Source organism: Mytilus trossulus, chromosome 1, assembly GCF_036588685.1.
Source record: "Mytilus trossulus isolate FHL-02 chromosome 1, PNRI_Mtr1.1.1.hap1, whole genome shotgun sequence".
Taxonomy (NCBI): Eukaryota; Metazoa; Mollusca; class Bivalvia; order Mytilida; family Mytilidae; genus Mytilus; species Mytilus trossulus.
Genome location: NC_086373.1, coordinates 31,948,131 through 32,020,219, shown reverse-complemented (window position 1 = coordinate 32,020,219; position 72,089 = coordinate 31,948,131). Strand labels below are relative to the sequence as shown.

At 30.8% G+C, this 72,089-nt stretch overlaps 4 protein-coding genes across 4 annotated transcripts; 3 read left to right on the top strand and 1 right to left on the bottom strand.

Moving 5' to 3' along the window:
* The first annotated feature begins 5,552 nt into the window (after positions 1-5,552).
* Positions 5,553-11,423, top strand: LOC134707541 (uncharacterized). Its single transcript, XM_063567389.1, has 4 exons — positions 5,553-5,856; positions 6,324-6,502; positions 9,590-9,774; positions 11,230-11,423. The coding sequence occupies exons 1-4, from the start codon at positions 5,784-5,786 to the stop codon at positions 11,396-11,398; spliced, it is 606 nt and encodes a 201-aa protein (XP_063423459.1). The 5' UTR covers positions 5,553-5,783; the 3' UTR covers positions 11,399-11,423.
* Positions 11,424-18,662: 7,239 nt separating this feature from the next.
* Positions 18,663-30,280, bottom strand: LOC134721623 (dnaJ homolog subfamily B member 9-like). Its single transcript, XM_063584733.1, has 4 exons — positions 30,171-30,280; positions 25,589-25,815; positions 22,093-22,620; positions 18,663-21,491 (listed from the first exon to the last, which is right to left on the bottom strand). The coding sequence occupies exons 2-4, from the start codon at positions 25,803-25,805 to the stop codon at positions 21,421-21,423; spliced, it is 816 nt and encodes a 271-aa protein (XP_063440803.1). The 5' UTR covers positions 25,806-25,815; positions 30,171-30,280; the 3' UTR covers positions 18,663-21,420.
* A 51-nt stretch (positions 30,281-30,331) lies between these two features.
* On the top strand, positions 30,332-42,208 carry LOC134721612 (protein cereblon-like). The gene is made up of 9 exons (XM_063584724.1): positions 30,332-30,453; positions 31,700-31,872; positions 32,532-32,734; positions 33,801-33,971; positions 35,834-36,017; positions 36,683-36,748; positions 38,019-38,219; positions 39,929-40,122; positions 40,766-42,208. The coding sequence occupies exons 1-9, from the start codon at positions 30,390-30,392 to the stop codon at positions 40,944-40,946; spliced, it is 1,437 nt and encodes a 478-aa protein (XP_063440794.1). The 5' UTR covers positions 30,332-30,389; the 3' UTR covers positions 40,947-42,208.
* Positions 42,209-44,140: 1,932 nt separating this feature from the next.
* Positions 44,141-62,822, top strand: LOC134721604 (uncharacterized). Its single transcript, XM_063584711.1, has 13 exons — positions 44,141-44,319; positions 47,390-47,625; positions 48,363-48,466; positions 49,644-49,782; positions 50,982-51,085; positions 55,069-55,125; positions 55,347-55,514; positions 57,095-57,225; positions 58,250-58,392; positions 59,156-59,240; positions 59,973-60,031; positions 61,993-62,097; positions 62,561-62,822. The coding sequence occupies exons 2-13, from the start codon at positions 47,413-47,415 to the stop codon at positions 62,630-62,632; spliced, it is 1,380 nt and encodes a 459-aa protein (XP_063440781.1). The 5' UTR covers positions 44,141-44,319; positions 47,390-47,412; the 3' UTR covers positions 62,633-62,822.
* Positions 62,823-72,089: the final 9,267 nt, after the last annotated feature.

Sequence of the window (72,089 nt, the reverse complement as noted above, 5' to 3'; positions counted from 1 at the left end):
ATTCTCTGTTCAATTTATGTTTGGAGTCCACTGTTACAAACCATTCAAACCAATACAAAGTTGATGCTATAATTTCGGATATTGCAAGTCACAGACCTTTCAAGCCAGTCCGCATTGGAAAAGATGAAAAAGAGAAAAGATCTTTCCGTAATCTTTCCTTTGCCAACAAATGTCTCGATGGCGTCAACTTAGGCAATATCCCTCATCATAAATTAGCTCAATCGAAAATACCTCCTTATTTCAAAGAACAGTCTGTACCAATCATTTCTTAAACCTATTACAAACCTATTGCAACTAAAATTTTCAATTACAAACATGTTTTGCAGGATCTCGATATTGATGACTTCAAGTCTTAACCTCCTAATTGCACTTGTGCTAGTCCCAAATTCACATATACTATAGTAATCCTGCTGGCCACGTTATTACCGGTGACCTCAACATTGTTAATAACACTTCTCTACGAAATGTGTTATCGAAAGGTTCGAAGTATCGTGAGCCTAAATCCATCAATTGGAAATACAACTTTAAAATTTTGATGGATTCAGTCGAGGATTATGCCAGGCAATGGGCTAAGCGCGAGAAGGAAGACGTAGACACTCTTTCCGAATGGATTAAGGCAGTGAGGTCGTTGATACAAATCAGAATTAAAAACCTGAATGGGTCCATCAATGCCCATGCTACGTCAATCTTTAAAGACCCAAGTGTTGCTAAAAAACCTATCCGACCTCCATGATAAATATGTTGTTATCCCCGCAGACAAAGCCCCTAATAACATCGTTTTTATGTGTAAAAGTTATTACATTAACTGCTTGATAAACGAATTAGGAATTGACAATTCACTTGGAAACTCAAAATATACCCTCACGAAACTTACCAAAGAGGAAATCCTGGATAATCATAGGTCTGTTCTTTGTTCCTTTGGATTTTCAACCAAAGATGAAGAACTGGATCTTCCATCACTGTATTGAATACCTAAACTACATAAGTGTCCTTACAAACAACGGTATATTCCTGGGTCTTCCATGTGCTCCACGAAATCTCTTTCTAAATTATTAACATCTATTTTATCAGCAATCAAAGACAGGCTTCAAAGTTATTAAGAAACTGCCTATTCTAGAGGTGGCGTGAATCAGATGTGGATACTTAAAAATTCAAAAGATCTTTTAGAGTACATACAATCTTACTCTCTTTCATCTTGTAACAGTATTAAAATATTTGACTTTTCTACTCTTTACACATTCCACATTCAAAACTAAAAGACAAATTGAAAGAGTTGGTATTGCTTTGCTTCATAAAAAAGAATGGCCAACGTAGATACAAGTATCTTGTCTTAGGAAGGAATAAATCCTACTTTGTAAAGGATCACTCTGATTCAAACAAAAATTCTCTGAAACTGAAATCATCAAGATGCTTGATTTTTTGATTGACAACATATTTGTTACGTTTGGAGGACGTGTTTTTCAACAGACTGTCGGCATTCCAATGGGAACAAACTGTGCCCCTCTACTTGCCGACTTATTTCTTTATTATTCTGAGGCTGACTTCATGCAGGAACTTCTTAGGAAGAAAGATAAGAAGTTAGCAATATCCTTTAACTCTACTTTCCGCTAAATAGATGATGTTCTTTCACTAAATAATTCAAAATTTTGGTGACTATGTGGAACGCATCTATCCTATCGAACTAGAGATAAAAGATACTACAGATACAGTTAAGTCGGCTTCATATCTTGACTTACATCTAGAAATTGACCATGAGGGTCGGTTGAAAACAAAACTTTACGTTGTTAGTTTGTTTTAGATTTATGAGTTTGACTGTCCCTTTGGTATCTTTCGTCCCTCTTTTAAGTAGGTTGAACCTGGTTTTATAGCTAGCTAAACCTCATATTAGGTTTTGTTTGAATCCCTATTTACTTCCTCTTTGATGCATATCCTAGATCTACAATTATTTATATTTTATCAAGTCTTTATTGTTTTGAGATATAGACGGAACATATCAGAGGTATATTTAAGCGATTGAACTGGCAATTTCATATACAACTTTCGCATGTGAAATACTGTATAGTTCAACAACCCTTACTGTACTGTGGCATGAGCGAAAAGCTACGATGTCAACAAGATTATCAATATAATAAATTTTCAAAAAAAATATTATTATTCTGAAAAGATGCTGTTTTACCAAGTTAGGAAAATGGCCAGTGTTACATTATAGTTCGTTTCTGTGTGTGTTACATTTTGGTGTTGTGTTTCTGTTGTGTCGTAGTTCTCTTATATTTGATACGTTTCCCTCAGTTTTAGTTTGAAACCTGGATTTGTTTTTTTCTCTATCGATTTATGAATTTCGAACAACGGTATACTATTGTTGCCTTTATTTGTGAACTTTTTCTTTCGTTGTTATATATTGGCAAGGTTGTAGAACCAATTAGATTTATTGGTTACAAGGACATGTTGTTTAAAGTTTTATGTAGTGAACGCATTTTAAAGAGACGTCTAATTGCTATTATAAAAAATATGCATTCGTGCTGCATAATGACTTGTAGACAAAAAACGTCTCTTAATTTTATAGTTAGTGGTAATAGCAATCAATCCTATAACATTACCTGGTATTTATTCATGATAATCACGGAAACAGTAGTGAATGGCCCAAATGAGGCGAGCGGTTATTGTATTTGTTATGATATTTGCAATTGTGAGTAAAATAGCAAAAATGCCTTTGATAACTATTTGAGAACAACAACATTTTACAAACAGTAATTTAACAGAATTAACCATAGTAATTTTATTACATAAAGTGTAATTTTTTGCAACATTAGTACAATTACCGAATCGATGTTTAATATATAAATAGCAAAATGACAAAAATACCAAACTGGGAGGAAAATTCAAAACAGAAAGTCCTTAATCAAAACACCATTTACAAAATATGAGATAAAGAGGCATCCTTGTGACTGAGATCTAGTATGCACATTTTGTTTGCTCAGTTACTAATCAAATTAAAATATCATGAATCAGTGATATAAGATTTTTGCTTCAAAATTTAACGTTTTCTATTAAATGGGCATATACGAAATGCAATCTAATAATACATAATTGTGTGCGATTAAAATCAATTTTTTAAAGATAATTTCAGTTTCGTGTAATCTGATAAATTGATCTCAAGTGTCTTCTATCCAGTCATTTTCGGACCATAAACTTCGTTTATGGACAGCGTGTAAATCATCTAATCTCGTATAATTAACCTACACTTTTTAAAATTTTAGTTTCAGTTTCACTTTTGTATTATGAAAGTAAAACGTGTAAATAACGTATACGATACTTGACGAGAGTTTAGTCTTAAATGAAGCTTAAGTCCGAGGTAGGTAATGATGAATAATTCAGTAGTCTTAAAGTATATTATATTTTTAAGAGTAATTTGACAGGCAAAACCAGTTTCCAGAATGAATTCAAAACAATATAATTAAACTAATTGCATGATTAATGAAAATAAGACTTTTTTTTAGATATTGATTATAAGAGAAATAATATATGTATAGATACTAGTAGTATTCAAACTACAATCAAACAGCCTTTCAATTATTTACACACTCTAATTGGAAGATGTCTAAATACTTTGACAAAATATAATTAACTAGTGGAAAAAACAAAACAGTAAGATATGACAAAAGAAAACCATTGACGAGGAGACGGACTTATAAGCGTAAAACAATGTATATCCAGAGGTTAGACAAAGGTGGGACATACCAAAGGAATATTCACAATATAATTGTTTTAGATATAGCCTAGGTCTTCAAAGAAACACAAAAGTAAAGAAATCCTAACAGCAAGGAAATTATAGATATTATTTTGTCATCTATTTTGTCATAGAATAATGATTTTTTACGAGTTTGTTGTAGCAGGATAAACCTTTCTGTTTTAAGAAACGCAGACTCTTGAATCCAATATTCTTTTTAAAGGTCTATGTTTTAGAATGGGGACATTTGCATTAACTTATGGTGACACAGGGGGGAAGTTAACGTCATTTATAGATAGTGAAGTAAATCCGGATGCAAACTATCTTGCAAAGTGTGGAGAATGCACCAGTCAGATTGTTAATTTCATGCATGAAGTTTCACCATACAGCATTGCATCAACAATTAAGGTAACTATATTGTTCAGATGAAGATAAATTCATAAAAACGTTTCAGACTCATGACATTTACAAAATATTTTGTTTATTTCTTCATGATCTTATTTGGTTTTGATTTTGATACAATGATTATCTGAGAAAAGGCGAGAGAGATTACTAGGTAGATTTTAGAAATATTAAAGTGACCTTAAGATTACATCACAATATTAAAACAACCAAATTAAAACAAAATTACAGAATTCTTGTAGACATAAAACTGAACTTTTCAAATAAACACTTAATATTGTATTCTTTCGAATGGTTTACACATAATAACGATACAGAATCACTTGAAGGGTTCGCGTTTTTCAGAACCTAATTCATCAAGTACGATTCAGAATAAAATATTGAAAGTCAAATATTTAGTCTAGTACATGAAAAACTCGGGGCTTTCAAACAAAAAAATCAAATGAGTCTGAAATAAGACAATGATAACCAAAGGGAAAATATAATAACGCGATTTAGAAGATGCAAATCACGTTAAAAAAAGGACTGTTAAAATGTTGAATAAACAGTCATGCGAACCCAGCCAACATTTCACAATCCGGAATATGTCAAAATCGAACTAAATGTACGAACAATACAACAACTCCTGTAATACATATATAACACGTTATGTGATTGCAACTCAGTCGAAGTACCACAATCGGTAAACGAAAATTCCAGAAATTAAAAGTCAAATGTCACTGTGACTAGAGACACAATACATAAGCTAGGATAATCACTGTGGTAGAAAATCCTAACTTTTTTGAAAATTGAAAGTTTTGTTGACAGTTAAATTTATAATTTTAACGACTACAATGATACTGCATGTCAACACAGACGTACTATCTATGGGTAAGAAACCCCCAACAGCAGTAAAAACGATACAGTGGTTGTGAATAAACTCATTATAGATACCAGATTTCAAATTATGTACACCAGACGCTCGATTTGTCTACAATTTAAACTTTGAACATATTTTTTTTTTATGCAGAAATCAAATGATATGTATTTGTGTTTGAATCGGCATATCGGTAGTAAGCACAAACATAACTAACCACAACAGGTATTCACAAGATACCAATATAAAATTGTAATTACTGATAACAACTTCAAAATAAAATTGAGAAAGGAAATGGTGAATATGTCAAAGCGACAACCACCCGACCATAGAGCAAACAACAGCCGAAGGCAACCAATGGGTCTTCAATGTAGCGAGGTTTCCCGCACCCGTAGGTGTCCTTCAGCTGGCCCCTAAAATATGCATAATAGTACAGTGATAATGGACGTCATACTAAACTCCGAATTATATACAAGAAACTAAAATTTAAAATCAAAAGTATATTACTAGAATTTCATATAATTGTAGGGTGGTTCTCTGGGTAAAGGGACTGCTGTGAAAGGCAAATCCGACCTTGATATACTTTTCGTGGTGAACGACATAAAATCTATTCAGGACCTTATGAAGAAAACAAAACAAATAAAGCACGAGCTTCATAACGCACTCTGTTGTGGATCATTTTCTTCAGTTAATGGACCACTGTCAAACGAGGAAAAGGCACAACGGAGACAACTGAAGAAAAATTAACCTTTTAAAGTGTCTAATATTAGGAGGACACCATTTACGGTTTCCTTTACCATGACGTTACCAGATGGTACCAGTATGCCTGTTGATTTAATTATCGTACCAAATTTATCAAGCAGTGGCATGGGTAAGTTAAATTAAAATAGTTCAAACATTTCATAAGTTACAACTCCCTACTGCAAAATTGATCTTAGGTTGTGTGTGCTTTTCCATTTTGGTGTTTGTCTTCTCCAAAGATATAGTTTTTTTGTTTTTTTAAACTGTTTGTTTTTAGTACAGCTGATGACAGATTGTTCCACGTGATATTCGCATATTAAACATATGCTGTATGTGTAGCAATAGTGGCAACTTTTATTAAAAATGAAACTTTGAAATGTGGTAAATCAAAAGTGGTATTATATCAGTCTAAATAGGACGTTTGTAAGAAGAAATTTTATGTTTTCTTTGCGAAAAATATATATCCTTTTATTCCTAGATTTTTTTTTATCTGAGAGTGTCTATCATGTCAAAACTAAATTATCTAAACAAACCATCCCTTTTTGTGCAATAATTTCATTGGCGGAAGCCTTTTGTAAACAACATATTTCTGTTTAGCTGGAACCTTCTCTCCAGAGAATTTGACAAATATATATCGAGAAATGAAAGCACACCCAGAACAGAGAGATTATTATGCCAAATGTTTATCGCCGGTTCAGGTGTCCTTTGTGAAAAGTCAACCAGAAAAAGTAAAAAGAGCCATTCGGGTGACAAAGGACTGGGCAAAATCAAACGAGGTTGGTGTTTTATAATGATTTACTAATATTCGAATGTTCTTTGTCGCATTGTTGTCGAATTTAAAAACAACCTGTGTTTGATACCATTTTTTAAAATAAACATTAAACAACCTTTATTGCACATCTGCTGTTTTAACAATAAAGAACAATTTACAGTTTTTGTCATACTAATTCATGTATAAACTGTTTAAAACAGTATTAAGACTATGGAACACTTAGTTTGGACTTAATAAATTATAAACAGTTTCAATGACCGTAGTCAGTTATTTGCAGGTAGATTTAAGTCTAAAAAAGCATTGTTTTCATATTTGCGTTCTTTAGTTTCTGGTTGATATTGTATCATTCACTTACATTAAAGAGATAATCGTAACTGGAATTACGACTATCCCAATATGGCGACAGCAGATATAGGTAAAATCTTTACAGTCATTCTTCTCAAATGTAGCATATTTTTGTCAATAGTTACTCAGCTGCAAGGTTTTTCTATACCATTATATCATATTTGAATCGTAACGGTGCACTGGAACTGGCTTTCAAAATTGCCGTCGAAAAATTCGGGATGATAATCGTAATTCTATGGCATTTTTCTTGTTTGATAATCGTAATTTCTTTATTGGATAATAGTTACTGAAAATTAATAAAAGTGTCTTTCAGTATTTCAATGGTATTTTGTGTGTTAAAATGGAAATGTCCAGTTGAACGATGACATTAACGCAAAATAAAAATAAATGAAGAAACTTGCAGGTTACTATCTAGACAAATTTACCTATATATCTCGATTTATCATGATTACAACTAACAACAATATGCAAAACTTTTAATATATACATGTACCTGTTAAATATATGGAAAATTAAGCAGCTGTCGAGTCAGTATTTGGTCCGAGTACACAGTTTTTTCGTAGTTCATTTCTTTGAGGCAACGAATGGAAATAAAAAATCCCACCTGCTCTTTCTTAATAATATTTTCACAGTGTGTTGAACTACGTTTGGGTCAAATTATGTCAAAAATAGAAAACTTCATCGTCTCAAACTCTAAATTTGGACTATTTTATGTTAAGGGGGGTCTTAAAATATTTTTTTTTTCTTTTCTAAATTTGAAAGGAGTGTAAAAAAGATTAGCAAGCAACACACTGTCCACATTAGTGATTATATTGTGTACTGGGACATATTGAGGTAAGTAGATATTCTAGTTTGTTTCAAAGTTTCAATGCTGTGTGCACGTTTCAGGGTGTTTGTTTTTTATGGGGGGAGGGGAGAAAGGGGGGGATTAGCAATATCCAATCTCTCAAAATTGCAATCCTTTCAATTCATTGCTCAAAATAAAAGGCTCGTATACCACATTTTAATATGATATATGTTTTGCCTCCAATATCACGTTTATACTAAAATTCTGCGAGAAATGAACAAAAGTTTCCTTCAATAACTTTATAACTGCATTATCGGATTTAACAGTCGATACTGTTATCGGTGGACATGAGTTTTAATATTGCCCCTTTTCTTATAAAATAAAATGCATATAGTTTCATTTCGGAGTGAAATGTATAATTAAGAAATAATTCATGGGGGCTTGAATATATCGTTATTTTACCACGGGTGAGCCCTTTATGACAAATATTTTACCCTGAGCGATAGCGAGGTGTCAAATATCGGCATAAAGGGACAACCCTTGGTAAAATCTAGATTTATGCACGCCCCCATGAATTATTTCGATTCTAATAGGACAAATGCGGCAATTTTTTTTGGATCGAAGCGCTCTAGGTGGAGGCCATTATTTGCCGTTCCCATAAATTAACGCACTTTTAGATTGGCATAAAAGAACGGAGCAAACAGAATAAGTGTTCTGTATTTTAACATAGTTCGTGTTTTCCCCATTTCCAAGAGCTTGATCATCCTTCCAATTTTCTGATAAACTAGTATGTAGCTGTTTTCATGAGAACTATTAATAATATATGCACAAAAAGAAATATCATAAGATGTTGGAACGTTTTCGTGATTGATGCATCACCATAATTCAATCAGGTGCTATCAGATAAACGTTTTAGTGTCAATATCAATAAAACACTATCCAGTTACGATTATCTTCACATAATTTAATACCATAATTACGATTATCTTTTTTCCGAGTTACGATTATCATCCCGAATATTTCAACGGCAATTTTCAAAAGCGCTCAGACAATTTATGTGCACTGTTACGATTCAAGTATGATGTAATGGTATAGAAAAACCTTGCAGCTGAGTAACTTTTGACAAAAACATGCTACATTTGAAAAACATGACTGTAAAGCTTTTACTTATATCTGCCGTCGCCATATCGGGATAGTCGTAATTCCGGTTACGATTATCTCTTTAATACCAGTGATCATTGTTGAACATACGATATCTCCTTAATTTATATAACATAATTGGTTGTCCATTGTTGCAAAATACTATATATTTTTTACTTTTGGTTGTAATTAGACGGAGATGGGGGGGGGGGGTATCTCAATGAGATATGAATCATCTAAAATAATAACCACGATAGTTGATTTGTTTTTTTTATTGTAGATAATTTTAGATAATTAATGAGGAATATTATAGTTATATATAATAAGAAATGTTTACCCATTCTGGATGTTTTGCTTAACCTGAGGAGTTATAATTAAAAAAAAGAATATCAAATCTTTATTCATTTAGTCATGTCGTTTATTGAGTCCGTAAATTATGATACGATTGATGTAAACTCATTCATCTTTTGAGAAAAAAACCACTTTCTTAAAGTGGAGGAAGAATCTGTTTCTATCACAAGTTCATGTATTTAGTTTTGATGTTATATTTGTTTTGTCTAATGCTTAGTTCGTTTCTGTGTGTGTTACATGCTAATGTTGTGTCGTTGTTCTCGTATACTTAATGCGTTTCCCTCAGTGTTAGTTTGTCACCCGATTTTTTTCTATCGATTTATGAGTTTCAAACAGCGTTATACTAATGTTGCCTATATTTATATCTAAAATTCTGTATTCGAATCACATAGAACTTGCAAATGTCTAGTATTCGTATTATACAAATGGGGTTTTGGGTACGGAGTTTCATTTTTGTTTTGTTTTCAGCACAAACTGCCTTCGTATGCCATTGAACTGTTAGCTATAAAAACGTACGAGGATTTTAACAGACCACAGCCTGGTGGAATTACAGAAGAAAAAATTGTTAACGGAATATTTGAAAAGCTAAAAGATTGCAAGAATATGAAGGTTGAGTGGAATACAAACTACAACCTTGACGATTATGGAAGACCGTACGTATTTACAAATTATGTTCCAGATTATATAAGAAATATATATGTTGCTGAGTTCTGGTGAATTTTGAATAACAAGGACTTAATATCCTTTAACAAATATGCAACATATTTGGATACTTTGGTGTTGGTCGGGTTTATTGTGTGCTTGTCAATATTGTTTCGGTGTAAGTTTTTTTTATATTTTCGCTTAGCCTTGATGATCATAAATATATGTTGTCAAAGTTTATTACCAAATCAGTAATAACCAGCCTAAATGTTAATGCATTGAGATATATTGAACAACACTTACAATTATATTTGTTCATATGTTTTCGTTGAAATATCAAGACTCATCTCAACATATTTCCGAAATTTATCCAAACAACTTATACATTGGTTAGATCCAAGACCGTCATGGTGATATTATTTGACACCATCTTAATCTGTTAGTATATCCCAACTCCTTTGTTTTGTATATTTTTTTTTTTTTTGGAATGCAATGAACGTAATCTGTGTTTTGCTGGTAAAACAATAAGAAAAAGACGAACAGACAAAAAACAGTACACTAAACACAACATAGGCAACTAGAAAAAACTGAACAATGCAAACCTTATAAAAAAATAGGGGTGATCTCAGGTGCTCCGTGCATGTGGCATCCATCGTATTGCACATTTGAAAACTCATTTAATGTCTAATGTGGTAGTTTATATTTGAAAAAGAAATTGGAACAGAATTGTTAGAAAGATTGGAACATATCCGTCGTCATCTGTAAAACAGATATTTCATAACCATGATGGTGTCCGTAATATTTACGACGCAAAGATTTCTTTCTAAGTAGTTTGAACTTTCTGTATTAAGTCAGTCTCAATGAATAGAGGTACAAGTCGAAAAAAAGGAGCATATTTTTTTCTCGTAGAAATGCCGATTTTTTAAAAAAAAAAACCGTCCTCCAACCTCAACAAATCAACAGATTAAAATTAATACATAAAAATAAATCAAACTCGTAATTTAACGATGAATATACATTGTTGTTTGCAACTACCCGCCACCTCATTACAACTACAGTTATTTTGATATCGAAAAACTCATTATTTATAAATATCTATTGCATGTGTGATTCATACGTTAAATCCTTTTTTTTAAAGATCAGCCGCCAACCATATCGCAATCACCGAATGTGTATAGCCTTCTGAAAGCATTTATCTATTCACTGTTGCATTGGTCATTGATCAATATCTATGTTTTACATTGCGTGTTATGGTGTCGTTCACTGTGAAAACAAATATAGAAAATATTTGTCATAGCTCTTTGTGATGTATGAACTTTTGTAACTAAATTTATTCAGGACATGTAATATTTGTTCAATAATCAATCCATTTATTTCCTCGTTCGTGTCATCACACAATGCAATTCTGTTTTTCGAACGCACGAACTTTACAAAATGTTTATTTTCCTTTATTCTTTTACTAACAGGGATGGTCCATACATAATGGATCCAGCTAATCCTTATCACAATCTATTCCGTCCAAAAACAGAGCAGTATTGGATCAATCGTAATGAATCAGAAAGAGTTGTTCTCAGTGAACCGGACATTTCAAGACTAGAAAGTGACGCAGCTGTTGCTTTAGAAAGTATGCACTAGGTCACGTATGTGGTGACTGATTTCAGACGACATGGTGCAGTGCTTATAATTAACAAATCATTTACTGTTGAGTTCGTATCGCCAAAAGTGTGCTTGCAACAATAAATGTAACAGTTTCGCTCAATCATAACATTAGGTTAAATAAAATAAAACATATTGATCATTACCTTTTCTACATCTCCGTTATAACAATAGTAAAGTTGCAGTTATGTTTTCTTCTCTTGTTGCTTCACAGCAGATAATTTTTGAAAAATGCATAGTCGGGTTGACTTGAAAATAATTCCAACAGGATTTGTATGTTGAAAACTTCGACCCAGAAATAGAAATCAGTAACTGCGAGCGTTCTTTAAATTTGTTCTCAGCATGCAGTACTGATCACGTTTGATATTTTTGGTTTTTAGAACTATAGGCAAAGAGCGTTCCTCGGGAAAAAAGAGGGACGAAAGATACAAAAGGAACAGTCAAAGTCATAAATCGAAAGTGAACTCACAACGCATGGCTAAACATGAAAGGAGACAACTAGACAAACAATAGAACACATGACACAACATAGAAAACATAGACTGGCTAGTGCCCGTGATTACAGTAGTGACAACTTTTTAACTACTTAGACCACTCGGCCACCCAGGCCCCTTTAGAATTAAGAAACATTAGGTTCAACTGTTTAGTCTTTGATATATTTGGTCCATATTCAACTAATGCGACCAGAAGCCATGTTGGTAGATTTTTAAAAGATATTTTTAGAATAGCTCAGATAACTGCAGGTGGTTTCGAATGGACCAGTTAAGGTCAAGTTTGGGAAAATATTGAACAGAACATATTGAAGATACGCCACCGTCACCAATATTTAACAATACATTTGAAGATGTGACAAAACAATCGCTGGCAAATTTCCTTGCATGAGACATGCCCATGTATATGTGGAAGAGTTTAACTACTTGTAGTTTTTTTCGTGTTTCAATCTTTACCCTTTTAAATCTCAATAAATGCATGGATCACAAAAGATTTTTTGAATTGGTTATGAAATGTCTACAATGCCAATGGGACAATAAAAGCAATTAATCGAATACACACTGACAATTAATACCATGCAAAAAAAGACAAAAAAAAAAAAAAAAAAGACAAAACACAACCAACAACATAGATAATCAGACTGAACATCTCGAGACCCTCCTCCAAAAACTGAGGTCGATCTCATGTACTTCAAAAGGGTAAGCATATCCTGCTCCAAATGTGACACCCTTTGTGTTGCTTACGTAAGTGCAAACTTTAAGATAAGACTTAATGGAAAGGTCGTATTCGGGGAAAAGACAGGACATTGGTTAACACAATAAAAACATACCCATGGTTATCTGTGAAAACAGATATTCCATAACGGATAAAAAGTTTTAAAGGGATGATTCCACTTGGATCTCCTGGTTTAATAGCTTCTTTGTAAGTATCAATCTTCTATCAAGGAAATCATGATAAAATGCAAGCTATAGAATAACATAACTTAGTTATCAACATTCAAAGTTTGTCTGACATTTTTCCATTAAAGATCAAAGTTACTTAACTTAACTAGAGGCTCTAAAGAGCCTGTGTCGCTCACCTTGGTCTTTGTGAATATTAAACAAAGGAGACAGATGGATTCATGACAAAATTGTGTTTAGGTGATGATAATGTGTTTGTACATCTCACTTTACTCAACAGTCTTGCTGCTTACAATTATCTATATCTATAATTAACTTGGCCCAGTAGTTTCAGTGGAAAATATAAGTAAAAATTAAAATTTTTCATCAAAATTGTTAAAAATTTGTTTTTAAGGAAAATAATTTTTTTAGGGAGTCAATTTACCATTTTGGTCATGTCGACTTATTTTTAAGTCTAACTTTGCTGTACATTATTGCTGTTCACAGTTTATCTCTATCTATAATAATATTCAAGATAAAAACAAAAAACTGCAAAATTACCTTAAAACTACCAATTCAGGGACAGTAACCCAACAACTGATGGTCCGATCAATCTGAAAATATCAGGGCAGATCTTGACCTGATAACCAATTTTACCCCCGTCAGGAAGATTTTTGTAAATAAAGTCATCATAGATACCAGGACTAAATTTTGCAAATACGCCAGAAGCGCGTTTCGTCTTCAAAAGACTCAACAGTGACGCCCGAATCCAAAAAAAAGTTAAACAGGCCAAATAGAGTACGAAGTTGAAGAGCATTGAGGACCAAAATTCCTAAAAGTTTTGCCAATTACAGCTAAGATAATATATGCCTGAGGTAGAAAAACCTTAGTATTCCAAACAATTTAAAATTTTGTAAGCAGTTAATTTATAAATATAACCATCTCAATGATAACTCATGTCAGCACTGACTACTGGGCTTGTGATACCCTCTGTGATAAATCTCCACCAGCAGTGGCATCGACCCAGTGGTTGTAAATAAACTCATCAAAGATACCATTACGAAATTTTGCAAATACACCTGACGCGCGTTTCGTCTACTAAAGACTTATCAGTGACGTTCGAATCCAAAAAAGTTAAAAAGGCCAAATAGAGTACGCAGTTGAAGAGCATTGAGGACCAAAATTCCAAAAGTTTTGCCAAATACAGCTTAGATAATCTATCTCATTCAAGATAATAACAAAAAAAGCAAAATTTCCTTAAAATTACCAATTTAGGGGCAGCAACCCAATAACCTGTTGTCCGATTCATCTGAAAATTTAAGGGCAGATAGATCTTGACCTGATAAACAATTGTATCCCGGTCAGATGTGCTCCGAATGCTTTTGTTTTTGAGTTATTAGCCAAAAACTGCATTTTACCCCCATGTTCTATTTTTAGCCATGGCGGCCATCGTGGTTGGTTGACCGGGTCACCGGACACATGTTTTAAAATAGATACCCCAATGATGATTGTGGCCAAGTTTGGATTAATTTAGTACTGTAGATTCAGAGAAGTAGATTTTTGTAACAGATAACTAAGATTTACGAAAAATGGTTAAAAATTGACTATAAAGGGCAATATTTCGGTCATGTTGACTTATTTGTATATCTTACTTTGCTGAACATTATTGCTGTTTACAGTTTATCTCTATCTATAATAATATTCAAGATAATAAACCATACAGTAAAATTTCCATAAAATTACCAATTCAGTGGCAGCAACCCAACAACGTGTTGTCCTATTCATCTGAAAATTTAAGAGCAGATATATCTTGACCTGATAACAATTTAACTCTATGTCAGATTTGCCCTTAATGCTTTGTTTTTTTAGTTATAAGCCAAAAACCGCATTTTACCCCTATGTTCTATTTTTAGCCATGGCGGCCATCTTGGTTGGTTGACCGGGTCAACGGATACATTTTTAAAACTAGATACCCTAATGATGATTGTTGCCAAGTTTGGTAAAATTTGGCCCGGTAGTTTCAGAGGAGAAGATTTTTGTAAAAGTTAACGACGACGGACGACGGACGCCAAGTGATGGGAAAAGATCATTTTGCCCTTTGTCCAAGTGAACTAAAAATGGATAAAAATTGGCTATAAAGGGCAATAACTCATAAAGGGGTCAACTGACCATTTCGAACATGTTGACTTATTTGTAAATCTTTCTTTGCTGAACATTATTGCTGTTTACAGTTTATCTCTTTCTATAATAATAGTCAAGGTAATAACAAACTAGAGGCTCTCAAGAGCCTGTGTCGCTCACCTTGGTCTATGTGCATATTAAACAATGGACACAGATAAATGTATAACAAAATTGTGTTTTGATGATGGTGATGTGTTTGTAGATCTTACTTTACTAAACAGTCTTGTTGCTACAATTATCTCTACTTATAATGAAAATGGCCCAGTAAATACCGTGGAAAATGTTTAAAAAATCTACAAAAATTTATGAAAATGTAAAAAAATGACTATAAAGGGCAATAACTCCTAAAGGGATCAAGTGACCAGCTCTGTCGTGTTGAATTATTTGTAAATCTTACTTTGCTGAACATTATTGCTGTTTACTGTCTATTATCTCTATCTATAATATTATTCAAGATAATAACCAAAAATAGCAAAGTTTCCTTAAAATTACCAATTCAGAGGCAGCAACCCAACAACGGGTTGTTTGATTCATCTGAAATTTTCAAGGCAGATAGATCTTGACCTGATAAACAATTTAACTCCATGTCAGATTTGCTCTCAATGCTTTGGTTTTTGAGTTCCAGGCCAAAAACCACATTTTACCCCTATGTTCTATTTTTAGTCATGGTGGCCATCTTGATTGTTTGACCAGGTCTCGGGACACAATTTTTTAACAAGATACCCCAATGATGATTGTGGCCAAGTTTGGATTAATTTGGCCCAGTAGTTTCAGAGGAGAAGATTTTTGTAAAAGATTACTAAGATTTATTAACTAGAGGCTCTCAAGAGCCTGTGTCGCTCACCTGTTACTGTATTTACTGATGTTGGTCATCTTGGTTGGTAGGTCATTAGACACCCTAGTAATGATTGTGGCCAAGTTTGGTTAAATTTGGCCCATAGTTTAAGAAAGGAATATTTTTGTACAAATTACAAAAATGACGAAAAGTTGTTCAATATTGACTATAAAGGGCAATAACTCCTTAAGGGGTACTCTAACAATTTTGATCATATTTGTAGATCTTACTTTGCTGAACATTATTGCTGTTTACAGTTTATCTCTATCTATAATAGTATTCAAGATAATAACCAAAAACTGCAAAATTTCCTTAAAATTACTAATTTTAGGGCAGCAACCCAACAACAAGTTGTCGGATTCATCGGAAAATTTGCGAGGAAATAGATCTTATTCTAATGGACATTTAAATCTTTAAAGATTTGCCCTAAATGTCTTAGTTTCATAGATATAAATCAAAAACTGCATTTTACCACTATGTTCTTATTTTAGCCATGTCAGCCATTTTGTTTGGAAGGCGGGGTCATCGGACACATTTTTTAAACTATATACCACAATGATAATTGTGGCCAAGTTTGGTTATATTTGGCCATGCAGTTTCAGAGAAGAAGATTTTTGTACAAGTTACAAAAAATGACAAAAAGTTGTTAAAAATTGACTATTAAGGGCAATAACTCCTTAAGGGGTTGACTGACAATTTTGGTCATGTTGACTTATTTGTAGGTCTTACTTTGCTGAACATTATTGCTGTTTACAGTTTATCTCTTATCTATTATAGTATTCAAGATAATAACCAAAAACTGCAAAATTTCCTTAAAATTACCAATTTTAGGGCAGCAACCCAACAACAAGTTGTCTGATTCATCTGAAAATTTGTGAGGGAATAGATCTTATTCTAATGGACATTTAAATCTTTAAAGATTTGCGCTAAATGTCTTAGTTTCAAAGATATAAATCAAAAACTGCATTTTACCACTATGTTCTAATTTTAGCCATGTCGGCCATTTTGTTTGGAAAGCGGGGTTCATCGGACACATTTTTTAAACTATATACCATAATGATAATTGTGGCCAAGTTTGGTTATATTTGGCCATGCAGTTTCAGAGAAGAAGATTTTTGTACAAGTTACAAAAAAATGACGAAAAGTTGTTAAAAATTGACTATTAAGGGCAATAACTCCTTAAGGGGTTGACTGACAATTTTGGGCATGTTGACTTATTTGTAGGTCTTACTTTGCTGAACGTTATTGCTGTTTACAGTTTATCTCTATCTATTATAGTATTCAAGATAATAACCAAAAACTGCAAAATTTCCTTAAAATATCCAATTCAGGGGCAGCAACCCAACAACAGGTTGTCTGATTCATCTGAAAATCACAGGGCAGATAAATCTTGACCTGATCAAAAATTTTACCCCATGTCAGATTTGCTCTAAATGTTATGGTTTCAAAGATATAAGCCAAAATATACATTTTACCCCTGTGTTCTATTTTTAGCCATGGCGGCCATCTTGGTTGGATGGCGAGGTCACCGGACACATTTTTTAAACTAGATACCCCAAGGATGATTGTGGCCAAGTTTGGTTAGATTTGGCCCAGTAGTTTCAGAGGAGAAGATTTTTGTAAAAGTTTACGGACGACGGACGACAGACGACGGACGCCAAGTGATGAGAAAAGCTCACTTGACCTTTTAGGTCAGGTGAGCTAAAAATGGTTAAAAATTTACTATAAAGGGCAATAACTCCTAAAGGGATCAACTGACCATTTCGGTCATGTTGACTTATTTGTAAATCTTATTTTGCTGAACATTATTGCTGTTTACAGTTTATCTCTATCTATAATATTATTCAAGATAATAACCAAAAACAGCAAAACTTCCTTAAAATTACCAATTCAGAGGCAGCAACCCAACAACAGGTTGTTTGATTCATCTGAAATTTTCAGGGCAGATAGATCTTGACCTGATAAACAATTTGACCCAATGTCAGATTTTCTCTAAATGCTTTGGTTTTTGAGTTATAAGCCAATAACTGCATTTAACCCCTATGTTCTATTTTTAGCCATGGCAGCCATTTTGGTTGGTTGGCCAGGTCACCGGACACATTTTTAAAACTACATACCCTAATGATGATTTTGGTTTAATTTGTCCCAGTAGTTTCAGAGGAGAAGATTTTTGTAAAAGTTAACGACAACAACGATGACACAACGGACGCCTGACGCCAAGTAATGAGAAGAGCTCACTTGTCCCTTCGGGTCAGGTGAGCTAAAAATGTGTTTCTTACTGTTTATATGAGTTTTGCAGATCTGAGTTAAGCTGTTTTAGATCGATTTTCACCATGTGTTAGAATGTTTAATCCACCATTTTCTACATAAGAAAATGCCTGAAATATGACACTTGTTATGCATTCGTTTGATGTTTTGAGCTTTTAAATACACACTTTGAATTATGAGTTTTCCACAGAGTTTGGTATTTTTTGTTATTTTACTTTTTGCTGCAATACCACTGACCCAAGTTTGAAGGTTGAGAGTTCATGTGCCCGTTGAAAAATATAATGATATGCAGTGGGTCTAATCGGTTACTGACACAACAGATGTTTTAGTTTAATGTTATTTACTTTCATTTTTAACAAACAGTCTTTAATTTACTTCACATCATACTTTTCAGATGCTGTTTAGAGCTTACAATATGATATTGGCCTGCTCTTCATTGAAGCCATGTACCATGTTGTAGTTCCTTTTTCCATTGTTATCTGGTGGAAAGTTGTGTATTTGGCAACAAAACTATATCTCTTTATTTTTATATTCACTAATGAAGGACTACTTTTTAATAAATAGCGAAATCGAAAATGAAAAACACAGGTAAATTTTTCAATTTTATTTCAACAAAATAACAGCACCATCATTTTAAAATGAAAATGGTGAATGTTGATCTTTTTACAATGATATGATTCAGTGATTGATTAAATATTCAAATATCATCAGTAAATACAAATAAAACAAACCCTATAATTTGTGGTTTCTCTTATACATTTTCCCTAGTAAAAACAAAAATAATTCATTACATATTATACTGAACAAATATTTGAGTTTGTATGGTTCATAGGTGATTTTGCAGTTGGCATTATTCAAAAAGGTTAAGGGCAATTCCATTGAAATGAACATGGAACCCATGGAAGGCACTTTGAAAATCTGGAAGACATTTTTTCACGATTAGTTTACAAGACACAATTTTTCAAGAATGTTGGACAGACATTTTCATAAAAAAAGAATTATGAGTTTTTTTATTTTCATATTTCAGATAAAATCAAAAGAATATCTTTTTTTTTGGAGTATCAAAAGAAAGAACAAGAAAAATAGAGAAAAAAAACCATGAGAATATGTTAGGCCCTAGAAATTGTGTAATGTAAACTCTGTAAAAATAAACCCCCAGTAGGTTTCAGATAGTTAGATTTTCAAACTACTCAACAATTCAGTTTTGATAAAAACAAATATCTGTATTTACTGACAATCTAAATGAAAGACATCGGATTTTAACAATATCAACATTTCTATACATAATAATGCAACAAAAGATTTAAAACTTGGCAAAATATTGTCTGCAGTTACAACAATTCTTATTATTCACTGGTATATAAACAATTTTATGTGTTCACATATAACTTGTATTAAAATATATTTTTGGTAAATATGCTCGCTGATGTACAGATATATTTGTTTTATTTCATGTAATTGTTAATTATAAAGATGCATTACAACCATTTGATAATTTTATAAGATTCTTGTAGCACTTATAATCTAGTAAAATATTTATCATCTTCCTCAACTTTTGTTATTGAAAATATACTTAATAGTTAATCCTGTTGTTATCTTTGTTCTTATGCTGATCTAAGCTTTAACATAGTTGTAAAGCTTAGATCAGCTTAATTCCCAAGTTACAAGTAGTATTTCAATTACTAAATAATGTAGTCAAGATACAATTTTTCCAAACATATACTTTTACTTTTAAACTAGTTTTTTGGAGTGAATTATATACACTTTCTTTTTCATTTTTGTTTTCAAATAATTATAATATTAAGACTATTTTTTCAATTTAATTAAACTACCACTTTACCTTAAGCAAGCGACAATAAAACAATCATACATGTACACAAACAATCAATAAAACAATAAATAGTTACTGTGGATTCGTTATTATTCGTTGGATACCAATTTTTCGTGGATTTCGTGGGTAAAGGTGAACCACGAAAATAAGTGTTCAACGAATGACAAAATTCCTATAGGCTTGTATGCAATCTTTTGCAAAACCACGAAATTAAATATCGACAAACATGTGAGTTTTCCTTAATCCACGAAAAATTGATACCCACCAAAATAAGTGAATCCACAGTATGCCATAATAAATGTTTAACATTTACACTTAAACATGACATAAAATAATAACAAAATAAAATTGATCCACCATACAAGAGATAAATGTGTTTTAAACTTTCTAATTTTTTTTTAATAATGAATTAGTCTGCAAGTGTTTAGACAAGCATATTTTGACAATAATGCTTCGCAGATATCTAAGACAAAACAAAAACACAAACAAACACATATTTACCTAGTTGATCATGACAAATATATAACTTTTATTGAACTTGACATTACAGTTTTAGTTTGGAAACAGATAACAGAAAGCACTGGAATGCACACAAACAATAATATTAACATCATTTGGTCTCTGGTGGAAAGTTGTCTTATTGGCACACACCTCAATATTTAATATACAATCAATGTTTCACGGAGTCTTTATTATAAATTGGAAAAGATAACAAATTTGGCAAGCAAAACTAAAGCAAACTTCTGGTGAATGTGTTGAGTTGCAAAATAGAGATTGACTTCATTTCTTAACCTCCTCATGATTATGTCCTTACACATATCAGTCAGAGAAATTACGTAAACAAGTGTTTTTAAATCTTTAAAATTTCATTTAGAACCCATTCAATCTATTTTAATCAAGAGATTTAAAAATAACCAATTTCAGTTGTTCCCATTATTATCTAATAGAATTCATTTGCAAATCATGGTTGGCATATAAACAAAAAAGTGTTCATAGAACACCATATATCTGTTAGTCTGAATAATACTGATCATTCAATTAGAAAGCAAAGGCATATTGAAAGATTAAAATACATTTGTACCTTCAAGTGACTTTTGACTGAATTCCGTTCCAACCTCTAAGAATGTAAAAGGTTATGACAGATTAACACCTTTTCCCAAAGCAATGCAGAAAGTATATCATTTATCTTATTTGATAACAAAAATATTTAACATTGTTATACACATGTACAGTAATCGATGATTTTTTTTTTTTAATTAATTAAGAAACAACTTAATTTTTTGTTCAATGTAAAATGCTCACATGAAATGTTGTCAGTGAACCACATCCCTGATAAAGTTTGCAAATAATAAATATATATAACAGTTGAACACATGAACAAGGAGCTAAAAACTGAACAGGGTCTTTGCAATACAATTTACAGGTTATTCAGGAAATGTTGCTGCAGTTCATCTGTCAGAATATCACAGATAAAACGGAGGTTATCTCCCCTATAACAAATTATCTCCCTTGTATACTAGGAACATTCTGTATGTGTTGTGACCATATTTCCTACTCTCTGTGTTACTGTTCTACATGTTCTGCCACCTGAAAAATTTTTATTAAAGATTGTGTATTTTAAAATAAGTATATATATAAAGTAAATACAAATAGATTAAATAACCATTATTTTTCAAACATTTGTACTTTAATTCAGAAATATGATAAAAGGTAAAACAAGAGAAGCTTAGAACAACTGCTCACTGATGATACCCCCACCTGCCCAGGAATTTGTTGAGTGATATTAAAATCTGATATAAACCCTGAATTCAGAAATCCTTGTATTGTATGATTGTAGTTCCTGATAAAAATGTGAGGAAAATTTTCAACTTTTCATTTATATCTAAATTAACATGATTAATAGAAGTGTTGGGTAAACAGGAAGTTATTTAGTGCTGAATCTGAAAACTCATAACATGGTATAGCTGACTTATATCATGTACAAATGAATATAACATGTATAAACCCTGAAACCAAATTTCAGAAATCCTTATGATGTAACTCCTGAGAAAGATGCTACAAAAAATATTCATGAGACAGATTGTCATACTGACGGAGGGCTAGTGGATGGAAGGACAGAGGTCAAACAGTCGTGGTATAAAAATATGGAATAACTATAGAGGTTAAAAGCTGTGTGAGTAAATTTTACCTGATGATCTCATTGTATGCATTGTTTCGGTATTATGCTGATTATGTCTAGGTCTGTGTACATGTGCATTGTGCATGTTGTGCATATTGTGCATATGTTTTTGATGGTTGTGATGCACATGGTCATGCATTCTATTGTGGGTATGGTAATGCTGTTGATGTCTACCGTTAGATTCTTCATCATACATGTTGTGGAAACCTCCTCCGAACATATCATCGTCAAAACCACCAAATTTAAAAATGCTATCGTCCCCATTACTATTATCATCATCGTCCTCAAATAAATCACCAAAATTAAAACTTCCACCATTTTGTCCAAAATGAAAGGTAAAGCTTTCATGATCATCAGCATTGTGATGTCCTTGTTCATGTTGTTTATGATCTTTGAAAGCATTGTCAAAACCTTTGAAAAAGTCATTGAAATCAAAATCATATCCTCCATTGCCTCCTTGTCCTGGATGTCCATCTTCAGTGTCACCAAATCGGTCATAATTCTTTCTTTTGTCTGTATCTGACAATACTTCATATGCTGAAAAAGAATAAAATATAAGATGAAATACATTGTGAAATATCAGAATTAATTATAAAATCAGCTCTTCATATCTGTATATATATTGCTTTACTTAGTGAAATCTATAGTATGAAATACTACATCAATAGTAAGCAAGTGTACATTGTTTATGTGAACTTCAATGTCTTCATTAAAGTTTCAGTTAATACATGTATGTATCTTAATTTGAATTGACAAACAGCATTAAGAATGTTAAGCCTTTGCCAGTGTTTACGACATGAACGTATGTACAAATGTATCTACCCTCCATAATTCAAGTTGTACATTTTGTTTATTTTTCAAGAGTTTATACCTCCTTCATGGATCTTTGCAAAACTGATGTTATTTGTCATGAAAAAAGAAATTCCTTCATAATATAACATTATTACTGCTGGAAAAATATCACTGTGTTTGTGGATTTAGTTTCTTTTTTCATGTTTTTATTTGTTTCAACTGTTTATAACATGTATAACGAATGTTCTCAGCAAATATCTGTTAAAGGGAACAAATATATGTTGACAATGTAAACATGTACATGAATGTTCATCTATCATGTATAGCTGTAAAAAGTTGAAATTAGGAATTTCAAGTAATAACAAGAATGTATCCATAGTACACGGATGCCCCATCCACACATATCATTTTCTATATTCAGTGGACCTTGAAATTGGGGTCAAAACTTTAATTTGGAATTAAAATTAGAAAGATCATATCATAGGGAACATGTGTACTAAGTTTCAATTTGATGTAACTTTAACTTCATTAAAAACTACCTTGACCAAAAACAATGAAAAACTTTAACCTGAACTTCGCACTATCATTTTCTATGTTCAGTGGACCATGAAATTGGGGTCAAACCTATAATTTGGCATTAAAATTAGAAAGATCATATCATGGGGAACATGTGTAATAAGTTTCAAGTTGATTGGACTTCAACTTCTTCAAAAACTACCTTGACCAAAAACTTTAACCTGAAGCAAACAGAAGAACAGACAGAAGGAGGCACAGACCAGACAACATAATGCCCCTCTACTATTGTAGGTGGGGCATAAAAAAGTAATATTTACCATGTTTACATGTACATTGTACATGATGTATAAAGATGGCAAAATAAGATGAGTATCACCACTGTCAATTTTAGAAAAGCTATCTTTGTTTATTAAAGCAATGAAGTTAAATTTAAAAAGAAGTTAGAATTTGACTCATTGGGTTTACTAATTGTTGAAGGCCTAACAGAGCCCATGAATGTGTTTTTGATCTGTGATGGATAAGAGGTACATTTACAAAAAAAATGTATAGAACGTTGTGTCGACTCATTGGCATTATGATTCATACCACATTTCAATGTTTATATGTTCTATATATGATGTACAACATGTACAAATGTAAACATACATTGTACATGAACAAGTAATGTAAAATCATAATACAGCCTGTATGTGACCATGTTGATTTATGCCTTGTGGATATCAAATTATCATTCTATAATATTTAAGAAATTTCTAAATCCTCTGACATGTCTGAATTAAATAAAGCGTAAATGATTCCCTTATAAAAACACATAAATCGTCAAAATAATAATTTTTATGACATTTACATGTATTAGAAAGCATAAAAATATTTATTATTGGATTAATGGTTGCTGTACGAAAAGTAGAACAACAGATGTTTTTGTTTTGAAAATAAAGGATAAATTTTTTACGTACAATGCATGACCATATATAATGACATTATTTGAAACCTGCCTTTTTTTTGCTGGATAGTTCAAATATATTTATGTATAAACACCTTTCACATGCCTTTCAAAAAAAATATTTGAAGACATTTAAATTTCGCATCTGGATTTTTACAAACCAGCCATTAAACATGTTAAAAGATACACAGTTTATTTGAAATATATGTACAATGTACATTTTGTAGTGGAAAATTATTACAAGTGATAGATACTTTTGGCCATGCTTCATTACTTTTTTCTTGAATTGTAAAGGTGCCACTGTGAAGTAAAATTTATTTATGGTTTATAAAATACATTGTACAAATGTACATTGAATACAACAATGATCATGATGATAATCCATCAACATTAACCTGGATCAAAAGGTTAAAAAAAAAAGACTATTCATTTTCATGATTTTGTCAGTCTTCCATATTCAACATAAAAACAAGATGAATTTACAACATTTCATCATTTTAAAAAAATATTTGTAATCTGTCATTGTTCTTTTTTTCAGTTTAACATAAACTGTTCCAGAAAAAGACATGTTTGACACTTTTCAAATGTTGGTGTGCAGAAAAAAAAGTGTACATTGTACTAATCAGTTATTTACAATGAAATTGTTAATAATTCTGAATTTCAAAAAGAACTTCTGACTAGTGAGTTCGAAAAAGAACACTGTGCATCACTAGAGATGAAAATTAACTTCCTAAAACTTTACCATGTTTAATACATCCTTAACTTTACTGCATATAGATTAGAAGATATACCATACATGTATCGTTCACTCTTTCAAGATTCTTCTAACCTGCTGATGAAAGACATGCATACGTCGGGACAAGATTTTTTTTCATTGATACATTGACCTTGTTGACATTTTGCATGTTGTGATGCCTAAGCAACTACTTTTTGTTATCTTCAGCACTATTTATTACACTACAAAAATGTAGTACACCAACATCAATACTAACTGACACATGATGTTGTACATGTACAGTATACTTTAGGAATTATTTGATATTCATGATATTTGTTCTTGTACATTATGTTCATGTTTTAAGTAATGCAGTTGCCATAAGATATTTATGAATTTATATATACCTGAGTGTATGAACTATTTGTATGTACATGTATTTCCGTACTACATTTGTACAATGTATAACGCATAATTTCATATTACTATTCAGTTTAAAAAAAGGCAAATCAAATGCACACAGTACATGTATAACATACCTTTTGCAATTTCCCTAAACTTTTCTTCAGCATCTTTTTCTTTATTTTTATCTGGGTGGTATTTTACTGCAAGTTTACGGAATGCTCTTTTGATCTGTTTATCAGTTGCATTCTTCTTCACACCAAGAATTTCATAATAGTCTTTTCCACACAGTACTAAATGAGTTACATATACACTGCATAAAGCAGACAGAAAAACCAGGTTATCACACTTCATAATGAAATTTCTGAAAATGTATATAAAACAATAAGTACATTTGTAAATATACAATTATATATAACCATTTATGGGCACACAGGGAACACATTTGATAACAATATTCAATTAATTTAGTTCATAACAACCGTTAAGCACCACATTCAGACTATTTTGTGGCGGCCACTTTTTATTGGTGAGAAAGCCAGAGTCCCCAGAGAAAACCACTGTCCTTTGATAGAAAAACTGACAATCCTAGTCATATGAGATCATTTTAGATTCCTGATCATCATGATCATGGTTATTTGTACATGATGTCAACAGTTTTTATTAGCTAAACCTTGTGTTGTACAGAGGAATTTAAGCTATATGCCAATAAGAGAAAATACAATGTACAAATGTATGGTATAAGCAGGGCTCACACTACTTCAGAATTATAGGGAGAAGTGACTTCTCTTTTTGAAACTGATAGGGAGAAGTGGTGAGATTTGAAAGAGAAGTGCTCATTCGTGCGGTGCGCTACAGTGTTTGGATTTTACTGTAGTATAAGGCCACACCAATTTAATTTCTTGTTCTACGGATTTTTGGACCCCAAAAATTGGGGCGAGCGAGCGATTTGAAAATTTTAATAAAAAAATATTTAATTTGCAAATTTTTGAGGCGAAGCTTAAAAAGTAAAGGCGAGCGATTATATTTTTTTTTTGTAAACATTAAATAGTAGGTTTTGACTTTATTAAAACTTGATTTATAACTTGTACCTTGACATTCAGTCTTTAATTTATGAAGTATTTTTTCCCTGTTTAACAAGAAATAATTGAATAATTAAATCTGGTCTATGTATGTGTGACTGACAATGAGACAATTTTCCATCCAAGTCATAATCAGGTTCAGAACAACCCCTTAATGTTATGAATATCCCTTTTATGAGGGGTCAAAATATTAAAGTTTTAATAATTTTTTTTGTAAAAAAACTTTTACAAAAGGGCTTATATTTTCCCAAAGAACTATAATATTTGGTATTAAATGGTCAAAACATGTCCAAGAATTTTGTAATATTCCTGGACTTTAACAGTTTAATATTATTCAAAATAAGTGGACCCATCCCTCTTTTAGAAAAGTTATTTAAAATATAATGTATTTCTCCTCTTTTTGAGTAAAAAATTCTAAGTTGTCAAAGGTTTTGTATAGTAGCACTGTACAAAACCTTTTCTATTTTCTTTTCTACAACAGACTGAACAGTAAACATGGTAAAATGACCCTTCAAGGCCCTTGTCTGAGGAAGGGTTGGTCCCAACCTGATATTAAATAACAAACATAGTTCAAAGTACGGCCTTTTACACAGTGCTTTGATCAAGACCAACCAGCAAGCTATAGGGGACCACAACTTAGTATTGTACACAATTCGAACAGGAAAACCAACGATCTAAATTATATTTCCAAACGGGAAAATACCAATGAACCACATAAACAAACGATAACTGCCGAATGACGGGTCTCTGAATCAACCAGGACAGGTGCACAAACCTGCAGCCGGTATGACCGTCACCATACATTATAATTGCAGTTGAAGGCAAATCCTTCAGAAGTTCTTTGTACTTTATTTTAACAACGAACATTTTGTTATAGGGAATATAAGTTAGTGGGAAAGAAACCAACGTTTTGTTCTGTACTGGTATTTCTATTTATATCGGAGCACTCCCGCTTGGAATAAATTGGTTTCATGCTGAAACAAATACTCTCGCAGTTATTTACAGTGTTGTGGGGAGCTGATAGGTTTAAAATCGTTATATAAAGGCTAGACTGATTTTAAAAAACAAATGTTGAGATCTTTATATAATATTTACCAAAAAAAAACGGAGCGGGAAATGGACATGATTTCATTTCCAGATGCGGGAAGCGGGAATATAATAAAAATAAAAAAATCTGTTTTGAAAAAAATAGGTGCGGGCGGGTCCGTCGAACAAGGAATCAAATTGGTGTGGCCTAAAAGGTCATTTGTAAATAATGTTCTTTTTATATTGTTCAATTCATATCTGAGTATACAATTAAAGTAACATTTCAAATTAAAAGTTGTTTAAATTTTACTAAGGTCCTTGTGAGAAACTACCAACTAAATATCTAGCACTAAAAAAAATTTTTTTTTTAAAAGGTAAAGAAATTATAATATATCAATTACAATTTTACAATTTAATTAAAAACTATCTTGTGTATGAAATTCAATGGTTCTCATCAAAAGACATATAAAGGTAAGCTGGGTCATACTATATTGATATTAGTGTAATAGTCTAAGAGTTAAGCAACTTTACAATAGTTTACAACAATCCATATAAATTATAGGGAATTATATACACCAATCAATGATGAGTTTATTTAGATGTAACCAAAAGTCTTTTAATGCGTGTGGAATGCGTAATTTTTCCTTTTGGGATCAATATTCTTCTGTCAGCTGTTCCATCCGTGCGTTTGTGGTAATTTTTGTAATAGCTGGTCCGTTTCCGATCCGTAGTTTAGAAATCGGTCAATGGCGGGCGGTTGCAAGAAAATTTACAAAAATAAACGATGTTTAACAAGTTATTTGGAAAGGATCATGACGTTTTAAATGCAATAAATGGATTGAACATTTACTGGAGGCAACTGTCATGACTGTTATCAGGTTTAAATGAAGTAACAAACTTATTTTGCAGCCAAAAGTTAGGTTGATGTACGTTTTCGAGTAACAAGCACCAGAACTTTCGGAAGTGCACAAAGTTATAAGAAGTTGTATTTTTATTAAATAACTTGCTACACACTGGCACTGCAAAAACAATGCTTCAACCTCTTTTCTCAAGATAATGAAACTTTTATGTCTGAATTTCTTAAATCATCAATAAAAGTTGATGTTTCATCAACTTGGTAAAAATTGAAAATGTCCTATGACGGAAGCAACTGAAAGTGAGTATCGCAAACAACAGGGCGAATTGTCTTCGCTTTTGGGGGTCAGGGAAAGCGAAGTGACGGTCGGGAAAGCGACTTCTTCGCCCAAGTCGCCTGGTAGCGTGAGCCCTGGTATAAGGCTGTACATTATTTACATGTGTATCTGTTGGATTTCATTTTAGATCATTTATCCAGGTGTAATGATAAGTCGTTATAATAAGGCTATTTTTTTCTTATTTTTTCTGTAGACTTAACTTTCATTTTTTGTAACTATGCATTGTCATGATTGTCAAGCTTGGTAACTCATAATTATTTGTCAATAACTAAATGTACGATGCTGTCCCATACTGAACCTTCTGACCTTGTTAGTTTACATGTAAATTTCAATGGCGTCAAAATCACGTGATGTCAATTCGTTCTACCCAATCAAATTGCTCTACTGTCAATTAGGGGATTTTCAAGTCTACGGTTATTACGTTATTTCTTTGTGGGATATTGCTTCAAAATAGTTTTCAATAGTTTTGGGTTTTATTCAACAGGAAAACTCTTTTTTTGCCATCCCTTTTGACATTAATGGAATTCTGAATGAATATTTATCTACAGTCATGATGGTCAGAATATCGATCTTTTTTTAATGAATAAAAAGAAAATTCTATGAAAAATAAATTGTTTTTTATTAACCTACTCTATCATTTGTCTATATTCCTGTACAAAATTATGGCATGGGCATCGTTTTTTCAATTAGTTTTCCTTTCATTTTGGTTGGGCTTTTTTCGCGGGAAAATCGTGAAAAGCGTAACGAGCATGTCCTTTTAAAATTCCTAAAAATACGATTTGCTTGACCTGTATTGCCTGCCACAAGTTGATGACGCTGAATGGAATGTACACAAAGCAATGGAGGCCGGAAGTGGGATTTTGTGAAGTTCTAGAATGTTTTTAGACATTGGGAAGTCGGGATTGAAACGGGCATTAGAAAACTGGCATTTTATAGCAATAATTGAGAACAACAATGAAAACTTACCTTCAGAAATGTTTTTTTATTCAAAAGTGCAGAAAAAACATATTCTGCACTGTTTTTCTACGCAGGAAGTAGCGTAATGACGTCAATGCGGAGTTTCCCCGTGTGTTAATTTCAAACACAAATACCTAACGAACTGACAAGATGAACGATTTTAGACTACGGTAGGATACTGATTTAGATTGACATTGTCATTGGTATGTAAGCATGGTGTGAAAATGTTGTTTTAAGATATTCTAAATTGAAAGGAAATACTTAAAGAAATCATAAAAATAACTTGCAATACGTCATATTTAAGAATTTGGACTCGGCTTAAAAGTAGGATTTCATCATTTCTGAAGTTCAAATAAATGAATATTTGATGAATGTTACCATAAAATATGATGTTGATTTTGTTTCTATAAGTTTGGATACCGAGGCAGACAAATAAATGGAAAGTTCACACAACTATTTACCTTTTCTCTTGAGTATTTAAATCTGTTTATCTTCTTACACTGTTAAACGAGGTTCACCTGTCAATCTTCTGACCAAAAGTGACAGGATGTTGTACATCGGTTTATTTTTAGCAACGGAAGTGCTATTTTACACGACTTTCTTTTTGATTGGACAAAATCGTCATGTGGCTTTATATTTTCGGAAACTTTCTGGAGCTTTGGGGAAAATGAAAGTAAACCATGGCAGATGAAATCCTGCCACTTCTTGGGATTAATGTTATAAACAACGTAGAAAACGATGAAGGTTTGCTTAGTTTTTGTTTTCAGATAAAAATATGCAAATAATACGTACCTACAGTTTCTGCAATACTCCATTAAATCATTTTTGAATATGATAATAGTGTATGATATTATGTAAACAAGAAGCTATAAAATGTAAACAATAATTATATCTAGCCAAACATATTGATTGCTTAGTTTTTTTAGAAAATTAAACTTATATTTATGATGTTCAAGAAGTTTATTGTGGTAATTCAGCTAGATTTCTACATGACAATCTGCAATTAAGACTGGTATGTTTTTCCTATTACACCACTGTCTAAGGTAGGTCTTATTCGGGTCTATTGCTAAGCGCCATGTAGGATAGTCCGATTTTTTAAAGCCTGACAAATGAAAGTTAAATAAGTAAGCATGAAAATGGGAAATGAAGTCAAGCTGGAAACAGGAAATTACACATGCTATAATGGCAATGAGAAGCAGGATACAGGAATCTGACAAAACAATAGGTGGATTCCAGGATCAGATTCCTCCTCACCCCAATGAGACCTCCTCCAAGGTTCAAGGGAGGGTTGAAATACTCACAAACTTTTTTAACTGATAATGATATCATTATGACCTACATGTATGCCTGTGGCGAGTCATGACACTGTATATCTGAGCTGTTGTCGTTAAATGTGATTTAAGGTTGTTTATAAACATTGACTAGTGAACTTCCTAGCTAGCACTTCACAGTTATTGCAGCCAGAATAGTGGCATATTTTTTTAACAGGTGGAAAATAATATGAAAGTATGGGAAATCATACATTTTTATGTGTATTTCCAAGCAACTGATCTATTTAAATTATGTTTTCCCATATACCATTTTACATGTACAAATGTGCTCCATTATGACAACCTGCCCTCTATTCAACATGCTGCAATTACCATAAAAGGGTCTATTATTTAAGCAGTTGTTATATTTTTATTTGTCATTTTCTAGCTGCAGAAAGGTTATTATTATGGCCTACATCTATTCTGATATTCTTCTATGCTCAGATGTGTTGACAAATGGATGAGGGAAGGGAAAGATTTAGATATAGAAACAAATATACAATATTGTGGAAATTTTTATTATATTTTTAAAATATGCCAAGTCAAACATGCAAAAAAAAGATAAGAGAGACATAGCTGAAAGGTCTTCTACCCACAGGAATATAAAGTGAAATTACAGATACATGAAAAAAAAATATTATAAAAGGTAAATGTCACTAATTCATATTTTGAATTTGCAGACAGCAGCAGCAGTGATGATGATGATGATGATGAAAATGATGTAGAGGAACAGAACATAGATGTTGATGAAGAAAAGGAAGATGATGATGAAAATAGTAATGAAGAAAATACCAATAATACTAGAAGATTACAGTCTATGACATTTGATACTTCACTTCCTGGTACACACTCAGTAAGTTAGATAAAGACAATAGTCCATTTAATATTTGAAACTACACTGCCTGCATGGTACATTGACTGATTGTACATGCTTAGTAAGTCAGATTAAGACTACCTTACAAGAGATTTGATACTTCACTACCTGCTTCACACTGAGTACATTGTAAGTCAGATAAGACATGTACGACTACCATGACTACAGTCCATAGCATTTGATACTTTACTACCTGATAAACACTCAGTGAGTCAGCTACAGTCATTCAATATTATTGACTCAATAACATTTGATACTACTACACTGTATTCTACCCATTCAGTACTGTTACTGTGTACTGTACATGTTTATAGTCAAATAAAGACAGGAGTACTAACATTTGATACTTCACTTCATAGTACACAATCAGTAAATCAGACCTTCTTCTTATGTGGGTTTTTTAAGGATGGCTTTCCTACTGGAAATTGCGCCCTATATGTTCCTAATGGGTTTTTTTAATTAAAAATAGAAAGTTTATCTACTTAATGTTTTTGGTTTTTTTTAATTTTTTTTTTAACTTTTGTTGTGAGTTTTACAAGAACCTAGTGTGTCGCTTATTTGTTGTTTTTTATCAGTAAATCAGATGTCCATCTTAATGATCTTTATAGGTTATTTTTAAATCTTAAATTTCTTTTCAGTATCTTGGTGATGACTTAGAAGATATCAGTGGACGAACAATATATGATGAGGATGGACTGGTGTCTCTGCCATTGATTAAACTACCAGGAATGGTACTGGTTCCTGGTCAAACAATACCACTCACTTTATTTCATCAACATGTAGTTGCCATGATGAAAGAAGTGAAGGATTCTGATAAAACATTTGGTGTGATAGCATATAGGTAAAAATACTGCTAGAAACTTAATTTTTACATGCCAGGAAAGTTATTATAATTCCAAGTGAATTCATCAAAATCTGGTACATGCGGTATGCATTGTGTATAAAAGTTTTGATTTACATAATTACAATCTGACTGCTCCGACAGTGTTTTTTATTTACTTGATCAGGTGAACTATTTTGGAGATAGAGTTATATCTCTCAACCATTCAGATCTATTTTACTTATATTACATCAAATGTTTTAGTAAAAAAATTGAATTCTTTCGACTACATAATCATTATAATTATTCATTATGGTTAATAAAAAAAAACAGTAACAAGTATACATATTTGTTTAAGGGCCAGCTGAAGGATGCCTCCGGGTGCTGGAGTTTCTCGCTACATTGACGACACATTGGTGGCCATCGAGTGTTGTCTGCTTTATGGTTGGGTTGTTGTCGCTTTAAAGCATTCTTATTTCCATTCTCAATATTATTTTCATACATATTCAGCACATTAGCAAGAGGATCTTACTTCTGTGATTTGACACCAAAGTTTGTGTTCGTGATTTGACACCAAAGTTTGGGTTCATGAAATGAAACAAGATCTGTGGTTTTATACTTTTAGTTAACCCTGTTTCACTAGATGGACAACTTGAATTGGTTCAAATAGACAACTTATAGATATTAGCAGTGCTCCAAAAATAAATCCTGGATATTCTACAGTCTACATGTATATGAAGCATGTTCTATAGAACATTATCAAAGGAGTAGCTTAGAGTGAAACAGGACTTAATAAACGTATTAACACTTTTGGTATTTAGCTGTATTTTGCCTCCGAATGACCTTATATCTGTATATCACCTCCGAATAAGCTTTTGACGTCAAGCTACAATCACTTTTTAGTTGTGACGTCAAATATTTTGAATTATGAAGTCAAAGTTTACGGGAACCTGTGTGATGTTATGTAATGACGGACAAATTTGCATACAAGTATAAATACGTCTTTTATCGCCAGCAAACTCCCTTTTGACTGCAGATTAGATGATTATATTATATTTTCCAAATATGATACTTCTTTTCATTTCAGATACCTAGAAAATGAAGAAGGATCAGCAACTACTGCAAACATAGGTACAACGGCTGAGATATTTTCATATAAAGACGAGACAGATGACCAGACAGGACTGTCTTCAGCAAGTCTCATGGCAAAGGGAAGACAGAGATTTAAAGTTGTGGAGTCAAGAAGAACTAATACAGGGTAAACTAGATAGCACTAGTATATATCTTTATCTGTCAATAACTTACAGAGAGACAAACATGTACTGCATTACTTGAACAGAATGTTGTGAGGATAATGTTAGGATTTAAATTCTGTCAGTTATCATTTCAAGCTAAATATATCTGTGGTTTAAAACCATACTGCGATGTGATGTGTTTCATCTGTATCATGAAAAAAGCAGATACTGTGGATTCCTTTATATTCGTGGGTATCAATTTTCGTGGATTGCTGAAGACTTGCATATTCGTGGATATTTGATTTCTTGGTTTTGCAAATCTCTGTATACAAAGCCTATTGAAAATATGATATTTGTGGGACATTTGAATTCGTGGTTTACATGTACCCACGAAAATTGGTATCCAACGAATAATAATGAATCCACAGTAAAATTGTAAAATGATAGAAAATGAAATAAAAAATATGGGGTCACCGTTCATTTAAGCTCACAATGTGCCTTTGAAAAAAGCATGCATTTTGGTCAGGGTACTTTTTTGTTGAACTAATAGGAGAAAAAAAGGTAATATTGAAATAAAAAAAGAACCTAATTACAGAAATTGCTTAAATTTTACGATAGTTAATTTTTTTGTACAGCTTGTTCGAAAAAAATAATAAAAAATATAGGTCACCAATGAGTTAAAAAAGGTATTCAACTTTCAATGCAAAAAAATGGTATTTTTCTCACCAAAGGGAGATAATTTGGAGCTTTTTCAATGATATAAACATTTTAATAGTGATCTTGGGCTAAAACCGAATTGATGTTTTTGGTGGATTTTTATACCATATCATAAAGTTACAACTAATAGTGTAATAAATTAAATTTGTTATAAAATTATTTTCTTATATTTTTGGTGATTTTTTTGTACCCTTGAGCCTCCTTAAGGTTTTCTTAATCTGTTTGTTTATATTTTTTCATAGGCATTTACATGATAATGACTTAGATTTAGTTGATTAAGGTTAGCTAATGTTTAGTTTTGGTCATAAGTTTCAAGGTAATTATGATAAGATTCCAAACAATCATCAATCGGTCATGCTCAAACTTTTCTCATAAACAGTTGCTTTACAAACATATAAAAAAATCATTTATATATCGTAAAGCAAACAAGTAAATTTGTATTGATATGCAGGGAAGTTTTATATATGTCACATGTACATAAAAACTTTAGATAGATGGTGATATTGGAAAAAAAGGCAAAAGATATGAGAGGAACATTTCAAGGGTGAAATTATAAAGAGAAATATAGAGGTGATATACGAGTTTCTCTAGTTCTTCGTCAATCTATCCCTTTCTGCACCCATTGTATAAGAAAAATTTAATCAAATTGTGGTTCGATTGATCTCAGTACTTCATTGGTTAAAATCCGATTATGATGTCGACTTTTCTTGCTTTCCTCTGAATTTTATATTGTAACGGCATGAAAAAAGGCGACCATGCCTGATGACGTCACATAGAAAGAACACATCTTTTTGCAGATCATTCAAAAAGAAGGAATAAGTTTGCCTTCATAAGGTCAGAAAATCATTAGAGAAACAGAATCTACCACCAAATCTCGTGTAATACGATATTTATCCACTCTCGACAGTTACATTTTAAATATTTAAAATTTAACTGTATTACACTTGATGCAGTGGTAGAATCTATATTTAGCAGTTTAATAATAAGGTGGGACTGTAAATTAGGTTTTCATAACCCTATTTAATAACCTGTATGTACATATACAGCACAAGATAAAAAACAAAGAAACCATCAACTTGATTTTAACATAATTAAAAAAAAATTGCTGCACACATTGACTTTTTTTAGTTTTCTTGTTTCTAACTAATTGAATTTAACTTTTTCATAGAATTTTAATGGCAAAAGTTAAAATACTGAAAGAAAGAATGTTACCAGATTTTTTGGAGGGAGCTAGACCACCATCACACTGCAAGTTTTGTTGTAATCCTGTAGAGCAGGATCCTATGGAACAGACAGCTGTAGACAGAGAGGGCAAGGTCATTGCCAATGTTTCATACATAAAAAACAGACAGGTAAAGCAAAGAAAATGCATTCTTACAGGTATTTCGTTTAATTATTGCAGAAAGATGGTTAATCACATTAAAATTACCAATTTTAAATTATTGTTTGTCAGTTTGATATTTTCTCAAGAACTTTTTAACATATATGTGTTTATCTTAAATTTTGAAGTTTTCTGGTTTTATTTAAATATAATTACATTAGATGTATGCTTCATTATAATACTTTATTCTGATTGGCTAACTGCACATCACATGTTATTTCTTAAGCAATTGCATTACTCATTAAAACTTTTCATTCATGACAACACGTGGTCCCACAATAAAGTGCACAGGTGAAATAAATAAAAAAGATATAAAATTTGTGTTTTCATGTTCATAGCTAAAAAAGGGTTGTAAAAGTGTAGACCGTGCACACATTAATAGAATGAAGCGCTTCTGTGCTTCATACAAAATATACTTCGGTCAACGCTTTTACACCCCAATGAAGTTACAAAAAGAAGCATTCAATTCTTAAATAATTTTTTCGTGATGCATTGAAAAAGAAAAAAGTCAAATATAGAAATAAATAAGATCAACTAACAAAGCTAACATGATATATTTTGATGCATAATAAGTTTTTGCCTTCCAATAACAACTTCCAATAGACCTATGTTACAGTTAATGTTTTAAATTTTCAGATAAATAGATTCACATCAGCACATTACACATGGTGGCCTCCTTGGGTCTATAAAATGTATGATCCAGTAAGTACAATATAGATGTGTTATCAAAAGAATGTGTTTTTCTATTGTAGTATCATTTTTGACTCTTTGTTATCTTTTTACCAAGGAATGTTGTAATATGTTTGCCTATAATCGAGGAAATGTAATAATATGTTTGCCTTTGACTGAAGGAATGTAGTAATGTGTATGTCTACTACTAAGGTAATATAATAATATATTTAAAAAAAGAAGGTGCGTTATGATTGCCAATGAGACAACTCTTCAAGAGACCAAATGACACAGAAATTAACAACTATAGGCTATGATACACCCTTCTACAAAGTCCATTCGGGAATGTAGTAATGTGGTTGCCATATCTCAACCATCTTTTATCTAGAAAATCATTGTTGAAGCTTGAAATGTTAGGTGTAATGTGGATTCATTTAAAAATATTTATGGAATAGCAATTTTGGGGAATTTCATGGGTACAGAAAAAAGTAAAATCTCAAAAATACTGAACTCTGAGGAAAATTAGAAACAGAAAGTCTTTTATCAAATGGCAAAGTCAAAATCTCAAACACATTAAACCAATAGATGACAACTGTCATATTCCAGATTTAAAACAATATAAGAAAATGTTGGATGATTTTATAGCTAGCTAAACTTCACTTATATGACAGTCACATTATATTTCATTATATTGACAATGATTTGTTAACAAAACAAAAAAAACCCAGACATAATAGGTAAAAATGTCAAAAATAGGTTTACAGCAGTCACCAGTGTGTTATAATCTTAATCACTTAAGGAATGACTGTAATATTTTTTCTGTCTATGAAGAAATAATATAAAAAATTTGGTGCACACTGAATAACACGCGTAGCAGGTTATTTAATAGTGTGCACTACATTTTTTATGTTATTTCGAATATGCAGAAAAAATATTACAGTCATTTCTTATAATTTAATTCTAAATTCCATTTTAAACCGTAGAAAACCATGAAATAACATTAATGATGTCATGGTCACATGACTAAATTATGTCAATGGGCTGATAACAAAATAATGTCTGCCAATCAGAAGATATAAAGAGAAGCACACAAGGCAAATAGACAAAGCACATTATAGGTAAATCAAAAATTCTAATGTTCAACCAAGTACATTGTACACATGTTTTAAAAGGCTTACATGCTGGCTTTGGCAAATCTTCAAATTCCGATTGAATGGTCCCGGAAATTTTTCCTTAAGTCTCAGTTATATTTGTATATGACATGTAGAGGATCATATAATAAATGTTCTTGTATAAATTTCAGGAATCAGTAGTACAAAGAATGAAACAAAAACTAAATAAATGGAATGAAACCTTACAAGCAGATAGATTAACAAATGATCCTATAGAACTGTCTTATTGGGTGTGTCAAAACCTTCCATTAGACGACAGTCAAAGATTAAATTTACTTAGTTTAGATAGTGCTGTACAGAGATTAAGATGTGCTTTAAGTATAATGGAAAAGGTAGGTTTGATAGATGTATTGTGTTAAAAATAAAAAAAAGGGTGGTAATAATAACGTCATGCGTCAAACAGTCATTTTCGGCTACCGTTAGCTGTGATTTTCAAAATAATTTATAATTCAAATACTATGTAAAAATTAAATATTGATGCTATAGTTAGCTTTCATTGCTAATTACATTCTGGCAAGAAGGCTTGGGTGACATTTACTTCAACAAGGTATCATAGTTTTTTTTCATTTGCAAGTCTTGGTTTTGCATCATCCTTTTCATTATACCTTTTGTTTGGGATTGAAAAAGCTAGCATTTTTGTTGCTGCTTACAGTGATACCGAGGTCTTGGGCCGTTTCGATTTGTCTACGGTGACCGTGTTTTTAAGAAGCTCAGATCTCAAATATTGTAGCATGACTGCAATACACCATACTCACAAGATAACTTAAATAAACTATGTTACTTTCCAGTGACTTCTTGTGTAGCAGTTCATTAAGAATTTTTTTGATTTTGTTTAAGTCGTCACACATGTATTGCCATTCACTTGTAATAACAAATTAGTAATGACCATCGGTAATGACCATCGGTAATGACCATCGGTAATGATCATCGGTATAAAATGTGTTTATTATAGTTTTGACAAGAAAGTAAAATTAACTGTGTGAAACTTTTAATTTTTATTTAGCTAATCGTTTTATTATAACATCATAATAAAATTAACTATATGATAGTGTCTTTTTAAAGAACGGTCATACCATATGAAGAGTTTAGAAGTATTATAAGTAAACTGTATCAGCGTATGGTCCAAATACTCATATGGTCCGGAACATATCCATACTGTTAGGGTTATATTTATTATAACTTCTTATCAGGAAGAGAATCCTATAAATTGCATGATTTTTACTTCTTAAGCAAGTAAAACATTCACTTCTGACATTATCTAGAAAACCACTAAACAACATTACCTGTTCCAAATGATTGGCAGGTAAACATCTTTTCATCCGCTGGATATAGCTTTTGATTGCTTTTGGTGTTATATATGCAGAATTTAGTCAAGAGCAATGACTATGTAATTGGGTAATATTTCAGATTTTTATGAAATTTTACATGCATTAACTAACTGCCTTTGAATAGTTTAGGTCAACAGTTATAAATGTAGTATTTTAATTCCAGAGAAACAATTAATAAAATTTTGTGAAAAAGATCTATAAATGTAAAATCTGTGTGGCTCAAAATTTGTGAATTGGTTGAGGAAAGTTTAATATTTAGTATGAAGGCGCACACTAATATGCTTGTGTCATAAATAAGGATAGGATGTCAAAGAAAATAGTTGATTAACAACGATAACAACGACACGAAAATTCTTTTATGTGGCATTATCTAGACAAATTCAATAATCTCTTAATACAATAAAATCAAACAACTTAAACCTCCAAGGAGCCTAAATAATTCATTTTGTAATTTTATCTTTCATTACATGTTTGAATAATACTTTAATTAGAGAGAAACCCAACAATGCAACAAAAAAAGAAATCTGGAAACATTGCCATAAAAAAGGTTCCATGATTTATGCTTTTATACTAAAATAAATTGAGTTAAATTTTTCATCAATTTGGAACTTGCATATTTTGAAGAATAGCCTTTGTCACTTTATCGTTAATTCTTCTTTCCAAAAAAATGTATCTAGTATCTGCTTCTAAAATGTAATAACTCTCTATTCCAGTGTTCTGTGATATGCTGTAGAGAATGTAAAACACATGTGGCATTAACCAATGATGTCTTCAGTCTTTCATTGGAAGGTCCACTTGGTGCATATGTGAATCCACATGGACATGTACATGAAACCTTAACTGTTTATAAAAGTCAGAATATCAATTTAATGGGAAGACCTACAAAAGAACACAGCTGGTTTCCAGGGTAATACTTGTTTGCAATATGCTTGTAGACTTTATTGAGTATAAATCTAGGATTTGATATTAATTTTGATAGGAATTCCAAGTCTATCATAATTATATGGTATGAAATGTTTAGATACTGTGGATTCATTTATTTTCGTGGATACCAATTTTCGTGGATTGAGGAAAACTTATATGTTCGTGGATATTTATTTTCGTGGGTTTTGAGAAATCTGCATACAAGCCTATAGAAAATTTGGTATTCGTTGAACATTTAATTTCGTGGTTCATCTGTTCCCACGAAATCCACAAAAATTGTTATCCAACGAATAATAATGAATCCACAGTATTAGTTTAAGTTCTTTCTAACCAGGGCGCTGTATCGTCATAAATGAAGACAATCCGCCTTTATTCACAAACTAAATCAAACAAGATCAAAGGTTTGCATTATTTTTTGTATATTTTTAAATCTTTAATGTTCATTTGTTTTCATAATGGAGATTTTACTAACCAGAAATATTAAAAAGTCAAACTACAAAATTATGCCAGGTCAGTTGAGGTTTTTTTGCACATGTGTACAGCATTTGTTTTTCTAATTTATCTGTTTATGAGTTGTCAGTTACATAACCTGTCTAAACCAACATGATGTTTTTTCTGCTTTTCAGTTATGCCTGGACTATAGCTTACTGTAGAAGATGTACAAATCATATGGGTTGGAAATTTACAGCAACAACAAAAAATCTGACACCCCAGAAATTTTTTGGTCTGACTCGAGGATCTGTTACTCCTGGTATGCAGCAAGCAGATGAATTAACAGATGGAGATACTTGGATGCCAACTATGTAGAGCTTTTAAGATCTTGACAATATTTATATAGAATAACTTACAGAATTTTCTGAAAATATATTTTTCGTAACAAACTGATATTTTGCATTTTTTTGTGATCAGGAAAAGAATGTAATAAAATTGTTATTTTTTTGGTCATGAAAGTTACCTGTTTTACATTTTTTTTTTGACAAATGGTTGCAACAGGGTACAGCTGTGTCATTATGGATATTATTATAAACAAGTAATAGCTGAACTATTTATATTGCTGCATGAAAGTTTATGCTTTGAGTTATAGGAGTTATTATGTTGTAAAAGATGGCAATACAATATTGTGATTTAAACTTGATATATAATATATGTCTTGTCTTGAGTTTTATATATATATATAAAACTCAAGACATCTACATATATGTGTTATTTTGTAAGGGATACTGAGTATTCTTCTTAAAATGACTATGTCTTTACTGATGGAAAAAGGTTTCATTAGAACATTGTAGAACTAAACCAGATGTAGAAAAGTTTTGATACAGTATATGCCTCATGGAATCCATTAGAGTCTCCATAGATGTATTTATTAGGAGGTAATCATGTTCAGAATTGTGTGAAAGAGTCTTATTTTTTTACTTGAATGTTTTGTATTTATTATTTTTTTTATGTTAGTGATTGTTATGTTGTTGAAATGTAACTTGTTAGTAAATTTCTAGTTTTTATAGTCACATAATGGCCAACTTATGTCAGACTCACTGTATAAGATGTTAATTTTTGCTTCAGTATTTGTTTTAAACCTGTCTTTTTTTAAGGGATTCCAAAGTTATATGATGTGATCTTAAAAAAGAAAATTGCTAAATTAGGGTTTTGCCTCAGACTTCATTATGCACCAAACATAGATATTTAATTAAGCCAGTCAGGTATAACTTGCTATGGATAAATATTCTTGTTTTATCAAAGAAATAAAACAAATCTCACTGGGGTTGGAATTTTTCTTTTCATACAGCTGATGTGCAATTTGTTTTTTTAATTAGTTGCTTGTCCATAAGAGTTTCAACACAATTGTTTTTTTCACAGAAATTCTTGAAAAACATATTACCCTTACCCTATTGTCTTAAACTTTTAATACATGTGGTATGCAACTTATAACTCTACTTTTCTACTTGTCAAAATAATCTTACTTGTACATGAGTGTAATTAAAACTTGTAAAATGTATCAAAATTTTGTTTTGAAAAAAATGTGAAATTGTACTGTGATACTGAATAAAATTGAGCTGCATATTAAAATGAGATAATAGAAAACATTGTTTTGAAATTTTCTAGAAGCCCATATTTTGTCCATATTTCAGGTTTACTCTTTCAAAGGGTACCCAAAACCAAAAGGTTATTTATTTTTTCAAAAAAAATTGAAGTTTCATTTATCACCTGAAATGAACTTGAAAGAAAGTCATAATGTCCTTTTGTTTTTTTTTATTGCTCACCTTAACTGAAAGGTCAAATGAGCTCTTCTCATCATTTGTCATCTGTTGTCAACAGTAGTTCTTTAACTTAAACAAAAATCTGCTCCTCTGAAACTACTGGACCAATTGAAGGCAGACTTGTCCACAAACATCAATTGAGTATCTCATTAAAAAATATGTATCTAAGAATCCCCCTGTCAATCAACATGGCTGACATAGTTATAAAAAACCACATATTAAACATAGGGGGAACATGCAAGATTTGTCTATTATCATGAAAACTGCTTTAGATGATGAAAATTTGACAAGACAGAAATGTTAAGATTAATGAGATCTAACTTCTCACCATTTACATCAAAACTATCAGATGACATCTTCTAGGTAATATTGCCCTTTTTCTGGATTTTTTTTTCCATATTTGCTATTATCTTTGATAATATAATGAATTATAAATAGAGAAGAACTCAGAGAAGCAAGAATGACAAGGAATACAGAATATACAAATAGGTAAACAAGGCTTAAATCATATAGCATTTTTTGCCCTTTAATGACGTTTATTAGATGTTTTACCAACTTTTTGCAATTTTTCTAATTAGCATAACAATAATTAATAGATAGAACGTTTTATATAAAAAGAAAAATTGATCAACAAAACAAGGCCTTCAAATACTGATAGGTCAACATTCTTAAAATTGTTGACTCTTCAAAGGATTAATCGCTCTTAGAAGACAATTTTTACCAATATTTGTGTTACTACCTTTTTCTTTAAAAACATGAACTGATATAGAGAAACTTTAAATATTAAAGATAATCCACTAGGCAGGATTAACATACAATTCAATATTGATAAAACCATTGTTTGATATTTTAATCCACAATATGAAGATTTTTTGTCATTTTTGCCCATTATTAGCCCCCTTCTAACGAAGGCTAATGGAACTTTAGGTTTGCACTGAGTCTTTCTGTCTGTCTGTCCATCAAACCTGTTTTCCACAATATTTTTCTTTGTGCATAAAAATATTGAATTCATGTGGTAAATAGTTTTATTATTTCAATCAGGCAGACTATGTCAGTCCACACTTTATACGAGTCATTGACCTTTAATGGTAATTTTTACACATTTTTGCATTTGTTGTATAAAAACATCAGTGGAAAAAGAAAAAATGAAATCGCTTAAAATCACCAGATCGAAAGACCAGATCTGTATTAATATATACTGTTCCCAAATTTTCATATTAAAAGCACAGGCACTTATTTCTGTCAATATGGGGTTTACTATCCATACCAGTACAAAAAAACACGTGTTTTTTTTGTACTGGTATGGATAGTAAACCCCATATTGACAGAAACAAGTGCCTGTGATTATAAAAATGATGAATTTTCCCGTGACCCAAAAGCATCTGTTGAAGACACAGGTATAAACAATATAATGGAACTACATGTGTGTGCTCTGTATATTTGTTTAAGTTAAGTCTGGATTTTGCAATTTGATTGGAATCAAGGATTAGTATTTTAAGTAGGATCTTTTTATACAAATCCTTGTTGGAATATAGTTGTACACATCTGTATTTGCATTTCTGCCAATCAAGCTATTGTCAGGCACACCTCCACTATACAAAGGACTTTTTTGAAAGAGGATTGAAATAAATAAACAATCAGGATATAAATCCAAAATTAAAGGTTCATTCCAGGAACGATACACACTATATATATTCGGTCCCGAGTCCGGTTTCGTCGTCTATATTTTAGCTTTATTAGCAACTGGTTTCCCATTTAGAAATACATTTGTTTGTTAACGACAGATGGTACGGATCCAGTTAATGTAACAAACAACAAAGTTCAGAAACTCGTCTGAGAGACAGACACATGTACAAACTCATCAGATGTTAAAAGTTAATGCTGCATATAAACTAGAAGTTCTGCTTATTGTCTTTATTATCTGTGTATGTACATGTATATCATGTTTTCTCAATGCGTCATTCATCGTGCTTGTGATATCAAAATTGTAAAAAGTAAAAACACAAAAATACTGAACTCCGAGGAAAATTCAAAAGGGAAAATCAAAAATCAAAAGGCAAAATCAAAATTCCAAACACATCAAACGAATGGATACCAACTGTCATATTCCTAACTTGGTGCAGGCATTTTCTAATGTAGAAGATGGTGGATTGAACCTGGTTTTATAGCTAGCTAAACCTCTCACTTGTATGACAGTCACATCAAAATTTCCATTACAGTGTCAACGATGTATGAACAAAACAAACATAATCGTTCTGTTTTATAGTCTTTAGTGAGTGCATACCTGCCAAATTTTCAAAATGGCCATGCAGGTTTTGCATGCAAGATGGCTGTCATAGTCAAACCTTCAAGGGGGCCTGCAAATACATTTCAATGTTGTTTTTTGTCTACTTCATACCTTTATTAGCTGAAAGTAATTGTAAAATAAATTGTGGACAAAATTGCTCTTTCAAAATTTCAATTTGGGAGCCTCCATGGGGGAAATCCCCCGCAAATAAACGTATTTACACTTTTGGTATTTAGCTGTATCTTGCCTCCAAATGACCTTACATCACCTCCAAATAACCTTTTGACGTCAAGCAACAATCACTTTTTAGTTGTGAGGTCATATGTTTTGAATTATGAAGTCAAAGTTTACGGGAACCTGTGTGATGTTATGTAATGGCGGACAAATTTGCATACAAGTGTAAATACGTCTATAGTGACAGTTGGCAGGTATGTGAGTGTCAACTTGACACATATAATCTCTTCTTATTTAGATCAATCTGATAATAATATGAGGCAGGCATTACCTGTAAATGGGGACGAAGTCTGTATGAATTATTTTTTTGTAACTTAAATATTTGTTAAAAAAAAAGAAACGGAAATACTGTAACGTTTCCGATTTTGGTTCTGTTGTTAGGGATTTTAGTTGTGACGTTCTTTAAGCTATGACGTCATTTGAAATGTAAACAAAGAAACGCTATCATTATAGGTAACGTTTTTTCATATCAATGAATTATTAAAAATGAAATTGGTATTTTTCGTTCCTTCCTATTTAATATACTAGACTGATCAATATATATTTTACTCAAAGTTTCATACAAAGAGACCGGAAAAAGGAAGTACATTGTAGATTTCTGCGCAGATGCTGAAATCGAAAAACATGACTTAAAAAAAATTGAACGATTTTGAGAAAATTCCGGGAAAATTTTCCTGATTTTTTATTTTTTTTTATTGATTTTTCTACTGTTATTGGGGACTTTGTCCCCATAAAATAGAATTAAACGCCTTTTAAACCCTCTTGCTGCCAAGTTTTTTCTTGCTTTGTCACGCCAAAAGCATCTTCATGTTTCTTGTCTATGATGTTGCAAAACTTGTGCCTCTCTGTAGAACAGCGCTTTCCCGCCGTCCCTATTTTTTTCCGCATCAATGTAGGTGTAATTATGAAAAGCGATGTAAATGTAATTATATGAAGGTTACAGCTCTAAGATTGTTATATTAAAACAATGTTTTTTATACAGCATCATTTAAAAATACAATTTTCTTTAGTAGTGATTTTTGAAACTTCTCTAATGTTTGCATGTTTGATGGACCTGGTTGTAGTTTTTCTAAACCATAAGTGAGAACTGGTTGAATGTATGTTTTGTAGAGGGATATTGATGTTACTAAGGTTGTTAGATTTATGAAAAACAGCTGACAGGAGACTACATTGTATATGCAGTGCAACACACTTTTGTTGTAATTTGTTTGACATGAAACAATGTGAAATGTTTCTGATTTCATTCTTGATGTTGGTCAAATTAATTTAAACCTAAATGTGTTGAACTTGCTACATTTGGCATTTCTTGCATGGTTATATACTATTTAAAAACAAAATTATGATTGGTAACTTTTCTAGTTTTGTTATCCACCTCTATGATTACACTTTTTTGTGGTTGTAAAGTGTAGTGATATAAGTGACTGGCGATATTGCAGAGCCCCTGAGCATGATTAATTAAAATTTGTTAGTCATATGGGCTCAGGGTTCCCGCTAAGGATTTTTGAAGGCGAGTCCAGGGACTCGTCATTTTTGGCCATGGTGAGTCCAACAGCAAGAAGAATATATTTTATTCCAATATGTTATATTTTATCCTCCATGGCCTAACAGACCAATGAAATGACATTAAATTCAGATTACTTTTTAAACTTTTGCTATAAAATGATGATATTTGTGTTTAACTGTGTTCAGTTTATACAAAATTTTACAATCTTGATGCATCTGTGGACTCACCAGTTTTAAAAATGGTGAGTCCAGACAGATTTTGATGAGTCCAGGACTCATGGACTCGCCTTAGCGAGAACCCTGTCAGGGCTGTCACTCTAAACTGCAATATCTTCTGCACCTGCTACAGCGTTATTGTTATTGTGACCAATTTTACATCCTTGAGTTGATACAATTTATTATCATTAAATGATTGTTTTTTACCTGTAAAAAAAGATCACAGGCTGTAAGATAAGATAAAACACTAAGTGATTATCAATAATTTCATCCTAAAACATTGATGTCTCCACAAATATTGTCAGCTGGTAGAACATTGATTTTTTTAAACAATTAAATTTACATTACAGAATTGATTGTGTTGATTCACAGATACATGTAGTATATATAGTATAACAATTGTATTAATTTTATTCATGTACAACACTAGACATATCTGAAAAAAATAGATTTGGTTGTTGTTTTTTTTTCATTTTCTTGTCATATAGGTCAGATTCATTGTACATGAACAATGTATGTCTTATGCATGTATCCTTTTGTTAATGTCCTATTGACATAAAAAAAAAAATCCACTAGATAGCATGTATAGTGACCAACATTTATCATCCTTTTCATAAATTGAATTATCATTTAAAAGAAAAATAGATACAACTTAACAAATTTTCCAATTTCAAAGCCAATAACAGCTCTGTTATCATCCTTTATTTTGTCATACACCATGAATTAATTAAACACATGTATTTCCTGTCTTCCAGATGCATTTAAACCATTAGATCCCATGAAGACAGACACCATGTCTACAATGCAGTGGAAGAAACAGTGGATTGTTGCTATTGGTATTGTAGTGACTGTGTTCCTGATCTACTTGTTTGTTTCTGTAGGCTCGTCCAACAATAAATTCACAACAGAATGGCCGCAGGAAACAGAAAAGGAACATAATCAACAGTATCGTTTCTGGCCCTCTTTCAAGGTCGATACTCAACATAATGAGGTAATAATTACATTTCATACAAAACATCTGCAACCTTTTTATGTGATTTTTTTACATATATATCATTTGTATATAGAAAGTCTAAATATTTATCAATTCATGTTTACATTTTTTTAAATTCCTATAATATAGTGGTACAGCTGAATCATCTTATGTTTTAAATATGTTACTTGAATGTTAAAAATGCAATTGAAAATGCTCATTGTTGAAGGCCGTACGGTGACCAATAGTTGTTAATGTCTGTGTCATTTTGGTCTTTTGTGGATAGCTGTCTCATTAACAATCATACCATATCTTCTTTTTTATAATTAGATAATATTAAAAAAAAAAAATAACAAATTCTAATTCTTCTAAGAACTCTTTCTTTAATGGTTTAAACTGGTTTGTGTGTTTCTATTATCTGTTGAAAATTATTGTATCCCCTTCCTTTGCAGTACTGTTGGTTAATTTTTCAAACATTAAAAACAAAATTCCATGGTTACAAGTTGAACATATACATCATGAACATGTATGCATTCTGCATTGTTCTGTATTAATCCAAATGCCAAAAAGATTCACATGTAAAAATGTTATTTTCTTCATACTCTATATTTACTTTTATCAATTCCAACAGTTTGTGATGTAATTTCAGAATAATACATTGAATTATTTCTATGAACCATATGCCTGAACATGATAAAATGAATTGGTATGTGTGTTTTGAAACATGATTAATATTCATAGTCTTATAATTTCAGAAATGGCTTAAATCCACATGTCTCAAGTCTGAAGATGATCTATCCCTGGATGGAATTATGGAAATTCAGAAAAAATGGAGCCAAAGTCAAGATTCTGAATGCAGGTACATGTATATTGTTATCAAAATTTATAAAATGTGATAAATATAGATTCTTACATTGATACCAGTGGATTATGGGATTTATCCAATCGAGATAGTTAAATTATCAGTTTTAAAGTCCGAGCCGCCTCGGCGAGGACTTTAAAATTGATAATTTAACTATTGAGATTGGATAAATCCGATAATCCACGAGTAACTATATAAGAATCTGTTTCTCTAATGATTGAAAAGACATTTTCTTTTTTTGTTAACCGAAAATCCCCTTCGAGTGCCTTTCACATTGCACGAAGTTGTCAATTTCATTAACACCTGTTATCATATTTTGATTCATTCAGTTAGCTAAAAATGTCATGACCCTTAAAATCATCCAATGATCTTTTTGAGATCACCAGCAACCACACGTTGATTAAATTTTTTTATACAATGGGTTCGGAAAGGGTTAAATTTCCATAGAGTTAGAGAAATAATTTTATTACATTGGCTGCAATGAATTACATTGATTTCCCAATTAAATAAAAACCGATAATTTCACATGTGAAATATATAATAAACGTGGTTATTTCACTCTCTGACGTTATACAACAAAAGGCATTGTCAAGACGTCGATAACGGCGGATCAAAACAAAGTGTGAATGCGTAGAAAAAAAAGATATAGTTCCTTACATGTTTTACATTAATTTCTTTAAAAAAAAAGCCATTTGACAATGTAATAAAAAGAATAACTAATTACGAAAAGCTTGTGTTTGAAGATCTAGTATAATTAGTCAGGAGTTTTGATGTTATTTACATATTTTAAAATTAATTAAGAAAAAAGAGTAATAGAATGTTTCATCATATGATCTTAAAACAAAACTATAATGTTTATTATATCCCACCATAACTTTGAGTAAAAATATCATGTAAGGTAAATTAACAAGAAAAGCCATGTGTAGGTTTAAAAAACTCTTTTGTAATTGATTGTTGTCTCATTTAAAGCCATACACCATTTCTTTATTTGGATTTTTACAGCAAAATGGAGTGTGTCAATATGAAGAACTGAAACCAGACAGAATATAACATTTCAAACTGTTAAACTCTCTATGATGCAACTACATTGTCTTTTGAAACAAAATTAAAAACCAAACTATAGCTTTGAAATTACTTGGAAACTAGCTGATACTGTTGCTTCTAATATTTTCAGGAGAGTGTACACAATGTTTACCTCTATATTTACAATAACATCACATCCAGCAAGGGTAGTTATTCCAGATACATTTGCTGTTAAAGTTAGAAAATGGTTGGGAAACAAAGAAGAATTGTTTCAGTCTGTTAAAAAACAAGTGAGTTGATACAACATACATCTAATTAAGAAATTATTAATTCATGTTGTGCGCTATGCTCATTAAATGGTTAGGCATTATATTTCTCAATATCTTTATTCCAAGCATAAGCGATTAAATTTTTTTTATACAGACAGTTCAGATAAAAAAAAAATAGCAAACCCATTAACCAGCCACTTTGTTTTGATGAAACAAAATGTTTATATTTGTTTGATATATATATTGACATATAAATTGTCCGAATACATATAAACTTACTTTTTTAATATTTAATTAAATTTTAAAGCAAGTTACTCTCAAACCAAGTTCAATTTTGGTCTCCAACATTTTTCAAAATGGAACTGAAGTTGCAAATTCGCTAGTAACCTACTGTTTGTCTCCTCAGCAAAGGGGTGTACAAGTAGGTGATATAGATGTACCATGCATCAATCAATTAATATTTTTGTCTATGTTTGTGTCCGTCCTTGTGTCAGTTTATTGCCAGTTTTTATGAAATTTTTATCATAGATTTATATCAGCAATGTCTCCAACTATTTTAAAAATGAAACATTTTATGGAAGAAACAGAATAGTCACAGAAAGGTAGATCAGTGTTTGCCATAGAATTTAAACATGCCAAAATATAAGGAGGATTTAAATTGTTGAGGACAGGATCATTGTTAAAGATTCGTAAAAAAATTTATTATCTGAACCAAAACGAATATGATAGATATAAGAAGATATGGTATGAGTGCCAATGATAGAAACATATTTCTCTAATTTTTGTGTTATTTTCCTATTTCCTGACCGGTGTGATAAAAAAAATTCTGCTCACTAGTGAAAAATCTGTTCTCGGCAAATGATTAGTCAAAATGTTTTGTTTTCTTCTCAATTTTCCTATTGTGACGTCATGAAAAAATGCGACCTTGACGGATGACGTTGTATATAAAGAGCACAATTTTCTGAAAATCTTTGAAAAAGACCGATAAAAAGCATTAGAGAAACAGATTCCGACACTATTAAATGTGCAAGCCTCACGCTTTAAATAATAAAATTTAACTGTCTCAAGTGGAGAAATATTGTAATACACTTGTTGCAGTGTAACAATCTATATTTCTTAATCTTTGTGTGGTGAAAAACTGGTGGCTTTCATTTTCATTATACATGAAGATATCATTGTGAAATATACCATGACACTATCATTTATTATCTTTTTTCCAGACAGTGATGTTTATTTACAATGAGTATACTAGAGAACAGAACGTATATAATCCACTGAGAGAGAAGAGACCTATGGGTGTTCCGCCTAGACCTGAAACAGAATAGTAAATATTTTGTATTCTAATTAAATATTCGCTTTGACCTCAACCCAGTGTAATTGTTATTATTAAATGATACAAAAGAAGTTTTTCAGATTTTAGTAAAGACAACTTAATTTTCAACACTTTACACTTATTATTGGATGACAAAACAAAACTTTACACTTATCATTGAATAACAGAACAACACTTTACACTTATTATTGGATGACAAAACAAAACTTTACACTTATCATTGGATAACAGAACAACTTGACACCAATCATTTGTTAACAGAACAACACTTTACACTAAGTCTTATTATTAGATAAAAAAATAAACACTTTACACTTATCTTTGGATAACAGAACAACTTGACACTAATCATTGAATATCAGAACAACATTACACTGATCATTGGATAAGTGAACCAACACTTTACACTTATCATTAAATAATAGAACCAACACTTTACACTTATCATTAAATAATAGAACCAACACTTGACACTTATCATTAAATAATAGAACCAACAGTTTACACTTATCATTAAATAATAGAACCAACACTTTACACTTATCATTAAATAATAGAACCAACACTTTACACTTATCATTAAATAATAGAACCAACACTTTACACTTTAATATCATTAAATAATAGAACCAACACTTTACACTTATCATTGAATAATAGAACTAACACTTTACACTTATCATTAAATAATAGAACCAACACTTTACACTTATCATTGAATAACAGAAACAACACTTTACACTTATCATTGAATAATAGAACCAACACTTTACACTTATCATTGAATAATAGAACCAACACTTTACACTTATCATTGAATAATAGAACCAACACTTTACACTTATCATTAAATAACAGAAACAACACTTTACACTTATCATTAAATAATAGAACCAACACTTTACACTTATTGAATAATAGAACCAACACTTTACACTTATCATTAAATAATAGAACCAACACTTTACACTTATCATTAAATAATAGAACCAACACTTTACCCTTATCATTGAATAACAGAAACAACACTTTACACTTATCATTAGATAACAGAAACAACACTTTACACTTATCATTGAAAAATAGAACCAACACTTTACACTTATTATTAAATAATAGAACCAACACTTTACACTTATCATTAAATAATAGAACCAACACTTTACACTTATTATTAAATAATAGAACCAACACTTTACACTTATCATTAGATAACAGAAACAACACTTTACACTTATCATTAGATAACAGAACCAACACTTTACACTTATCATTAAATAATAGAACCAACACTTTACACTTATTATTAAATAATAGAACCAACACTTTACACTTATTATTTGATAACAGAAACAACACTTTACACTTATAATTAGATAACAGAAACAACACTTTACACTTATCATTAGATAACAGAACCAACACTTTACACTGATCATTGAATAATAGAACCAACACTTTACACTTATCATTGAATAAAAGAACCAACACTTTACACTTATCATTGAATAATAGAACCAACACTTTACACTTATCATTAAATAACAGAAACAACACTTAACACTTATCATTAAATAATAGAACCAACACTTTACACTTATTGAATAATAGAACCAACACTTTACACTTATCATTAAATAATAGAACCAACACTTTACACTTATCATTAAATAATAGAACCAACACTTTACCCTTATCATTGAATAACAGAAACAACACTTTACACTTATCATTAGATAACAGAAACAACACTTTACACTTATCATTGAATAATAGAACCAACACTTTACACTTATTATTAAATAATAGAACCAACACTTTACACTAATCATTAGATAACAGAACCAACACTTTACACTTATCATTAGATAACAGAACCAACACTTTACACTTATCATTAAATAATAGAACCAACACTTTACACTTATCATTAAATAATAGAACCAACACTTTACACTTTAATATCATTAAATAATAGAACCAACACTTTACACTTATCATTGAATAATAGAACTAACACTTTACACTTATCATTGACTAATAGAACCAACACTTTACACTTTAATATCATTAAATAATAGAACCAACACTTTACACTTATCATTAAATAATAGAACCAACACTTTACACTTATCATTGAATAATAGAACTAACACTTTACACTTATCATTAAATAATAGAACCAACACTTTACATTTATCATTGAATAACAGAAACAACACTTTACACTTATCATTGAATAATAGAACCAACACTTTACACTTATCATTAAATAATAGAACCAACACTTTACACTTATCATTAAATAATAGAACCAACACTTTACACTTATCATTGAATAATAGAACCAACACTTTACACTTATCATTAGATAACAGAAACAACACTTTACACTTATCATTGAATAATAGAAACAACACTTTACACTTATAATTAGATAACAGAAACAACACTTTACACTTATCATTAGATAACAGAACCAACACTTTACACTTATCATTGAATAATAGAACCAACACTTTACACTTATCATTGAATAATAGAACCAACACTTTACACTTATCATTGAATAATAGAACCAACACTTTACACTTATCATTAAATAACAGAAACAACACTTTACACTTATCATTAAATAATAGAACCAACACTTTACCCTTATCATTGAATAACAGAAACAACACTTTACACTTATCATTAGATAACAGAAACAACACTTTACACTTATCATTAGATAACAGAAACTACACTTTACACTTTTCATTGAATAATAGAACCAACACTTTACACTTATTATTAAATAATAGAACCAACACTTTACACTTATCATTAAATGATATAACCAACACTTTACACTTATTATTAAATAATAGAACCAACACTTTACACTTATCATTAGATAACAGAAACAACACTTTACACTTATCATTAGATAACAGAACCAACACTTTACACTTATCATTAAATAATAGAACCAACACTTTACACTTATTATTAAATAATAGAACCAACACTTTACACTTATCATTAGATAACAGAAACAACACTTTACACTTAAAGTTAGATAACAGAAACAACACTTTACACTTATCATTAGATAACAGAACCAACACTTTACACTTATCATTAAATAATAGAACCAACACTTTACACTTATTATTAAATAATAGAACCAACACTTTACACTTATCATTAGATAACAGAAACAACACTTTACACTTATAGTTAGATAACAGAAACAACACTTTACACTTATCATTAGATAACAGAACCAACACTTTACACTTATCATTGAATAATAGAACCAACACTTTACACTTATCATTGAATAATAGAACCAACACTTTACACTTATCATTGAATAATAGAACCAACACTTTACACTTATCATTAAATAACAGAAACAACACTTTACACTTATCATTAAATAATAGAACCAACACTTTACACTTATTGAATAATAGAACCAACACTTTACACTTATCATTAAATAATAGAACCAACACTTTACACTTATCATTAAATAATAGAACCAACACTTTACCCTTATCATTGAATAACAGAAACAACACTTTACACTTATCATTAGATAACAGAAACAACACTTTACACTTATCATTGAATAATAGAACCAACACTTTACACTTATTATTAAATAATAGAACCAACACTTTACACTTATCATTAAATAATAGAACCAACACTTTACACTTATTATTAAATAATAGAACCAACACTTTACACTTATCATTAGATAACAGAAACAACACTTTACACTTATCATTAGATAACAGAACCAACACTACATTAATGTTACATTGTATCATTAGTAAACAGAACAAAAACTTGACACTTATCACTAGATAACAGAAATACTTGTATTATGTCAGTATACATATTCATTTGTCTATTATATTGGATAATTCCCATGTTTCTGGTTGATAGAAATAGTATATTGTGTGAGTTTTTTTCAGTGTAGAAGAACTGGTACAGAAAACACAACCATCCTGTGACTTCTGTAAATACAGATTGTAAGTCTCATCCTCTATGAATTTATTTCTTCAAATTTTATGCATATTAAGATCAAGGTCAGCGCATACTTAAATAAAATTATATGTGGCTTTGGTTTTTCGGATTATCATCTTATGAATTGTATGTTCTAAAAAAGGAGAAATTTGAATTTTACATTCTGATTACTAAAATAACAAATATTTAATGAGATGTGGTAAATTTTGTACGATTTTTTACTCAGGAATACAGCAGAGGACACATTTGGCCGTGTAGAATCAGAACATTCATTCACAGCAGCTAACACGTTTAAACTAGACTCCTGGCATACATTGATTTTGTTAAAGAAGCATCATCCACTAAATTGGACCTATGTAGAATATAGAGATCTCATGAGCACAGCACAAAAATGGTTGGTATATATTGTCATAGCATGATTAAGTTCTGACATTATATATCAGAATGTTTTCCTGTTGAAATAAAATTAGACTCAATATAATATTAAGATATATTAATGAAGTTAAGGAGTTTATAATACCAATTTTTTAATGAAAAAAGTTTAGCAATTTGTCATTTAAAGGTCAACAGACAGGGTTGAAACAGGTATATGATTTTAATTGATTACTATTTGAGGACAAATCAACTTCGTTTTTTTTTTATCTTTGACAAAAGTGTTGGAGATAACAATTCTTGTAGTCAACATTTAGGTTCATTCTGTGGTTCAAGTTTTTTAGATATCATTTACTTTGACTAACCTAAATGGACATAATGTTTTTCATAGGGATGGCCACGAGTACTGGAGTACTCGGGTACTAACTCAGAAGGCAGAGCTTGAGTACAATTTTAGTACTCTTGTACTCATTTGCCTGTTTTAAATCTTGAGATTTTTCTCCTCAAATTGTCCAGTTCCGTTGAAATAATTCTTCGTAATTCAATGTAAAATTCATTAACAACGTAAATACCTTTATTCTGAGATTTCTATTTGTTACTAGTATATAGTAGTCTGTTCCTTCGGAGTGGATGTTTTCATGTGCACTACTTGTTACAAAATAATTAGAAACTCAAACTGTTTTTCATCTGAAGTTGTTGACCAGATCATATTTCTAAACAAAAATAAAATCAAAATACCCTGCAGTAAATCCTACTGATTTGGGACATTTTTAACAGGGTTTGTACATGTACATAGATCAACACTTTCATTGATTAATAACTCATCACAATTTGTAAAGGTACCTTTCTTTTGTTAGTAAAGACTTCTATGTAAACATTATTGGTTTGAGATGTACGTTTAAATTAAATGAATTACTCATTATTTGAAACTAAACTGTTGTTTGGTTTATTTTCAATTTAATGAGAGGCCACAGATATGAGAGTGACATTTAAACCCATAAGTCGAACGTAAACTGTACAGTGTGGAGTTCAATTTTTATGCCCCACCTACAATAGTAGAGGGGCATTATGTTTTCTGGTCTGTGCATTAGTTCATCTGAACGTCCGTCCGTCTGTCCATCCGTCTGTTTGTTCGTTTTTCTGTCCAGTTTCAGGTTTAAGTTTTTGGTCGAGATAGTTTTTGATGAGGTTGAAGTCCAATCAACCTGAAACTTAGTATATATGTTCCTTATGATATGATCTTTCTAATTTTAATGTCAAATTAGAGTTCTTACCCCAATTTCACGGTCCACTGAACATAGAAAATGATAGTGCGAGTGGGGCATCCATTTACTGGGGACACATTCTTGTTTATACTTATTTAAACAGCCTCCTTGAAATACATGAAGTATAAACTTAAAAAACTTCTTCATGTTCAAGTAACTGCATCTGATGAAAAAAAAATATTGTATTATTTTACTGATTTTACTGATAAATGGGCTTCAGTTTTGGCAGTCAACATTACACTAGATTGCTGAAGCAGCAACCATGTATAATGAGTAACTAATATCTTAATAAGGTTTATGTTGTTGTTGATACAGAATAAATAAGATTTTATTACAGGTTAGATAAGGCATATCAACAAAATTCCCGATACAAATATCCCATGTTTGTATGGGACCTTCTGCCTCATGCAGGAGCTAGTCAAGTTCACCCACATGTTCATGGATTTTTAGATGCAGACAGATATCAAGGTTAGTAACACTAGTAATGTCATATGATACCGTATAGCGGGTTATTTTCAGGGGGTGTAAAATTTTCGCTTATTTTCACAGACAGAACAAAATTGCCAAAATAAATGCCTCCAATTTGAAACGGCACATTCAAAGGCATTCATAAGGTTTTGAATCTGCCCAAATAAAACCGGCAACATATTTTGTATATCTTGTTCAATGAAAATCATGAAATTTTACACCCTTGAAAATAACCCGCTATACGGTATTGGGTTGATTAACAAATTCAACATATTATACCTAACCACATTATTCATTCATGCCAAAAGAATAGAAATTAACTAATATTTAATTTTTTTGCTAGCAATATTTAAGTACAACATGACCAGTAATCTCATCATTAATCAAACACTCAATTCTAAATTAACAGTCAGATTCACAAACTGTTGTAAAAAATAATACATTTTATCAAACATCTTATTTGATTTGATGCACAGAATATATGGAATTTATGATACTAGATCCAGATGATACAAAATTGACAGTACACCCATGTCTTGCCGCTTTGTAATTAGAAAATATCAACTGATTATAATAACTTTGAATTTAATGTAAAGTAATCAAGTCAACTTTGAATTTAATGTAAAGTAATCAAGTCAACTTTGAATTTAATGTAAAGTAATCAAGTCAACTTTGAATTTAATGTAAAGTAATCAAGTCAACTTTGAATTTAATGTAAAGTTATCAAGTCAAAAAATGATATGATTTTTGAAATGCTATCAGTGTCACATACATTTTTGTACAATTTTCAAGTAGAGCAGAAATTGCTCACTCTTCCAGAGCCCCTTAGATTTGTTCGTTTTGTTCAGTCTTTAGTTTTCTATGTAATGTGTAATTGACTTCAAGGTCATTTTTTCTGTGTCATTTTCAGTTTCTCTCCAACTTTTGAGTTAAGGGTGTCTCATTGGTATCTTTTGCCTCTCTTTTAAATCATGGAATTATTTCTTTTAAATAACTTACAACTTTTTTTATATTTACCATTCAGGTGCTGTAGAGAATTGGAGAGTAGGAGCAGATGAATACAATGAAGATTTTCCAACTCAGAATTATTTTTCTGATTTTGTGTCAATACACATGTCCTTAGGATTAGCTGTACAATATGGAGACGCAGTAGCCATAGCTAGTATTGTGAGTAATTACTAATATGATGCTGGAAAATAAAGCAAAAAAATTCTCAGTGCTAAAAATACCTGATATTTGTCCTTAATTGAATAAACTAAGTTTTAAAAACGATACCATTGGTCAAACTGGTATGACTTCCCATCTGATCTAACAGCAACACATGAACATTTTCTCCATGATTTTAAAGCCCTAATTGTGACATTTAAATGAACAACAATCGCTTATGCTTTTGGGATAATGGCTAATTATACTTTATAAAGTCTAGAAAGGTTTCATTATAAAAATGTAATCTAGGAAAAGCCACACAATATATAGACCACCAAATAAGCATTGTAGGTGCTGGTTTTGTTTGTCTCATTTGAACATTGTTATGCTGTCAAATGCATACCATAATCTTGTACATGTTCTAGTGGTCTTGTGGTAGCTTGTTCCTAATGCAGAAAGTTATTGGTTCAGTCCCTGGCTCTGTTAAAGCAAAGACTTTTAAAAAAAAATGAGGTTAGCTTCCTGTCTGACAAGCAAGCAACATCTAAAGGTTTAGCTCATAGTCAGAATAATCTTTCTTAATTGTATGATACTTTGTCCTGCATACTTGTCAGCTAGAACAATAAAATCCAGCTTAGCATCTCAGCTAGTACAAAGAAAGATATAGTCATATCTCATAGAAATTGTCCTAAATGTATATAAATGGAATTTTTGTAGAAACTTATTGTAGAACTTTATGCAGTTATTATAAATCAATAAAATAATAAATCACCTTTCATTTCAGTTACCAAAAAAAGACAATGAAGTTATAGTATTAGGTCAAAGACCATCTGAAGATTTTTTCAAGTTACAATATTTTGTTTATAGAGGTAGGTTTACTGGTACTTGGGAGAATTTCTTCAAATATTTTGGATAAATACTTAAAATTTTTTGATAACATGATTAATAAAAGTTTGAAAAAAATGAGATGTAGATTAACTTCGTGGAAAGGATACACTCATAATACACTTTCAGAATTGTAGTTACTTTTCCCAAATGCCATTGAGTTTAACTGCTAAAAAATAAAAAAAAATAAACATATTACACAGAAATTTAGAAAAATTTCATCAAAGCAGCATATTTATATTAAATAGACTGTTAGATCATGATAATATGTTTTTAAAATTTATTGATTATAATAAACATGTACGTCAAAGTAATCAGTTCTTTAAGTAGAAAACTTGACCATTTATCCAAAGTAACAGTAAGTTCCCTTTATATATTTACAAAGCTGACTCTTCTCAACATTTTAAATGGTTACCACTAGCTAACGTGAAATACTTGGGCCAACAAATGTAGAAACATGGTGTCTCTGAATAAAACCAAGATCAGTATGATGGGCGCCAAGTAGTGTTATAAACTTGTTGATTCAATTGCAGAAGACTCGTTATTTTATTGTATTCCAGGGACAAACATACTTTTATATAACAGAAATTTGAGATACCAGGAGTGAACAAATGTTTATTAATTGGGACAGCTGTTTTACCTTTAGATAGCTGGAACTTTTGAAATATAGAGTTTGATATAACAAGAGTTAACTGCATAATGTATTTTTCTTCCAGCTTTCATAGAAGATATGAAAAAGCTGTGTTTTAGTTCAGGATTTGCTTTGCCTAGTCTGGTGAGTGATATGTTATAACTTCCCTCTTAATTTGGGTAGCGACTACATGAAATGCAATCAAACCCCTATGGAACTGACTGGATATCTAAGTACTATATATACCATGGCTTTTACGAGTTAACATATTTAAACAAACGAATCCGAAGGATGAGTTTGTTTAAATATGTTAATGAGTAAGACACATGGTATATAAAATTTGTTATATAAATAAAATGATTGACAGCTTCAAGGCCGTGAACTGATATTGGAAATTGATCACGTTACAGTTTTATCCAATGAAATGGAAGCTCGCGCAAGTCACTTTTGCGCCTCTTGTATGATCTTCTGTGTATTTCATGTAATATTATAGAACCCCTAAATTTGCAGAAAGTAAAGAAAATATCGGATTTTCCCTATTTTTTTTAGTTTTGCGCCCCGTGTATGATTGTATGCGCACGGGTAATTTCATAATGTCATCAGACTGAGGTAAACAAAAAAGTCGGATTCCAACGACAAGGATTAAATAATTATTCTAATGACGGTAAGAATTGTTTTTTGTTTGTTTTCAAGGTATCATACAAATTAATCATATTTTCAGAATTTTCATCTCATTGAAAAATGCATATTTATACATTTATAGTTTTCGTACAAACTGCTTTTCTTCCGTTATTTTATTAATTCGATTATAAGATTATTTATTAGAACACAATTTTAATTCATAAAACACTGTATTTAAGCAGTAGCAGATCCAGGGAGCGTAGATAGAGTACGTCCCCCTAATTGATCGCCAAAAAAAATCATGTTTTTTTCACAGATATTTGTAGCCGATATTTATTCCTTTGTCTATATGTACCCCCTTTTAAATCAAAAATTTAATTGAATTTTCACAAGGGAAATAATATTTTTACATTTTATTTTTCTTTCAAAACTGAAAGAAGAATCATTTAGTAATTGTTTCCAAAATTAAGGAAATTCGTAATAATCCTATATAGTTTGAAAAAGGTTTCTTGAGATGTGGTACACATTATTTATTGCTTTGTGTTATAAAATGAAGATCTTGACCTTTTAGTACGTTTTACAGTTTCTAAATATTTTAGAGGCGGATACCTTTCAAAAAGAAGGTGGAGCTTCAGCCATGAAATAACATGAAAATGAATATGTTATACCATGGCTGAAGCTCCGCCTTGTTTCCTTTGGATTCTAGTTGAGTTGCATATTTAATTAGCAAAGTATGGTACAACATCAATTTGCATATAATATACCATGGTTTTCCATCAGCACACCTTTTAAGCAAATTGTTTCATAAAAACATCAAAGGAAAAAATCCAATTTATGTTACAAATCTTGCTTATCACTGACACTTCCTTTTTGATCCCCATTGTATAGTGCATAGATCATGTTGATCAAAGCAATCTACGCATCTTATCCAAGAACATTCCCGCAATTTATCAATGTAATATATGCTCAGATATTCAAGTCACAAAATGATGTTACACTTATCAAAAAAAAATTTAAAAACTTTTGCAAGGTGCAAGAATCTATTTTCTGTTCTAAAAATATGAATAGATGTCATTGTTAAAGTCATCTTGAACAATGGGAGTCATCTTCCTTTGTCCAGAATTGTAGCTGAAACAACTGTGCCCAAAACGTTATACAATTCAATATTTAATTTTACTTCCCACTGATACATTAAAGCATTCTTTACCCTTCAGTGCCTACACACAATCCCTTTTGCTGTATATTTACTGATTGTGTGTCATAGATAGGGTCATTTTCTTGTATTTTTTGCTGTGCATGTACTAATTTTATGTCATGGACAGTTACCCAAAATATTTTCCTTTCTACCAGTAATAACTACTGTTGGTGGTAGTAAATGTATTCTGTTAATCAGTGACTCAATTTTGCTTATTTTAAGCCAATTTATTTTCATTTGAAAATATTTTGATTATTTTTTTTTATAATTCTTATTTTCTTTTTTTTAGGATGAGGCAGCTGGGGAAGGTAAAATTCCAGCATATGTTAGAGCAATAACCAGAGGTGCAGTTGAGGAAATAAGATCTGATATAAGTTCATTAGAATTATTTACTGTAAGTTTAAAATTGCAACATCTGCTCTTATAACTTCAAATTTGGACGAAGATTTATTTTTTTGGTGACTTATAAATATTCTAATGAGAATTAAGAACTTTTGGAATCACTTTTTCTCTGAAATTCAAATAGGAAGCACATTTGTCTATTGCATATTTTGTTTGCTTTTGAAAGATTTGAATTCTCAAAGGCACATATTTATTTCAATTGATAGTGTCTTGCTTTGCATTTATAAAAACCTGAAACTGAAAGAAAGTTATTGAATTTCACAATTTTGAACACATATGTGCATACTTGTATATGAATTAAGAAATTTGGACATAAAAAGAAAATAATTGAGCCTTTGATGAGCATAATATTTGTCATGTCATGTCATGAAATAAATTAAAAAAAAACATTCTACCCACAAATGAGATATTTATTTCGTGATTTAAGTATGAGTTATTTAATATTTTTATTTCAGTCACAAAATGCCAACACAGATCCATATAAAGTCATCAAGTTCATTAGAGAATCCATAAAGAAAAGATCCTGATAGCGAAAGTACATTAGAAGTCTGTGATTTATCAAGTTCATTTGTATGTGAGGTTATATTTTGTGAAAGTGGGTATTTATATTATGTATGAGTGCAGATCTTTTTTATAATAAATATTAAATTATTTCAATGTTGTAGTGCAATTTCCAAAACATGTTTGAATTTTTAACTACTTGTAGACTTTTGTCCTTGGTATCACTACAAACTGCTCAGAGTCTGAATTGACCAGTTTTTGTGCTCGACCAGTAAAATCGAGCACACATTTTACTCGACTAGTCTCGACATTGTCTCGACTGGACTTAACTGTACTTAAGTGTACTCGACTAGGTCTCGACTTTACTTAATTAGTCTGAAATGGTCTTGACCAAGGCTCGACCTGTCTCGACCTGTCTTGACTAGTCTCGACTCAGTCTGAACCAGTCTCGACCTGTCTCGACTAGTCTCGACTCAGTCTGAACCAGTCTCGACCTGTCTCGACTGGTCTTGACCTTCAAATTTAGTTTTGACTGGTATAAAGAAGCCCATCTAACTAAATTAAATATTGATCTTACAAAATTCAAGCTTATTAGGTAGTTTGATTACTGGCTGTGAAATAAAAAAAAATTTTTTTTACCATAGGTAAAAATAAAAATTATTATATAAATTCAGATAGGCATCTTTAAATTTTCTAATAACTTTTTCAAATCAACTTGGATTTTCATCAAACTATGCACCTATCTAAGATATATATCAAGCTTACTGAATCCCATTTCATTTACTTTTTTGTTGTATAGCTATATGAAATTTAAGAATTAAAGTCATTTCTGTAAAAAAAAGCTAGGATTTGCAATTTGGACAAAATAGAGATAGGCATCTTTAATTTTTTTAATAACTTTTTCAAATCTACTTGGATTTTCATCAAACTATGCAGCTATCTTAGATATATATCAAGCTTACTGTATCCCATTTCTTTTACTTTTTTGTTGTATTGCTGTAAAATTTAAGAATTAAAGTCATCTCGGTAAAAAAAGCTAGGATTTGCAATTCAGACAAAATAGAGATAGGCATCTTTAATTTTTTTAATAACTTTTTCAAATCAATTTGGATTGTCATCAAACTATGCAGCTATCTTAGATATATATCAAGCTTACTGAATCCCATTTCATTTACTTTTGTTTTGTATAGCTGTAAAATTTAAGAATTAAAGTCATCTCAGTAAAAAAAGCTAGGATTTGCAATTTGGACAAAATAGAGATAGGCATCTTTAATTTTTTTAATAACTTTTTCAAATCAACTTGGATTGTCATCAAACTATGCAGCTATCTTAGATGTATATCAAGCTTACTGAATCCCATTTCATTTACTTTTGTTTTGTATATCTGTAAAATTTAAAAATTAAAGTCATCTCAGTAAAAAAAGCTAGGATTTGCAATTCAGACAAAATAGAGATAGGCATCTTTAATTTTTTTAATAACTTTTTCTAATCAACTTGGATTGTCATCAAACTATGCAGTTATCTTAGATATATATCAAGCTTACTGAATCCCATTTCATTTACTTTTGTTTTGTATAGCTGTAAAATTTAAGAATTAAAGTCATCTCAGTAAAAAAAGCTAGGATTTGCAATTTGGACAAAATAGAGATAGGCATCTTTAATTTTTTTAATAACTTTTTCAAATCAACTTGGATTGTCATCAAACTATGCAGCTATCTTAGATGTATATCAAGCTTACTGAATCTTATTTCATTTACTTTTGTTTTGTATATCTGTAAAATTTAAAAATTAAAGTCATCTCAGTAAAAAAAGCTAGGATTTGCAATTTGGACAAAATAGAGATAGGCATCTTTAATTTTTTTAATAACTTTTTCAAATCAACTTGGATTGTCATCAAACTATGCAGCTATCTTAGATAATATATCAAGCTTACTGAATCCCATTTCATTTACTTTTTTATTGTATTGCTGTAAAATTTAAGAATTAAAGAAATGTTGGTAAAAAAAGCTAGGATTTGCAATTTCGGACAAAATAGAGATAGGCATCTTTAATTTTTTTAATAACTTTTTCAAATCAACTTGGATTGTCATCAAACTATGCACCTATCTTAGATATATATCAAGCTTACTGAATCCTATTTCATTTATATTTTTATTGTATTGCTGTAAAATTTAAGAATTTTAAAGAAATGTTGGTAAAAAAAGCTAGGATTTGCAATTGGACAAAATAGAGATAGTACACTTTAAATTTTCTAATAACTTTTTCAAATCAACTTGGATTTTCAAACTAGGCAGCTCTCTGAGATATATATCAAGCTTACTGAATCCCAGGTTATTTTGTTTTTTTGGTGAATTGCTGTCAAATTTAAGAATTTAATTAATCTAGGTCAAGAAAGCTAGAATTTGCAGTTCAAACAAAATAAAGATATATAGTACACTTTAATTTTTTTAAAGTCAACTTGGATTTATTCAAACTATATAGCTACCTTGTTGATGTATTAATCTTACTGAATCCCAGGTTGTTATTTAGTTTGGTGTATTGCTGTCAAATTTAAGAATTAATTTAATCTGGGTAAAAAAGCTAGGATTTGCTGTTTTGACAAAGTAGAGATAGTACACTTTAAACTTGTTAATAACTTTTTCAAATCAACTTGGATTTTATTCAAACTATATAGCTACCTTGGTGATGTATCAGTCTTACTGAAACATAGGTTGTTATTTAGTTTGGTGTATTTCTGTCAAATTGAAGAATTTAATTAGTCTAGATGTGGGTCAAAAAGCTACAATATTAGATATATATCTTTCCTCATAATTTTGGAAAAAGTATATATAAATTAGTTATATAATTCCTTTAATGTTTTATTCCTTTTGATATATATATCCTATAAATATATCAAAAAGCAAAGAAAAATTAAAGAAATTATTCAAATAGTTCTTCTGATTTGTGGTGATTTATAAGGCAATACCTTCTGCTTGGGGCAAACTTATTAAAAAATCACATCTACCAGAGAGTTTTAAATTCTAAATAACATTTATTCAAAGTTGCAACATCCTGTTAAATCTAAATCGCAAGGCTTTTTTAATTCCCTTGATAAGTAATACACGAGTTTAAGAAAAGTAGGGCTTTCTTATTACCTGTAAAACTCAGGTGTACTGATGTAATTAAAACGATATGTATAGTGCCATGTCATTAAATTTGACAAAAAAATATTTTAAGATTTGATTAAAATAAATTTTTACTGTAACTTTGGAACACATTTCTTTTTTTAAAAGGTTTTCAAGGATTGTTATGAAAGTTCATGATATTAAATTTTTGTTTTACTACAAAAAAAAGGGGTTTATTTTGTTTAAGCTGATTTGAAAAAGATATGAAATCTTAAAAAAGACACCTTTTTTTTGTTAAAACAAAAATTTAATATTTTTATTTAAAGAAAGATATATTTCTAATATCAAAGCTTTTTGACTTACATGTGGATTAATTAAATTCTTAAATTTGACAGAAATACACCAAACTAAATAACAACTTATAATTTAGTAAGATATTTAGCAAGAATATTGCAAAGATAGTTATAGAGTTTGATGAAAATCTAAGTTGATTTCAAAAAGTTATGAAAAAATTAAAGTGTACTATCTCTATTTTGTCAAAACTGCAAATCCTAGCTTTTTTACCTAGAATGCATTGATTCTTAAATTTTACAGCAATACAACTAAAATCTAAATAAACTGGGATTCAAGAAGCTTGATATGTATCTAAGATAGCTGCCTAGTTTGATGACAATCCAAGTTGATTTGAAAAAGTTATTAAAAAAATTAAAGTGTACTATCTCTCTTTTGTCCGAATTGCAAATTCTAGCTTTTTTTACCAACATTACTTTAATTCTTAAATTTTACAACAGTACAACCAAAAATCAAATGAAATGAGATCCAGTAAGCTTGGTATACATCTAAGATAGCTGCATAGTTTGATGACAATCCAAGTTGATTTGAAAAAGTTATTAAAAAAATTAAAGATGCCTATCTCTATTTTGCCCAAATTGCAAATCCTAGCTTTTTTTACTGAGATGACTTTAATTCTTAAATTTTACAAATATACAAAACAAAAGTAAATGAAATGGGATTCAGTAAGCTTGATATATATCTAAGATAGCTGCATAGTTTGATGACAATCCAAATTGATTTGAAAAAGTTATTAAAAAAATTAAAGATGCCTATCTCTATTTTGTCTGAATTGCAAATCCTAGCTTTTTTTACCGAGATGACTTTAATTCTTAAATTTTACAGCAATACAACAAAAAAGTAAATGAAATGGGATTCAGTAAGCTTGATATAAATCTAAGATAGCTGCATAGTTTGATGAAAATCCAAGTGATTTTTAAAAAGTTATTAAAAAAATTAAAGATGCCTATCTCTATTTTGCCCAAATTGCAAATCCTAGCTTTTTTTACTGAGATGACTTTAATTCTTAAATTTTACAAATATACAAAACAAAAGTAAATGAAATGGGATTCAGTAAGCTTGATATATATCTTAGATAGGTGCATAGTTTGATGAAAATCCAAGTTGATTTGAAAAAGTTATTAGAAAATTTAAAGATGCCTATCTGAATTTAAATAATAATTTTTATTTTTACCTATTGTAAAAAAAAAATTTTTTTTATTTCACAGCCAGTAATCAAACTACCTAATAAGCTTGAATTTTGTAAGATCAATATTTAATTTAGTTAGATGGGCTTCTTTATACCAGTCAAAACTAAATTTGAAGGTCAAGACTAGTCAAGACAGGTCGAGACTGGTTCAGACTGAGTCGAGACTAGTCGAGACAGGTCGAGACTGGTTCAGACTGAGTCGAGACTAGTCAAGACAGATCAAGACAGGTCGAGCCTTGGTCAAGACCATTTCAGACTAATTAAGTAAAGTCGAGACCTAGTCGAGTACACTTAAGTACAGTTAAGTCCAGTCAAGACAATGTCGAGACTAGTCGAGTAAAATGTGTGCTCGATTTTACTGGTCGAGCACAAAAACTGGTCAATTCAGACTCTGAGCAGTTTGTAGTGTATTGTACAGTGTTGTTTCTGGTCCATAAAGGACCAATTGGTATTTCAACAAGGTGATATTTTTGTTGTAGTATTTCAAATAATTTTCCATTCCTTTCAGATAGGAATTAAGAATTATGTTGTAATATTATAACATGTTACATAAAGTGTATTTTTACCAAATAGTGCTAAATAATTCCAAAACAAAAATGGTGTTTCAATTTTTTTTTAATGAGTTTTCAATAGGGAAAAGAAAGAAAACACCTTCTCTGTTACAAAAAAAAAGCAATAAAAATATAATGAAGGAATCAGCACAAATTTACAATTATATAAGATAAATATATTCAACGGTCTATAAATATAATATTTAGAGATTAAATAATTAGAGAATATGTCAATGTTACTTGAATATGTGAATAGCTTTTATTGCCATGGGGAAACTTTTTCATATTGCTAGGTACAAAATGAGGCTTATTTTTTTATTGTACATGGTATTAAATGTAGTCAATTCTTGCAAGGGTAATTGGCCATTTCAGAATCTAAATCATCATGGGTAATTTCATTGTTTTTACCCCAAAATGAAAATAACATCACGTCATTGGTAAATTGTTTATGAAATCTTTAACCAATCAGGACGTTTTGGTGTACACTTTTGAAAAAATGACCCAGGATGCATTAAATTCTTACAAGGGCAATTGAATGGTATATAATTATGTAAATAGATATTCATTTTATTTATGATTGAGTTATGCATATCTGATTTTGTATGGTTCACATTGAACTATTTTTTTGCTCAGGATCATTCTTAAATATTGTATTATCATCATGTAAGGTTTAAATATATGATAATTTATGAATCAAAACCACATTTTACAAGTACTTTAAAATTATTCTTCTTATCTGTTTGGATGTATAATTTAACCGTTTTAAGTTTTTAATGGCAGTTAAAGTTGATGAATGTTTTATTGTATTTCTCCATAATCCATTTCATCTTCAACTGTTGGTTAATTTATATAACAAAATATTACGGGTACACAAGTGAGTAAGTGTTTGAATTGATTCAATAAACAAATTCTTTTTTCTGTTAAGGTGAAAAAAATTGTTATCATAAGATTAAATTATTGTAAATTTCTCGAACTAAAAAGACTTTCTGCATAGATGCAAATTTCAGTAAATAGGGACCAATCATCTATAGTTTATAGGGATCTGAGATTGATGACTATATATTCACTTATAGATGATTGCTTTTCACATGTTTATTTTTTCTGTAACATCTTGTAGGTCCTTTATTTTTCTTGGGATATTTATACCTATTTTTTTCCCAGCAGCCTACATATGCATTCCTTATGAAAAATCTAAATTCCACTCTGTTCTAGAGACATATTTTTTTTTTATGTTTAAAAGCTTTAAAAAACATGTTTGTATCTCTAGAAAAGGCACACTTACTTATAAACATTTATTTCAATATTCAATAATTACAAATATTAATGTGTTATTTATTGAAAAAAAGAATGTCTTTCAAGAATCGTTGTAATTGAGTATTTTAGCAAAAATTACAAAATTATGATGGATCTCTGCAGAACCATACTATTTTTAGTTGTTATTTCTGTTTGACACAAGTACTTACAGGTAATCTATGTCTTTAGTTGTCTCCAAGGTTAAGACAGGCATTGTATGCTCAGAGCAGTTGGCATAAAAGTAGTAGAATTTTAAATTGCTTTGTATTAATAGGATGCATGGCAGCCAAAGAGGAAATATTGTATGTTTCTTTTTTTTTTTCCTCCAGGTTTGGAAATTTTTACATAAAGCTGAATTTGTATATTTGTAAACACTCACAATGTGTAGTTTACTTATTCCATTGTATTATTTTCCCTTATTCTACAATTCCTGCTCTTTATTCTATGCAATCAAGCTTTATTTGTTAATTGTGTAATATTTTATTAAATGATTATTTATATTCCTATTTGTATTTAGCAAGCAAGTTTTTGTATGTTTTCGTATGTAATATAAAAAGGAAGAATGTGTTATGAAGGCCAATAAGACAACTCTCTTCAAGTGACCAAATGAAACATACATTTGGTTTTGCATTGATAGTAGACTAAAGGGGGGTCTAATTGGGGGTTCCCATCCTGGATCCCGCTTACTGTTTTGTCAGATTCCCTTATCCTGCTTCACTATGTACGTAAGCAATTCTCATTTTTTTGTCATTTCCCTGTCCCGCAAGACCTCATTTCCCGTTTTCAGGCCACAATAGTTTGACTTTCATGTGTCACGCTTTCAAAAAATCGGCAATCCCGCGTCACACTTAGACCCGAATGAGACCCACCTTCAACCCAGCAGGTCTTTCATTAGTAAGTTATTGATAAGTTAACCCTTAAGTGCTAATGATAAGTGCCACCTGTATTTAATAATTTTTATATAAGGTATTCATGGAATATAAAGAAAAGTTACATTTACAAATGAAAAAGTATCTGTCAACATGAAAGATATTGAAGACATGAGATGCCAATTTGGTCAATAAATGTTTCTTCAGTAATTTCCAAGGCTTAAGTATTTCAAAATTTAAACTAATTATAAAGATTAAGAGCTTATAAGTAAAACAAATTGTTAACGTTAACTGAAAGAAAAGTCCAATTTTAAGTAAAATACGGATGAACAGGTACAACAATTTAATGAAATTTCCTTCTATATACTAGCTTTTGATCATAAACAAGAATCTGTCCAAGTTTTGTACAAATCCAGGCTATTTTAAGAAAGTTATTAAAACTTTAATCATAAGATGAATATTTGTGGACGCCGACAATGGATTGAAGGATAGCTATGTCACGCTTTTTCTACAAAAGTTGAAGGCTAAAAAATAAAGACCCGGGAACACAGTTACTTCATAGTGCATTTCTTTCAGACAATATATCCAAATTTAAAAAATCGCACCTGCTCTAATTCAAAAAGATTTTTACAGTGTTGTGTACTTCTATAAGCACAAATAATATCAAAATGATAGAAACTTCTACCAGCTCTAACTCAAGAAATAGAAAATTCTGTGTTAAGTGGGTTCAAATTTCAGTTTGACAGCTTTAGACATACTAATATTTTATCTTATTTAACTGTACCAAATCACTACTTAACATAAAGATTCAGCACCCAATTTTGTTTAAATGTAATTTCATCCTCTACTTAATATTTCATGCATACAATATTACGAAATAAATTTGGAAAGTACATTAAAAAAAATGCAAGTTATACACTGTTCACACTAGGGACTAGATTTGTAGATTTTGTTGTCTATTGTCTCCTTGAATAACAAAAGAGTGTAGCCAAAGCCATGCATACAGATCTAGTGTTGAGTTCCTTAATTAAAAATGATTACCAAATTTTGTAGCAGCAAATTTCGATAACTTAGAACCCATATTTTCATGCCAGTACTGAAGTACTGGGTACTAGTCTAGTAATAACCTGAAGGACTAACAGTTCACAGGCAAAGGTATCAATTCAGTGGTAGAAATAATATTAATGATACCATTTTCCTGCACTAGATTGGCATATCGACAATAGGACTGAGAACAACATGCATTACAGAACTTCTCAATGAAATCCTCAATCCTGTGAGGAGAATATGTGTCATTGACTCTCAAATTGTTCAACATTCGACAGTCCACACAAAAACGTTGGGATCCATCTTTCCTCCTAACTAAAATCTACCGTTTAAGTATATGTATTTATTGAAGGCTAAGATATGCCTTTTGCTAACATGCAATCAATTGCTGCACCGACCGAAGCTGTAAATATATCAACAAAACTACCGAACTGTAATGTAATTACAAAAAAAGGAAACTTCATAAAAACTTACAAAATCAAACTCTGGACTATATGAATCATCGAAACAAACCGAAAACAGCTGTCACATGCCGGACTAGTTACAGGTATTTTGCCAAAACAAATGTGGTTTGAACCGGGTTTATTTGTTTGCAAAACTTTGCTGTTTTTCCTTATATGTAGAAAATTGGATGTGCAGCCCAAGCAATGGTTGAATGCCGTACTTTGACCTATAATGGTTTACTTTTTATTAATTAAGACTTGGATGGAGAGTTGTCTCATGAGCACTCATACCACATATTGTATTGATAGTTGGTTAGTGTGATAATAATTGGGGCCAAGCAGCGAAAGCAGTGTAGTCGTACATCACATCAAGCTAAAAAAAAAAAACACAAGCATACAAATAAATCTAACAAAGACGCTAACAAAAATAAGTTTTAATAAATGAAGTTGATATGCCTGTTTTATATATGTGGCATGAAAACGTGTGTTTTAATTCTGTGTTTAACAACATATAACCAGATCTTACTAAGAAAAATAAATATCTAAAGAAGATGTATTCTGAAAGAAAACTCTTTTACTTGATGCTTTTTATCATGCATGTCTAAACTGTATCTGTATACATGGTTGAATATAAGG

What these genes read in the sequence shown, in the direction of transcription:
- LOC134721623 (XM_063584733.1), bottom strand. Translation starts at nt 25,805, where the DNA reads ATGAAGTGTGATAACCTGGTTTTTCTGTCTGCTTTATGCAGTGTATAT. An exon ending in GTTTAGGGAAATTGCAAAAG is followed by an intron (nt 22,621 to 25,588) that starts GTATGTTATACA and finishes ATTCTTTTTCAG; the next exon opens with CATATGAAGTATTGTCAGAT. An exon ending in GCATACAATGAGATCATCAG is followed by an intron (nt 21,492 to 22,092) that starts GTAAAATTTACT and finishes AAAATTTTTCAG; the next exon opens with GTGGCAGAACATGTAGAACA.
- LOC134707541 (XM_063567389.1), top strand. Translation starts at nt 5,784, where the DNA reads ATGACGTTACCAGATGGTACCAGTATGCCTGTTGATTTAATTATCGTA. An exon ending in TTTATCAAGCAGTGGCATGG is followed by an intron (nt 5,857 to 6,323) that starts GTAAGTTAAATT and finishes ATTTCTGTTTAG; the next exon opens with CTGGAACCTTCTCTCCAGAG. An exon ending in ACTGGGCAAAATCAAACGAG is followed by an intron (nt 6,503 to 9,589) that starts GTTGGTGTTTTA and finishes TTTTGTTTTCAG; the next exon opens with CACAAACTGCCTTCGTATGC.
- LOC134721612 (XM_063584724.1), top strand. Translation starts at nt 30,390, where the DNA reads ATGGCAGATGAAATCCTGCCACTTCTTGGGATTAATGTTATAAACAAC. An exon ending in TTTGGTGTGATAGCATATAG is followed by an intron (nt 32,735 to 33,800) that starts GTAAAAATACTG and finishes TTTTCATTTCAG; the next exon opens with ATACCTAGAAAATGAAGAAG. An exon ending in GAACACAGCTGGTTTCCAGG is followed by an intron (nt 40,123 to 40,765) that starts GTAATACTTGTT and finishes TCTGCTTTTCAG; the next exon opens with TTATGCCTGGACTATAGCTT.
- LOC134721604 (XM_063584711.1), top strand. Translation starts at nt 47,413, where the DNA reads ATGAAGACAGACACCATGTCTACAATGCAGTGGAAGAAACAGTGGATT. An exon ending in ATGAGCACAGCACAAAAATG is followed by an intron (nt 55,515 to 57,094) that starts GTTGGTATATAT and finishes ATTTTATTACAG; the next exon opens with GTTAGATAAGGCATATCAAC. An exon ending in GTTCATTAGAATTATTTACT is followed by an intron (nt 62,098 to 62,560) that starts GTAAGTTTAAAA and finishes TTTTTATTTCAG; the next exon opens with TCACAAAATGCCAACACAGA.